At 37.1% G+C, this 72,089-nt stretch overlaps 2 protein-coding genes across 2 annotated transcripts; both read right to left on the bottom strand.

Annotated features, from left to right (window-relative positions):
• Positions 1-27,982: 27,982 nt before the first annotated feature.
• LOC149830962 (protein S40-6-like) lies at positions 27,983-28,510 on the bottom strand. The gene has a single exon (XM_090011858.1). It carries the CDS (start codon positions 28,508-28,510, stop codon positions 27,983-27,985), a length of 528 nt encoding a protein of 175 aa, XP_089867984.1.
• A 6,005-nt stretch (positions 28,511-34,515) lies between these two features.
• Positions 34,516-71,354, bottom strand: LOC149830961 (NEDD8-activating enzyme E1 regulatory subunit AXR1-like). Its single transcript, XM_090013572.1, has 15 exons — positions 71,257-71,354; positions 68,821-68,993; positions 68,579-68,742; positions 68,171-68,281; positions 67,967-68,046; positions 67,662-67,812; positions 67,467-67,560; positions 66,392-66,480; positions 62,312-62,385; positions 62,070-62,232; positions 45,931-46,016; positions 35,540-35,623; positions 35,265-35,445; positions 35,043-35,180; positions 34,516-34,922 (listed from the first exon to the last, which is right to left on the bottom strand). Exons 1-14 carry the CDS (start codon positions 71,292-71,294, stop codon positions 35,097-35,099), a joined length of 1,572 nt encoding a protein of 523 aa, XP_089869698.1. The 5' UTR covers positions 71,295-71,354; the 3' UTR covers positions 34,516-34,922; positions 35,043-35,096.
• Positions 71,355-72,089: the final 735 nt, after the last annotated feature.

Genomic DNA, 72,089 nt, shown 5'->3' with positions numbered 1-72,089 from the left:
TATTACAAATTCCTAAAAATAGCTGGTGGATTGACTCTGGTGCTATTATTCATATTTTCAATTGTCTATAGTCGTTTCTGAATAAAAGGTTACCAACAATGCATGAGAAGAGAATCTATTCAGAGAACAAGATGCGTTCGCATGTGAAGGGTGTTGAAACCTGCAAAATCACTTTAGATACAGGCATAGATTTGGATTTGCATGATGTCTTTTATGATCCACCATATAGTAGAAACTTAATTTCAATTTCAAGCTTGGATAAATTTGGATATTGCATTAAATTTGAAAATTCTAAGTTATTCATATACAGAAATTCGATTGAAATTGGTTATGCATCAGTTTATGATGGTTTGTATAAATTGAATATGATGATCCAAACCCAGGAGTCTTTGACTTCTGAATACACATTGGTTGAGAATAAACGTAGCATAATTAATGATAAATCTTACATGCTTTGGCATCGAAGGTTGGGTCATATTTCTGAAAAGAGAATAAAGAGATTCGTAAATGAAGAGATCTTGAAATCTCTAGATTTTACCGACAATGATGTGTGTGTTAATTGCATAAAGGCTAAGCATACAAACACAAATAAAGAGGGTGTCAAACGTAGTAGTGAGATATTGGAGATAGTCCATATGAATGTATGTGGACCGTTTACCCCCTATTACACAAGCGATAAACATTTTATCACCTTTATTGATGATTATTTACAGTATATGTATCTCTACTTGATTTTCAAAAAATCTGATGTTTTTCAGAAATTTAAGAAAGAAGTAGAGAAACAAACCGATAAAGTTATTAAGATAGTAAGGTCTGATAGAGGTGACGAATATTATAGTAGGTTTACTGAGATGGGGTAAAGGAAAGGATCATTAGCGTGATTTCTCAAAGAGAATGGCATTGTGCCTTAGTATACCATGCCTGGTAGTACCTACTAGAATGGTGTAGCTGAAAGGAGAAATTGTACGCTTAAAAAAATGATCAGGGTCATGTTGAATTATTCAACACTTTCCATGAAGTTGTGGGGTGAAGCCTTAAGGATTGTTGTGCATATTTTGAATAAGGTTCCTACGAAATCTATACTTAAAACTCCCTACGAGCTGTGGACAGGTAGGAAACCATCACTGTCATATATGCGCATATGGAGATGTCCTATAAAGAATAAGTTATATAACATCCACATTAAAGTCTTTGATCCAAGAACAACCAGTGGGTATTTCATTGGTTATTCAGAAAGATCAAAATGATACATGTTTTATTGCCCATCTCATTCACCACAGATTGTTGAAACAGATAAAGCAAAATTTCTTAAAGATGGTTCAGTAGGATTAAGTGCACTTCAAAACTTTGGTTTTGAGAAAATACATGATCCAGTTTCACCATCTGTTAAGGAAAACACCGAAAGATACCACATTGTTATCCCTAACAATGATGTGGTTGATCACCCGGTTATTGATGCACAAATCCAAAGTGAACCTCTTGTGGACAAAGCAGAAGAGCACGAACAAGCTGAACAAGTTCAATCTGAACCTGAAGAACGACCTGTTTGGAGATCCACAAGAGTTAGAAAATCTACCATACATCCTGATTATGTGGTGTACCTTCAGAAGCCTGATGATTTTATAGATATAGATTATGACTTATTGACTTTTGTGGAAGCTGTTGAAAGCAAACAATCTTCGCACTGGATAAAAGTCATGAAAGAAGAGTTAGTCTCTATGACTAAGAATCAAGTGTGGGATCTTGTTTAGTCACCTAAAGGAGTGAAACTCATAGGGTGTAAATGGGTCTTTAAGATCAAAAGGGACTTCAAAGATGACATAGAGAGACATAAGGCAAGATTAGTTGCTAAAGGTTTCACCCAGATGGAGGGCATTGACTATAATGAGACATTTTCTCTTGTCTCAACTAAGGAGTCAATGAGGATAATTTTGGCCCTCATAGCTCATTATGACTTAGAACTACACCAGATGGATGTGAAAACAGTGTTTCTCAACGGGGATCTGAATGAAGAGGTATGCATGGAACAACCTCTTGGTTTCTATGAAGATGATCGTTTGGTTTGCAAGCTTAACAAATCAATATATGGACTTAAATAAGCCTCCCGACAGTGGTATATTAAAATTTCTCAAGTCATTATGACTTTTGGGTTTACAGAAAACATTATTGATCAATGTATATGCCTTAAGCAAAGTAGGAGTAAGTTCATTATATTGATGTTGTGTGTGAATGAAATTTTGCTCACAACCAACGATATAAAGTTACTTTCAGAGACAAAATCGTTTCTTGCATCACATTTTGAAATGAAAGATATGTGTGAGGTTGCTTTGTATTTGACATTGAGATCCATCAAGACAGAGCAAAAGGTTTTCTAAGTCTCTCCCAAAGATCCTAAATAAATAAGGTATTAAAGCGATATGGGATGGAGAATTGTTCTCCTAGTTCAACACCCATATCAAAAGGTGACAAATTGAGCCTAAAGGATTATCCACAGAACGAAATTGACAAAGCACAGATGAGTATTTATTCATATGCATCAGTTGTTGACAAATTGTAATACGTGCATACTTATTCACGTCAAGATATTTCCTTCGCAGTAGGGATGCTTGGTAGATTTCAGTCTAATCCAAGCATATCCCATTGGAAGGTTGCTAAGAAATTCTTGTGGTATTTGTAAGGGACAAAAGACTATATGTTGACGTATCATAAACTTGATCACCCCGAGGTCGTTGGCTACTTAAATGCAGACTTAAGAGGATGTCTTGATAGTAGAAAGTCTACAACTAGGTATGTCTTCTTACTTGCTGGGGGAAGCGATCTCTTGGAAGAGTGGGAAGCAGACGACCACTGTTGCTCACACCATGAAGGCAGAGTTTATAGCATTGTACGAGACTACTTCGCAGGCCATATGGTTGAAGAACTCCATATCACAGTTAAAGGTGGTCAATTCTATCTAGAAGCCACTGAGGGTATATTGTGATAATGAAACTGCGATGTCCTTTTCGAACAACAACAAAAGTATCACGTCATGTAAGCATATGGAGCTAAAGTATTTTGTTGTTAAGGAAATGACCGAGAATCATCTAGTGCATATTGTTAATATTGGTACCAAAAAGATGATTGTTGATCATCTTACTAAAGGGCTAGCACCGAGATTATATTCTGAACATGTATTGAGGATGAACTTGTTAAACTCTTTTTAACATATGCATGTGAATAAAGTTATCATATACAGTTTATTGATTTTCATTGTGATTGTTGTTAATTTCATAAGGATTAGAGATTTAACTAAGGATCTGTAGAATAGATTTGTAAAGATCAATCTATTCATCAAGTTATTCTAAAAAAAATTACTGGTTTATCGTCGAAACAAGTGGGAGAATGTTGAGATAAGCCACACATTGTGGCAGTTACCTACAATATGGTAACTTTTTCCTTATAGTGTCTCTTCCGATAAACATAAAGAAATTCAGAGGGGGAACGGTTACGCTAACAATTTTTCCTGTTGTTGCTATATAAACGGGTGTCAATGAGAAACCCATAAAGAGGGAAAAACGCATAGAAGGGTTAAAAAAAGAAAAATATCTTTTATGAGTTGTTTAGCTAAAGAGGGAAGATGGATCCTGCTCATCGACCCTGCGCTCATTGGATGGCTGCAGTCTGGCTGAGGAGCGAAGCTCACCCTATTCCAGCCACCAACTCCAACCACTAGCCATCATTCCTCGATGGCTGCCTCAGGTATGCCTTTCGTATGTTTTGTTGTGCCTTGCAGGAGGATTCCCTACATGATGCTCATTGTAGGTTTTGAACCACAGTCGTTCCATACCTGGTGACAAAGCTTGGTCCTCCCTAGCCAAAAACGTAGAGCCTTTGTATGCTTTTGTTATTTACTTGCTTATTCTATTATTGTTTCTTTTTACTTGTTTTTCTTTATGCTTTCTTGTTGGTAAAATCCTTGAGGTCTCCCTTCCTTCACATCTGCTTTCTCTGCTTTCTGCTTTATGTTTGATAGATTAAGGCATTTCTTAATTCATGTTTCACGTACCGCTTCTTTAATCTCGCTTCTTGCTCTTGTTACTGTGGTCGTGAAGGTAACCTTTTATTCCCAATTCACCTGAAGAGATTTTAGAACTTTTTGCCATATCAGGCTTGTAGAATTTGATAAATATATCACATAGGAACGCAGCCCAGCTTCAACCCTGCTAGAACCTGTCGCTTTAAGCATGTTAAGTAGTGATAGGGATGGCAGTGGACAGGGAGAAAATGGGGCACCGCCCTACCCTGCCTCGCCTCATTTGGATCGAGGATGAAGGTTAAAATCAAAACTCGTGCGAGGATGGTGGCAGGGATGGAGGTTAAAATCAAAACTTGTGCGAGGATGGAGGCAGGGATGAACTTACACTTTCTCCCACCCCGTCTCTAATCTCCGTTAGTAAAATAACTAAAATACCTTTAAGGATGACAGTGGACCAAGAAAAAGATGGGTTCCGTTAGTAAAATATCTGAAATATCTTTAGAGATGACACCAGACCGTTTGGACCTAAGATGAGGACATTAAATAGGAACAGAGGAGAGGATCCAGGTTAAAATCCAAACCCGTGCCAGAATGAAGGGCAGAATTTTGAGACGGTGCTGGGGTAGAGACCATATCCCCCGCCTCCGTTCCCGTCCACTGCCATCCCTAAGTAGGGATATCAACTCCAAATCCCATTAGCTGGATACTGTAAGGCATGTAAGTATTCAATTAATAATCATAATCTGATTTAGTACACAGCTTTGTGTCTAAATCTGGATCCAAGTCCAAACCTAATCTGACTCTGATATATAACATATCTGATTAGCTACTTGGATCTGGATTTGATGGGACAGTTCTTTCGTTGAAACAGGGCCTAGAATGAATCTTATTAGGCTAGATCTGATTAGTCCGGATAGTACAGTAAAGCGTAGACTGGATCTGGGTCTAACCCATTTGCATTGCTATATTTATGTTCTCTATGGGTCCAACCCAACGGTGGCGGACCGCTTATCATTTTTTTACGTACAATATCTGGAAACAAATATGGGATGAATCGTTGACCAATCCATTACATTTCAACGGATTTAAAAGAGTAAGATGAATGCAACTAGAGTTAGCAATGTAAATTGTTCATATTCGGGTTGGATGTGGCCCAATACCATATCTGACTAATCGGATGTTGGCTAAACGAATTAGAATTTGGAATCAGAATCAGGACGCACGGTTAAAAGCTCATACCGAGTCCACTGCTAATATTTGTTGGAATCGGTAGCAAAAAGATCAAAACCATATGCTTATCCGCCTACAATCGGATATGGTTTTGGCTGACCAAACCCAACTAAGTGGAGTTGGATTGGGTTAAATATCGGATAAAATCCGACTCCTTGACATCTCTAACTACAATTTAGACTAACTGCATACGGGTTTGGACCTAGTTCATCCAGAGCATGGATCGGTTTAAAACTCGACCCGACCTGTTGTCGCCTTTGGCTTCCCAATCGTCCCCTTTTTCCCTATCGTATCGCTTGATTTCAAGAAGCGGTTGGCCTTCTCAACGGTCAAATTTAACCGAAATATGAAATAGGGCAACGGCGCTCTGCCTTTTCCATGCCACCGGCGGTTCCATTCATGGCTTCCCACAGACCAACAATGGAAGCAAAGAATGGAAGGACAGACCCGGCGGCGTTGCCGGCTCGCAGCCTGACGGAGATTCTTCCGGCTGTTGCAGACGGACACGATTTCTCAGTGGTCCCTTATGGAACAGCCATGGTGAACAAGCAGGCAGAGGAGAAGAAAAGGCAAAAGGGGCAGCAAAATTCAGAAGCACCGGGAGGCGAAGATCTCCGAGAACTGTCTTCTCTATCGGTCGCCGATGTCGTCGAACCTCTGAGAGTCTACCAAGTTTGGCCCGGGAAAAACGTAAGCCTTTTTCATGTTTGTACCAATGCCTGAATCCGGACTGTTGCTGGTTCAGTTGTGGTGGTTGCCGGTGCCGGACCGGCATGTCTTTGGCGACTTGACATAGACCCATTTGTTGGGTTTACGCCTGCTCGCTTGTGCAGAGAGTGACCAGGCCGGTGCTTACCTAAAACCTCTCTCTCTCTCTCTCTCTCTCTCTCTCTCTCTCTCTCTCTCTCTCTCTCTCTCTCTCTCTCTCTCTCTCTCTCTCCACAGAGAGAGGATGTGTTTGATGTGCCTAGCAAAACGCAGCCAAGTTCATGATCAGCATCAACCACATGCTCTCTCGTGTAAAGTAAATTGGCAGTGGACATCGGGCCGGCCTGACCCGTTTAGTACCCGATATGGGATTCACAGGCCTGAGCCCAGACCGGCCCAATTATAATTGGGCTCTGGCTGAACTCAGGCCAGACCCCTTAGGCCTGACCCAGTTAATCGAGCTGGGCCTGTCCGGTATATTCATTTTGTAAATTGGCCTGGTCCATTTCTGGCATGATTACCTTATAAGGCTCGGCCCAAGCCCCACCACGACCCATAACAGGCCAGGTACCCAGCCCGATGGCCACCCTAATGTGAAGGCTAAAAGCATGTTTGGGCATTGTGTGAAACATGACCAAGTTCATGAAATCCTTGTTCCTTTTGTAACCAGATGAAAACATGACAATATAACCAAGTTCATGAACTCCAACATTCCATATGGAACGTTTGATGGGCTAGGACTGGCTCATGTCTGGCTGGAATACGTCCGTTCAACTGAGTTTGATCTGATGAGATAGAGACTTGGGTCGGGTTTAATTAGTTCCAATCAGATGCATAGATCTGACAAGAAGCTAAACATATTTATAAGCTTCAAGAGAACTACAAAGGGAGGTCTTACTTTGTATTGAAACCAAGCCATTATAGTTTCACTGGTCCCAGACAGGAAACGGATCAAATGGTCCTGTTGGATCCAGATTGAATCCCAGTTTGCCGTAAATTTTGGACCTGGAATAGGTTACAGATCCTGTTTTGATTGATTAGGCTTGACACGGAGCCTCATCAAGCAAGGACCTGGGCTTTGAGCATGTAAATGTTTGCTTAGAGATCATTAATTGATATCCTACTTTAATTGTTCGGATTATGACATCAGGTATTTTTTTGTGGAGGACGTTTGGTGTGTGGTCCAGATCCAAAAGGCTTCATTTTGACCACTCTTGCCATCACATTGTCAAACTGGTTCTTCTGCGCATACGTAGGAAATGGCCTTGTACTCACCTTTTCTATCATATTAACATTACTTGTGAGTCTCTCTCTCTCATATTAACATTACTTATGAGTTTCTCTCTCTCCCTCTTGTTTCATGCCATTTCTTATGAAAGAAGATCTCCTTCCTCTTTCCTAAGGAGTGAAATAAACATCTCCAAGAGAAATATGTGGCGAGCACTGTATAATAAAAAGTATCTTTTTATCAAAATGGGTTTAACCCTCCTCTCGTGGGGAAGCACTTTCCCTCCTTGGTCTCCCTTTCAAGAGAAAGTGGCTTCCCTTTGGTGGGGTGTAACTAGGGGTGTCAATGGATTAGTTTGTACCCGATCTCAATCCATAGCCGATCCTATAGGATCAGGGTCTGGTTACAAAGAAGAGGGCCCGATTAACTATCCAGATCGGACCCATGAGGTCCAATTGTTAAATGGTCGGGTATGATTTATATATGGAATTTATACCAAACCATGTGCGACTCAAGTTTCAATTAAGATCCATAAATTTTTAATTAAAAAATATTATTTTACCGGGCATGATCCGGGTCTTGTTTATGTATTTCTTATAGGATCCGCTGTAGTTTTTCTTATAAAAAGTCTGGTCAGGCCCGAATCCAGATCCGATACCCGAATCACTTAGGTGGATCCGGGTTTGGACCCATCCATTTTAGTAGGGGTCCAACCTGTTGACACCCCTAGGTGTAAAAGACGCACCCGCCCCCGCCTCTCTCTCTCTCTCTCTCGTTTGGCCATCCATTTGTTAGGGGCAACTTGTGAGTGTCACTAAATTGACTGGACGCCACAAGTCGAAACCCATGGGTGGCATTCCTTGCCATAAAGCCAAAGCTAGGTATACTCTCCGGAGGGGCAGGTAGGATCTAAACTAAAGGGTTCTCTTGGATTATCCAAAAAAAAAAAAAGACTTATTGGCCAGCATAATGAAGTAAAAAACATATTGGCCACCGGACAACACTTGTTGGTGATTCGATCTATTGAGTTATTTCTTTCTGGCTGATAATTTTCAGGTTCTTGTTAGTCTCGTCATGGTCAGTGGTACTGACCCAGGGATCATCCCTCGGAATGAAGAAGCCTCATTGGAAGAAGACGTTTCAAGAAGCAGGAGCGCGAGCATCAATGGCGTCCAAGTGAAGATGAAGTATTGCCGAATCTGTAAAATTTTCCGGCCACCGAGGACTTGCCATTGTGCTATTTGCGATAATTGTGTCGAGAAATTCGACCACCATTGCGTTTGGATTGGCCAGTGCATTGGACAAGTAAGTTCACCCGGGCTAACCTCCATGTAAAACCGGTTGTTGGGCTCATGCAATTCATGCTACAGTCACGCCCTCTAGGTAGATCAGGTCATATTGTATATAAATGATCGTTGATTATATTCAATCCCCACCACACATCTCACTTAAGAATCATGGGAGTGGGGCTCATGCATCTCCATCAAGTGAGATGTGCAGTGGGGGATTGAATACAACTGTGGAATCAGTTACATATACAACATTAATTGTAAAGATGTGGGCCACACACTTAGGAATTAGGAACCAGTATATGTTGGCAATGCCAGAAATATGACCAAGTCCATGAACTCCAAGACTTGTCTACTGTAGTTCAGGAACTTAGTCATGTTATTCCAAACATGTGCTTAACTAGTCTGGCTAGACCATTGGTCAGCCACTAACTGACTACCATTTTAACATGGCTCGAAGCCAATCAAAAAGAAAGAAACACCACTATGTTCATTTTTTAAAATGTATAGAGATTTTTCCTCTGCCTTATTTTCCTGAGAATTGGATTCTGATCTCGAGTTTGTATGGTTGAGAGTCTGCAGTACAACTACAGGTTCTACGTGATGTTGATATCAATGGCCTTGGTTTTCTACATCTACATTTTCTCATTCACTTGGTGGGCAATCAAACGGAAGATGTCAGAATCAGGTGTGGGACTTTTTGGAGTGATGGGACGTGAACCGGAGATCATGGTCGTGAGCTTGTTCAGCTTCATTGCTATATGTTTTCTTGGTGGGCTAACCAGCTTCCACATTTACCTAATCTCAGTTAACCAGGTTAGTCCTTTTCTTTTTCCCTTTTCTTTTTATAGAGAAACCATCATTATGGTTCGGATCAGTGTTGTCAGTATCGGGTATCGTCAGAAAAATGAGAAAATCGATAGGATACTGACCTGAATCTGCTATTTTTTTAATAAATGTAAAAATAGCTTAAAATTATTTTTTAATATTATTTTAATGGCTTTAACATGTGTCACATTCTGATTAACATGTAATATTTTTTAATTATTTTTCTGCCGATTCAGAACGTTTCACTTGAGCATGCGGCGCCATTCACCTGAATCGTTGGCCAAACGATACAGGTCCGATTCTGATACTGACAACATTAGTTCAAACATCTTGGATATGAGCTGAGAGGTGCGAGGCTAACTGTGGCCCTGTTTCGGTGTCCATGCCATGGTGCATATTAGCTGAACTCATCAATTGGCGACTCGTCGGCAAAATCGCCCATCATGGCTACACTGGTCCATGATATAGTATTCTGGATCAGGTGTCATCACATGGCACAAAATTTTGTGCCTTACGCACCTGATCACCCTCCATTAGGTCTTGGGTCCTCCATCAGATGTGATCTATATGCTTGTTTTTATAGGAATTAGTCCTTGGAGCATTTGATTCCGATACATGAATAGATTTTTATAAGTTTCAAAATTCAACGGCATACAAATTTCATAAATTTATGAGGCTCCAAATACTAGTTTTCTATCCAAAATCCACGATCCAAGTGTTGATTTCTAGTAAATCAATCATACTGATCACATTTGTATGGTTAAAATTTTGAAAGAAAACAACAAAAGTTTTCCATTGAGTAGGTTTGGCATGTTTTTTAGTAGATAGGTTTTCATTTTATAATTTATTTAGTAAAAAATATGTTTTTCACAAAGACTTTACAACATATAGACAATTATTGAAACATAAAAAAATAAATGGCTCACAATGCATTTAAAACTTGACAATACAAAGTATTGTGGGCTGTTGATTTTTAGTGCCTTCAGTTGTAGATTTTGGATTTTTCTTTGGTTGGACAGTATATATATAAAAAATGGTAGCTGCCTAGCATTTTTTGGCCTACCACCAGCCTTCCCGGAGCAAACATGTGTTTTTGGGTTGTTTCTTCACAAATCTGACCCTGCAGATGTGTTCAGGTCTATTTGCAAGGGAACAACACTTAGATCATATTTTTTTATTAAAATGTGATTTTTTAAGCGATGACTATTTATGAAAATCTTAGACTGTTGATTTTTAAAGCTTATAAAACCTACTTAAGTGTTGGAATCAGACGATCCAGTATAGTCAGATTTAAGAACATGAAAAAAAACCTTGAAAAGCCTGATAGGCTGGCGGTAGGCAGCTAGCACCTACTCTCCCTATATATATATATATATATATATATATATATATATATATATATATATATATATATAGATGATTGTTAATGTCCTTCTGTAACTTTTATTGTCCTGCTGCATATGAGTTTGATAATGTTGAAGTGGGAGTGCTCCACCGTAAATTGCTATATTATTGCAAAAGTGAAATACATGGGGAATTTGCTTCCACGGAAAGTTGATAGATCAAACATAGAGCTTTTGTGTTTTAATGTGTTAAAGCTAAAGAAGATGTAAACATAGATAAGTATGTGTAAATTAGAAAGAATGCTTAAAAAAGAAAATTATTTAATGAGGACTTCGATGAGTTGTAATCATGAGAAACAAATCATTTTCCAAAGCAACATAGTTACCATTTCCAAAATGTATTCTCCAATGTTAAAGAATCACTAGTAAATAGCACTTTGAATAATTTAAGTATCATTCACAAGTTTGTTAGCATTTGCTTAATTATTATTTAGAGAAGCATGACCTTTGGCTTTGTTCTCTATATCTAGACAATGTATGAGAATTTCAAAGGACGATACATTGGCACCAGTAATCCCTACCACAAAGGAGTGTTGAATAACATCAAGGAGATTGTGTTTCTGAAATTGCCCCACCGGAAAGTCGACTTCCGGGCTGAAGTTTCGTCATGGTGGTCTCCGGCTGACGCAACACCGGAGAAAACATTAGAAAGCCGTTTCCCAGGTGGGAGTGATGAAGTTGGTGATGCTGAGAAGCAGCGGATGAAGATAAATGCTTTGCAGAGGTCCCCATCGGAAAGGTCCAGCAGCGAACATTTTGAGGATGTGGATTTGGAGTTTAAGTCCTAATTTTGTAATAAGACCAAACATCAATCCCCAGCCTTTTCTTTAATTTTCATTTTCTATTTTTTACAGAATACTTTGGTTTTTATTTCGTTTTCGACATTAACATCTGTTAAATGACGTTTAGAACGTGAAGAGAGAGAGGACCTTATCAAATATTTAATTTAGGTCTTTATATTAATCAAAGCAAAAAATGAAAGCTACACTATGATTTGATCAATGTTCATGAGTTATTTATTCCTGCCCGCGGTAAACTAGCCAATTATGTGAATAGAAAAAGTTGAAAAGGACATTGACTAGTATCATGCGACCTCCTTCATTTGAATCATCAAAGTTAACTCTGACAGCCATTCCAAGAGTTGTAATGACGCATAACAGAAAAAATAGTATATATATATATATATATATATATATATATATATATATATATATATATATATATATACGCATAACAGAAAAAATAGTATATATATATATATATATATATATATATATATATAGAGAGAGAGAGAGAGAGAGAGAGAGATGGGTAGGTGCCAAATTGATAGGTGCTAAATAATACTAGCTAAATGGGTTGGTATTTTCTTCGCAGATCTGACCCCATAAATGTGTTGGGCATGGTTGATTTACAGGAATCCAGACCTGGATCATGTGTTTTCCGTGAAGCCTCAAAAATTTACAATGATTTTTTACTATTGATTTTTTTAACCTTATAAAAACCCACTCACATGTGAGAATCGAATACTTTAAGAGCTGATCCCTTTAAAATCAAGTACAATGATCACATTAGTATGGCCAAAATTGAAAAAAAAAATGAAAAAACCTTAAATAACTAATTTAGCACCTATTATTTTGCAACTACTCATTATATATATATATATATATATATATATATATATATATATATATATATATATATATATACTGGTAGTTGCTTACACTTTAGGTGTTAAATGATATGTGCTAAATGGATTTTTCTGCTCTTTCGTTGTTTTTTTCTAGTTCTGACCCCATAAATGTGTTGGGCATGGTTAATTTATGAGGAATCCAAACCTGGATCATGTGTTTTCCACAAAAAAATGATATTTGGAGATTCAAAAATTTATAAAGATTTTTTACCGTTGAATTTTTGAACCTTATAAAAACCCACTCATGTGTCAAAATTGAAGGCTTCAATTGCTGATCCCTATAAAATCAAGTACATAGATCACATCTATACGGTCAAAAATTATAAATAAAATAAAATAAAAAGACTGAAAGGCTCATTCAGCACGCTCATTTAGCACTTATCGTGTGAGCAGCTACCAATCTCTCTCTCTCTCTCTCTCTCTCTCTCTCTCTATATATATATATATATATATATATATATATATATATATATATATATATATATATATATATGTGTGTGTGTGTGTGTGTGTGTGTGCGTGTGCGTGTGTGACACTCAGAAAGTGAAAAATTCATCAACAGTCAAAACCAGAACACTAGTCATTGCAAACTTATATCTTCCTAAAGAGAAATTTACATAAGACGAAAGAAAATTTTTGCAAAGTATTTCAAAGAATGTCCAATCTAGCAATAGAATTTTTCAAATACATGGTATTAATTGAAGGTAATTCAACTATGTTGGAATTGATTAACTGATATAAATTCTCAAGTAAGACTTGTTTAACAGCTTATGGTTCTTCCCAGTTTGGGTGCCTCTTCTCTAAGGGGCAAGGCTATGAATATTGGTGAATGAATTTCATCACTAAATCGTTGACTTGGAAAAGTATGTTCAACATAGTATCATTTTATTGTATTACTTATTGTGTTAGAACGAAGTTTTTTCTCGTCCAAGAGGTCCAACTCAGCCAACGGGCATCTAAAAGCATTTATAAGGTGACAGTTAGCCTGAGTGAGGGCAACAACACTTGCAAGGGCGAAATAACATGTCTTTAATTATTACACCCACTCAAAAGTAGGGGTGGCAATCGGGTCGGGTTGGTGGGTCGACCCGACTGGTTGGCGGGTCAGCATACCTCAACCCAAACTCGACCCATTTATCAAACGGGTCGACTGTGGCAAACACGAACCCAAACCGTTTATTAAACGGGTAACCCGACACGACCCGCCAACCCATTTATAAACGGGTTGGGTCGGGTAAACGGGTTCGCGGGTCGGGTTGGCGGGTTGGCATACCCCTAACACGAATCCGACCCGTTTAATAAACGGGTTAGGCGGGTCAACCCGTTTATTAAACGGGTTCGTTTAAGCCCAACCTGAACCCGCCTAGGAGGCAGGTTGGCAGGTCGGGTGGGCGGGTCCTATCAGGTTTTGCCACCCCTACTCAAAATGAGTTGCATTGATGGGTATATGAATGGCAGTTAAGTAGACAAGCCATGCATTATGCAATTTATAATGTCACTAGGTCCTTGGGTATAGAGCTGAACAATGAACTCAAGCTCGGCTAAGGCTCGACTCATTTAAACCCGACTCAAAATCTTTTGAGTAAGTAAATAAGCTAAGCTTGATCAGCCCCAAACTACTCTCTCCGGGACGATGTCATTCTCTACAAGGGGGGAGTCTTTTTGGATGGGGACTCGACACTCATTCCCAAGATCATTCGCCATGATGTGTCTTGTGGGTGAACAGTTGCTCTAATTCAAAAAGGATTTTTTATAGAAAAAATTTCTCTCCCCCCCCCCCCCCGAGTGGATTAATTTTTTGTATAAAAATCAAACTTTTTAGAAAAACTTTTCTTTCAAAATGTTTTCTGGTTTGGAACTGTTGGAAAAGTCATATTTTTTCTTTCTTGCATCTTTTCCTAATTGAGTTAGGTTATTAGGATTATAATAAACATAACTTGCTGAGGGTATTAAGGTAATTTTATGAAAAAGGGTATTATAGTATTTTTTGTTTAAAGGAATAGATAGCATGCCTAGTTTTTTAGTATAATTCAGATTCATGGGCAAAAAAAAACACATTTCAAACACATACTTTATTTATTATATGGTTAACCACAATCATATCTGAGGTTACTTCCCAAGGTGAGGATTCATATTTTCATTCAAAAGTCTTCATTTTACCATCATAATTTTTGAAAAAAAGTATTTTTACCCTTTAACAATTGTTTCCCTATTTCTATCTCCCTTGTCCTTTTCATTTCTAGCATAGTGACAAACGTTTTAAACGGTAATTTTTAGTTTTTCAAAAACTTGCGAGAAATTGAAATTTTTTCATAAATCTCTTGTTTTTGGGCAAAATCTCGACATTAAAAAATATAAAATTTATCTTTTATAAGAAAATATTAATAAAAAATTATTTAAAAATAAAAAATACATGTTTTTTTTTGCGATAAATAGCCGTTTAAAACATAAATAGCGCATTTAAATCACAATATTTATGATTTTTCATAAACCTCGCGATATTTTGAAAATCTTGCAAGAAATTGCCATTTAAAACTTTCAGGCGATTTCTCACGATATTATCGCAAGATTTTCATAAATCTCGCGATATTTGTTACTATGATTTCTAGTTTTTTTATTTCCAACTTCTAAAATCTCACGTAACATCTCCTTCATTAACTTGCATGAGCTTCGATGGAAGGTTCCGGAATCATGGAAGGTTTAGAAATCCGAACCCATATTCGCTCATTCTCATTGCACCAGGATGTTGATTCTACTGGATTAATAGATGGTATCTCTCTCTCGCTCCCTCTTCGTTTACCACAAGCCTCCCTGAATATTGGAGAGAGATGGTAAATGAAGAGAGAGAGAAAATCGGTAGGTGTGCATAATAAATGGTAATAAATGGAGATGGGAGGAAATAATTGGGTGGGCAAGGTAAATAAAGAGAGGAATATATTTATGATGTAAAATGGGTAAAAAAAGATCATTAACTATAGTTAGGTTCGGGGAAGTTAGCACATGTATGCTTTTGAATAAAAAGGGGATAAAATCGTATGCATTGAAAAAATCGGTTTTATCGGGTATGAATCTGAATTATACTAAAAAAAACTGGGTATGTTTTTGTACATAACCCTTTTTTTTAGAGTAACTAACATGTAAAAGTTAAGCCACTATCGGTAGTCCCGTAGCCAAGGAGATTTAGGTCTCCAATACCTCGGTAGGGACGGGAGTGGACTGGGAAGGAGGCCGAGGACAAGGTCTCCATGCTCGTCCCATACAAAATTTTGTCTTTCATCCTCACCTCTATCCATGCACGGGTTTTGATTTTAACTTCCACCCTGGTTCATTTTTCATTTCATGTGGTTCATCCCTGGTCCAAATAGGGTGGGGGCAGGGTCTCATTTTTCAGGTCCTGCCATTGTCACCTTTCACCGTTGGAGGCAGAAGATGAGAGAAAAGAGAGCTCGCAACTAGTTAGAGGAAGAAAAGAAGAGAGATTTGAAAAAGGATTTTATGTTAAGGTTAGGAATATATATAAGATTTTATAATATGTATAAAGGTATAATAGTAATTTTTTTAACGGGAGCTAGTATTATTAGAAGTATGCCATGACTATGAAATTACCATAGGATAGTTCCCCATAGGGGTGGCAATCGGGTCGGGTTGGCGTGTCAGCATACCTCGACCCGAACCCGACCCGTTTAATAAACGGGTAACCCGACACGACCCGCCAACCCATTTAATAAATGGGTTGGGTCGGGTAAACGGGTTTTCAGGTTGGCGGGTCGGGTTGGCGGGTTGACGGATCGGGTTGGCAGGTTGGCGGGTCGGGTTGACGGGTCGGGATGGCGGGTTGACGGGTCGGGCAGACGGGTTGGCGGGTTGACCCACCCGCCTAACCCATTTATTAAACGGGTCAGCCGGGTTGGCGGGTTGGCATACCCCCAACCCGAACCCGACCTGTTTAATAAATGGGTTACACGGGTCAACCCGTTTATTAAACGGGTTGGCTTAAGCCCAACCCGAACCCGCCTAAGAGGCGGGTTGGCGGGTCGTGTCAGAAATTGCCACCCCTAGTTCCCCATTTCGGTTTGTGAAATCCAAAAGTATGCAGGAATGGATGCCTTAATGTTCAATGAATTATTGTGCTGCATTGTTGAGAACAATGTCATTATCTAGGTACAATATTAGTACAAATATCATAAACAATAATGCAATCACTTGAATGTTCATGTACCATGTACAGTAATTAAATGGCAAAATTTGCCACCAGTCACTTGTCATGAAATAATCCAGCTGTGGTCTTCTTTCTCTTTTTTATTCATCCCATGTGAAATTGAATAAGTTTTACCTGATCTTGCCAATTCAAAGAAAAGTTTTAACTGTGCTTTCCCTTTAGCTTTTTCGGAATAACTGGCTGGGGCAACCCCAAGACTGGTGGTCAGGATTTCATTCTCATAAGTGTCAAACCCCTTGCATTAATGAGGGCAAGAGATAAGCCCTTTCTCAGCCGAAGCCAGGCGACTCCATGGGGTCAAGGTTTGCACCACGGGTTTGCACCGGCGGGAAAGCGATCGGAAGTACAGCAGGCCTAGCCAGCACCACTAGGTCTCTGATCTCAAAGATGGTTTCCTTGTCCTTCATGGGAAAAAAATGGGCTGGGTCAAAACTGTGTTGCTCATGTAGTTCATTGGTCCAAAACCGCAGGTCTTTCCCTGGCCCACCAGAGATTACACTCAGCTTCAGCCTCATAGCAAAGGATTCACACCCATGGGTTTGAAACCCATGACATCCCATCAAATAGCCAGAAATAGTACTTTGTGGCAAGAACAATACCAGCTTAGTACCATCCTTAATTACTGGAAGCTACTGGGACAAGGATTTTAAAACATATACGGTCGAGCACCTTTATAAGTTATATGGGTCCAGGCCCTTCGTAAAAGAATGGTAACAACTTCCTAGAGATGGCACCCATTGAGTTGCCAATCTCGTTTACCTTCTTCATATATGAAACTAGTTTCCTAAAAGATTAACTTGTTGCCAATCTCGATCCTTTTTCGTTGTTGCCTTGTCCATATGTTGTGCTGTATTTGAGCTTGAGAAGAAGGTAATTAAGCATGGATGCAGGATGTCTCTCTTGACTGCTGTAAGAGGTTGAAAGCTGCTACCATGTGGTGTCATTGATAGTACATTTTTCAGGTTTGTTCAACAATCTCATGAAAACTTCTGTTTTTCTCGAGTTATATTTTAACCAAAACAAAAAATGCTTTGATTTAAACCGGAAGTACACTTTCTTGATCTCTTCCATCTTGTAAACATACGTCTTCCCCAATCGACTAACAAAGTAATTTCTTGTTTGTCATTTAGTCCTTCATCCTACATCTGGCATTCATGTATCATGCTGTCAAATAATTAATTTTGGTCTTATATATATATATATATATTGCCGGCCCCTCCCAAATAAAATTTTTGGTTCCGCCCTTGGGGCCAGCTATTTTCCATCAGTGATTGCCGAGAAAATATCTAAAGATGGTTTGTTTCTTTATTTCAGCAATTGCTTATCCCATCCCGCCACTAAACGGACAGACTGACTGTCCAGTAAGGACTGTCCATTTAACCATTTTCTGGCCAGTGTCTAGATGGAAAATTGGCAAGACAAAATTCATTTTTAATTTTTCATTATCTGATTTTTTATGTAAAAAAAACCAAGTTTACTTGTTTTTGGTCATCCAAACATGACCAAAATCAGGTTTATCACAAACTTGGTTTTGCCCTTTGTCATCCAAGGAAGGCCCAGCAATATTTGTGAGGCTAGAACAGAACCTTGTGTGTGTGAACATGGTACATATTTACCACCACCATGCACTTTAGTGCATGGAATTTGGTAAAATCGTTGCCGATCTTTAATGACGATTTATGACAACATTCTGAAGAAGGCTAAGAAGTTTTCAAGAACCAAATTCTGTCATTTCTAGAACAAAAGTGTTTAAATTGTTGTTTCCAATCTTCATGATATGAAGGGACACAAGTTAAGATTGTTCTATCACTGGAATCCTAAGCTTGACATGCCTGATCAAACTGCTGAACAAGCATGTCAAGCTTAGGATATCTAGTGATAACAATCTTAACTTTTGTCCCTTCATATCATGAAGATTGGAAAGGGGTTTGTCGCAGTGGGATGGGGTATAGGCTGTTAGGCAGGCGGTCTTAGGTTCAAATCCCATGGGCATCACCCTTTGCGCAAGCCGAATTTGGCGACTCTCTGGGGGCAAGGGGTATTTTCACGGAGTTTTACGCTGTCAGGACAGCGACTGTAAGCACAGCTATGTCTCTGATCCTGTGGGCAGTTTCTCGGTGTAAATATCAAAAAAGAAAAAATGCTATCTGTCCATTGATCTTGTGAGTCTTAACCAGGGACTGAGAACAAAGTCACTACTGGCTGTCTGCTGATGCATCACATGAAACACAACGGAGTTCATGAATTCCCATGTTCCTACAGCTTGCGTTAATTCACCAAATTGACTATGTTTCACCTGTTGCATGGTACTCTAAGTTTTTTAATTTCCAATACGAACTATGCATGAATGTACCATAGTCCAAAATACAGGGAAAATAATGATATATAAAAATGGAAAAAGTATATATATATATATATATAGTAAAGCATTGATGCTTGCGATACGTGCTTGATGGATTTTTCAAGTTTTTTTTGTTTTATTTTTAAATTTTGACAGTACAGATGTGATCTATGTACTTGATTTTATAGGGATCAGCTCTTGAAGTGTTCGATTCTGACACATGGGTGGGTTTTTATAAGGTTCGAAAAATCAACGGTCTAAAATCTTTGTAAGTTTTCGAGGCTCCAAATATCATTTTGTTTCATATCAAAAACACATGATTCAGGTGTGGATTTTGATGCAGAACATCCAGAGGTTGAGAGTTCGAACATGGAGTTAAATCCTGATCCAACTCTCCAGACCCGATCCGGGCATCGCTACCCGAGGCGATCCACCCACTTGCAAGACGTCCCTAGTCTTAGTGGATCCACAATTTAGTCGATGCTCACCTTGATCCTTCGCTTGATTCCATTACGCTATTCGTGGAATCGTATTTTGGACATTTTGTTGTCAACCTTTATTTTATATAATTTTATTTTATTTTTTTAGGTGTCAAATTTTACGGATCGAGATAGTTGTAGTGCCCTGTAGGATTGTTTTGTAACACTAGAGGGTGTATGGGATACTCAGGGTAGTTTTTTTTTTCTAATTTAGAAACCCAATATCGTGAAAAATTTTCAGAGCAAAAGCATTATTTGGATCTTGGATCTATCCAAGATCCAATTCAACCCAAGCCTTAGATGGCACCACTTTGGGTTGAACATCTATAACCCTCTTTTGAATCAGTTTGACCATAGAAGGTCAAAAAGAGTTGTTGGAGGGTAATAACGCTTCTTTTCAAATGGAGGCCTTTAAGTGGTCAAGTGGGCGACAACCTTGGAAGAAGCCCCCCCCCCCCTCTTTCTCTTGTGCGTGATTGGGGCTGGGGGCGACCTAATGATGGCCATCTCCTTGAGAGCTTAAGACCCTCATGGAGGTCGACCGTGGGAGTGGTCTTTTGCTGGAGAAAAAGAAAAAAAGGGAAGGGAAAGAAGTGGCTGCAAGTTGCTTTGGAGAGAAGAAAAAAAATTGAGTTTGTTTGAATCCCACTGTTAGTGTGGATTTTGACTAGTAGTTGGTTGTAGCTGCACTAGCTTGAGGGTGCTGGAGGTTGGAAAGTCGGCAACGAATTGTTGTGCAAGGGCATGAGACGGTGGCTGTTGTCCAGCAACACCCCCTCTTGTTCTACCCGGATATTGTGTTTGGTTTTTTTCCTCTCTACTCATTTTTTTTTGTTGGTTGCTAAGATCATTGCTTATCAGTTGCAAACTGTAAAACAAATTGATTGATGTCAATGTATTGAGTATCGATAAGTCTTTTATGATATTGAATGTGATTTTCAGACATATCTTGTGTCTGAGCATTATGTTTTGTCCATTTCGATTTTTGTCAAAAATACAAGTATCCCGGTTCTAGAATTGTCTGAGTCAACTCCAAAGAATCGACTGTATCTACTAATATACTAGTCTGATTCCCGTGTTCTTGAACTTCTTGGAAAGCCAAGACATCGACCTTCAACTTTATTGTTGAAGTCGTGGCCTGATTCTGCTAGAAGGGTCTCAAAAATTCCTTGTCAAGTTGTCAGTCGGACAAAGCATGTCAGCTCCTCACTCCAGACAATGATTCATATTTTGGAGATTTCTTATGATTTCCTTCATGAAAATCTAATCCGTTTGTTTCTTTAGAAAGATAAACCAAAGATCTATAATTTTCATATTTTTCATTTTAACTGGTTCAGTCTGTAAGTAGTTGGAAAACATATATCTTTCTGCATTTGCATTAGGTCTGAATATGATATTCCCTGTTATAGCATTCTATGTATGGTTTCTTGATTTTTTGAATATCTAGATATTTATGGTGCAAAATTAAAATATGAAAGTTAGTCTGGTTAGCTAACATCCGTCTGCACCTTAGTGAAGTTCGGGGTTTCTTCTGAAATTCTCATCTAAGTGCCCGAATTCGGAGTGATTCATGTGGCCAAATAGAACCCACTTATCAGGTTAGGCTAGCTAACAACTAGCTCATCAGAGATTTTTAAAATTCAGTAAAGGCACGTAGGATTGCTCAAAAATTTTGAGCCATAGCTTTTTGGAAAGGTCTGGATTTGGCCTTCATTTCATTTGTTGGGAGTTTTTATAAAAAACGTCGTATGAGGAGCCGAAAACCTCTTTGAACAGGCTGTTACCGAACCCGGAGAGCCTGTCATAGACTAGACTACCAGTCTCAGTTTTGAGTCCGTAGAGAAGGCATTCCTTATCTAAATCCAGTGATTTCAGATTCGTCAGAAAGGCGTGCGAGTCGCACACAATTTTTCTATGGACTGCGTCTGTCGAAACAGAGCATACAGATCCCAAAAACTCTATTTTTTATAGTCCTATTCAGACTCATCTTAGTAAAACAGCTTCCGCACTTATTGAGATCTGTTTGGATCTTGGATCATGGATCAATACTTACCGAATCTACATCAGATTCCTTGTAAATCAACCATGCCTAACACATTTATGGGGTTGAAACTGTGAAAAAAATACCAAAAGAGTAGAAAACCCATCGAGCACACGTATCACAAGCACCTACTCTCTCTCTCTCTCTCTCTCTCTCTCTCTCTCTCTCTCTCTCTCTCTCTCTCTATATATATATATATATATATATATATATATATATATATATATATATATATATATATATATATATATATATTAACCCCTATCAACAAGCAGGTAAAGTGACCCACACAAATCGGACACTTTTTGAGCCATTGATCATGCACACAATAAGCAATGCAAAAAAACTTTGTGTTATTACGATTTTTCTGTGCAGCCAAGAACCGCTGCTAGTTTTTTTTTGTTTTTTTTAACGTGCGGCCTGCCAAGAACAGCCAAGACCCTTGTTTGATGATATGGGTTTTTGTATATATATATATATATATATATATATATATATATATGTGTGCAAAGAATATTTAAGAACATAAAAAATATAAAAAGGGGTTTTGCCGTGCAATATCAGGAAAATATGATATTTTTATAATAGGTGACATTAAAAAATGAATGTATCAGTCTTTGAAATTATAACAGTTGCAAGATTTTCAAAAATTAAGCCGATATTTGGGGGCAGAGTTTGAACACATCAAAAAGTCATGGCATACAATCACATATCCAACAACAAATCATAATACATAGGAATGCTATATTATATATATGGTATCTCGGATCGAATTGCAAAATTTTTTAAGGAAAAAGTAACCGGTAGAAGTCCATGAAAAGATGGGGCATTACATGGTGTATTTTCCCTAGGTTTTTTGGGTTGAACTATGGCAAAAATGAAAAAGAAGAATGAAAAGAAAAGAAACGAGAGCAAGGTTCACATCAGCAAGCCCTTATGTAGCAACCAAATTTGCATGTCATTGCTGACGTTTTAAAAACGAGAGCAGATCAAGTGATCTTAAGTGATTTGACATCTTCTCTTTAAAAACTATCTTTTACATGTTTATCTCAAAACCATAGAAGTGACTATCATGGAAAAATCCACTACTCATGTAGAATCATATCATGATGCTCACTCATTACCACTTTTAGAGGTTGTGTTTGATTGCTTTGGATCTTAAATATGAGCTTAGGATCTCATATTCCTCATTCTTTGGCTGGACTCTACCTTTTTTTGCTTCAGACAATCACCTTTTAGGAGCTTTTGAAGATATTAGATTAGAGGATCTGAGATCCTCTGCTTGAAGAACCAAGGATCTGATGTAGACTCCATGCCAAATTAGAATCTCGGTTAAGAGATCCTCAGCAATTAAACACACTTTTAAAAAGTCGTGATTTTATTACCAGCAATGTCCTTCAGCACCTTTTTTTTTACATGGAGTGAAACCAGCGATTTTTTTGATCCCTAAAAGAATTCATGTTTATTGTTTTGTTTTGTTTTTTTGATAAGCAAGCTGGGGTTAGGTGTATCCCTACCAGAACAACAGCTGCTCCCATGTGGCAGAGGGATTCGATCCTGGGCCTTCAGCTTGACACAGGAACCCGCTTACCACATGGGATACCACCTTGTTGGTAATTCATCCTTCTGTAACAAAATCAGTCTTTTGGTAGCCCCCTTTTTGTGGGCAACGGAGTTAGTTGGATTCGCCCTCTTTTTGCCGGCAACCTGACCCTTCTTTGTAAAGCTTGGAGTCGATACCTCGTCGCCGTAAGCTTGGTTCTGTTTTAATTTGCTTATTTGTTTTTCTAATAAAATTAAATTTCTTCTGTCTTAAAAAATAAAATCATATATATAGAATAATGGGTCCATGCTAAACCCATTTGGTGCTAAACAACATGTTAAATGGGTTTTTCAGCTTCCCCGGTACTTTTTATATGGTTCTGGACCTATAAAATGTGTTGGGCATGGTCGAATTATTAAGAATCCATACCCAGATCATGTGTTTTTGATGAAAAAAATTATGTTTGGAGCCTCAAAAATTTTGGACCGTTGATTTTTCGAACTTTATAAAAACTCACCCATGTGTTGGAACCAAACGCTTCAGATCCCTGTAAAATCAAGCACATAGATCATGTCAAAATTTAAAAATGAAATGAAAAAAACTCAAAAAACCTATTTAGCATGCAGTTTAGCACCTACCCATTACTATATATATATATATATATATATATATATATATATATATATATATATATATATATATATATATATATATTGGATGACAAGGAACCCTCATCGAGAATGGGACCACTTAATGGGCTCACCCCCTTGTGAGGTAAACACCGGGTAAGTCCATGACCATCGTGCCTTACGTGCCCCCAAGAATTAAAAAAAGGGCAATCAATAATTTTAAAGGTTATCCTTATTCTTACCATCTGTTAAGATATTATACGGTACGAAAGCAGAGGGATTGACACCCGAATGGATTTGCTTGTTGGCACGCCTCACCAGTAATAAAGGACGACAACCTACAACTTCACTACCTTGAAAACCATGGCAAAGATAGCACTAACAGATTATGTGCATTCACCTGTTTATCCTTCTATAAAGATAAAGGAGTTAGTGTTCTACAACTAAAGAAAGAATCATGCAATTATTAGGGTGAATGAAGTCATAATCCCACTAGCAGGTTACGAGAGGCAAGGCAATACTTTTATCACCTGTTGCCTGCGCAAAAGAGCTCAAAGGAAATATTTCCTTTAAATTGAGGCTTGGATATTATGATTTTTTCCATCACGAAGAGAGGATTTGTTGGATCCAATATCAGGTAATAAACTGTTAAAAAGGTGTAAGAGAATGCATGTTGCCAAGTAAGAAAACCTGAATTGCAAATAAAATGTTGTCGCAGAAAGAGAAAAAACTTAGAGGAACTCTTTGTGGCTCCTCGGCTACACCTATAACCCAATCTTAAGAGTGTAGAAGAAGAATTTTTTACTCTTTCTTGGCTTTTTAGATACACATAGAACCGAATCTTAGGGTTGTACAACAATCCAAGCAGAGCCAAATACGGGTCTTTTCTCAGAGAGAGAGAGAGAGAGAGAGAGGCCAAGTACCGGTCCTAGACTCGGCTGAATCTCTCAGGTTTAGTGGGAAAGGCCTATATGGGTTTCATATAGGACAGAAAGATCCCACATATGGTTCTAGTTGAATCCACATTGAACCCACATAAGTTAGATCAAGGTTTAGCTCGGACAAGGGAATCTTGATCAGGTTTGGATGCATAGTCTCTCTCTCTCTCTCTCTCTCTCTCTCTCTCTCTCTCTCTCTCTCTCTCTCTCTCTCATTTTGACATAAACAGGGAAACCACCTCACTCATTACCGAGCTTACTGAAAAAAAAAACCCTTGTCCCTTGCCAACTAGGGAATATACATAGCTTCAAGCCTGCAGCAAGGGATGTGCCTCATGAGTTCCAACTCGTGACATCCGTTCAGCTTGGTGACTCTCACAAGTCGCCCCTACCAAATGAGCCTCTTCAGGGTAGATGCATAGTCTGGTTGACTTTGCTTTGATGTAGAATCTGTAAATGTGAAACTCTGCCACTCACTTTAACAAGCTATGAAGCTGCAAATTTTCATGGAAGAATTGGACTCTCCAGCACAAACAAATATGGATTTTTACCATATAAACAGACAGTATATATACAAATGCAGACTAACTAGTTCTGCTGCAAGAAGTTGTTAGATATCTAAAGTTTTAATTAAGTTCCCCCTTAGAACTATGACAGTTTTTTATTTATCATGGAAAAACCACCGCGTCCTGAAACGGGCTGGGAGTTGTCATGTTGACCATGGACCTGATCAGTGCCTACAGTATAAAACTCCACGAGTACCTCCCCTACACAGACCAATTTGGTTTTGGTCTTGCAGCAAGGGATGCACACTCCGGGTATGATGAACAGAAAAGTTGAAAGGCCAAGATATTACAGATCTTGAGCATCATCTAAATTTGTACTTGGTTGAAATTTTGGATTTTCCTGCTCTATCACACAGCAGTACCTGAGAAGCATCTCTTGTAATAATAAAATTATATGTTTGGACATTGACTTTGGGAAATATTGAAGATGCCCTTTCTTAAGCACACAGACTCACTCTGCCTCGTTGAAGGGGCACACAGTCTATGGGTAGTGTGTCTCCTACCAACCAATCTTTCCACTTATTTAACACCATTTGATTTTTTTGGAAGCGTTGGTAACTTGGTATGCAGGACAGGGCCCTCTTCTTCAGTACCACTCTTTTGTCTTTATGGATGGCCTCTTTTATGTTTATGAGGAAGCAGGATTATTCCTGCATCTGAATGAACAGTGCAGATCCACTCGTGATTGGCATGGGACCCCACAAATCACGTGTGGTGGTGGAAGCTTCAAATAATTGTCCGGTATGGTGGAATCAAGAAATTATTAGCCAATCAATGCATTGGATGGATATCATAGAAGAAATGAGGCTGAAGGTGAGAACTGGGGTAAAAAAAGGCCATCTTTATGCAACACTAATCAATTTTCTTTTCCCTCGTCTTTTTTCTCTTTTCACTGTACTACCTGTTTCCCCATCTCTGAGATAGCAGATGTATGGTTGATATATACAAACACTGCACAAAGAGCAAAGCCATTTAAAAACTATGCAGAATAAGTTGGTTTAACAGTTGTTAAAAAGAACAAGACTTAAAAAAAGAAAACTTATCACTCTTCAACTTCTTAATTATGTTTATCAAATAATTTATCATAAATGGGCCTAACTCTCATTTTCTTGTGCTCTGCTGCTTGTGCTGTAATTCTTTTTATATGCTAGACAAAATGGAATTATTCATGTGCTTATGAATCAATAAAATTGATTAGAACTACGTTCCTTCTTCAATGAGGCCATGAGATGAAACTAATTATGCAGCAATCTTTTGGATAAATCATACGGTGTTTTAGTAGGGATGGCAGTGGACCAGGGGCGAGGCAGGGATGGAGGAAATGAAAAGAGGATGGAGAATAACCTGTGCGGGGATAGACTTATGCTTTCCCCCGCCCCATTTCTGATCCCCAAACCTTCCTCTCTTTCTTTAGGAATGGCAGTGGACTGAGGGGAAACGGCCCCACCCTGTTGGGACCTAAGGATGGAGGATATGGGGGGGGAGGGGGGGGGGGAGACGGAGGTTAAAATCAAAACCCGTGAGGGATGAAGCGGGAATAGAGGGCAGAATTTTGAGACAGATCTTGTCTCCCGCCCACTGCCATCCCTAGCTTTATGGTTCGACATCAGATCCTTCTGTCTATCTAGCTGTAACAGTGACATTAACGGCTGTCTTGTACATAAAATTATCAAACTCATAGTAAAACAACAATGTAAAAAAGTATTGTATCACTAGGCCAAATTTTATTCTTAATAGATATTTGATCATCCACACATTATATAACTTGCTGAACATTCCCAACAATTTATCTAATTGTGTGATCAAACGGAAAACCAGGATTCGAATACAAGCACACAATAATACCGAAGGGGGTGGCCTTGGTCACCACAAGACAAAACAAAAATATTTTCATCAGTCTCACTCAAATATTTCTCGGGTTTATTGTGACAAACAAACTGTAAAAATATACGCTTCACTCAAAACTATTTCCTGGGGTAAAATGTAGCCAAGAAACCAGGCATACACAGAACAAAACGGCAGTATTATTCAGACTCTCAAAGATCATCAGGTATGAGTGTTTGATTGATAAACTCAAAGGCACAAGCTTACAACCACCGCCTAATAAATCAACTCAACAACAGCCCCCCACCCCTGAAACAAAAGGACGAGTAAATGAGGGGATCCATGAATACCTAAACCCTGCCATGAAAATACAAACTTGTGCTCAAATATTTTCATATTTTATAGCAAGTGTAAGCAAAAACAAATATTTTTGCTTGTACCCATTTGAGGAGACAATCAAATATGAGGATATTATTTAAGACACAGAAACACAGAACAGACTGCATGACATTTGGAGTCAACAAAAGAAATGGGGAAAAAAGGGAGGAAGAAAAAGTAGGTCGGAGTGGGAGATGAAAACATAGAAATTACTCCACTTTCTGAATTAGTTTCCACATGATAAACCTGTTATTGGATGAAGAAGTGTAAAGTACAAACCAAACAACAAAAATATAGCTTCTGCTTCATTTGAAGACAGAAGGAAAGAGGGAGATAAAAGGAGAAATATTCATAACAAAACCTTCATTTCTGAAACAAGATGAAGGCAGATACATATAGACGTTAAAGATAACATAATCCCTGTCTCCAGAAACCTAAACAAAACACAAACTAAACAAAACTTCAGGCAGCCAAAGGGTCCAAAAAGTGGCACCTGACACTCTGGTATCATCTGTAAAAAAAACAATTACACTTTGAGCGGAACCCCAACATCAATACCCACAAAAAGGGTAAAAGAAGAACCACCACTGTTCACATGGGTTTGAAAATTTGAAAAAAAAAAATTGTGCATCCTCATTCAAGAAAACCAGTACTAGTCAGAACCGCATTCCTGACCTTGCTGAGATCTCTCCCCTTTAGGGTCCTTCCAGCACCTTCATAAACAGAAGAGGATGTGATATGGCTCCTTGCAAGCTTCTTGGAAATCAATTCATGGGGAGGTATTCTATCACCATCATCATCATCTTCATCATCATCAGCACCATCATCCACATTCTCACTGTTATGGCCACCACTCTCAAAACCATGACCATAACCACCACAACCATCATCATCATCACCAAAATACCAAGGTGCCTTCAGGCTCTTCTTGTAAATCCTTGACCAGTCAGGGATGTTAACAGGGGCAGATTGTTGAAAGATCCTAACCACAGAGTTATTGGCAGTGCCACCACTCTTGGGGATCATCCTAGAGGAACTATATGTTAGTCTCCTTGGTGTAGACGCATCAATGCTTTTCTTACTCCTGATCCCATTCTCCCTCTTCTCCTTATGTCCTATAACAGACCACACCTCCTCCTCATCAAAATCCCCATCAGCCATGGCTGCTCACTCTCCAAAACAGGCCTACACAGGATGGGGAAAAGGACAAGGCCTTATAATGTGATAGGATGGGTAGGGGCTTATACCGCGGCCCTTTAACTGATGTACGTGGGTCTGATGTGAAAGGATACGGTCCTGTTCATTTTGCCATCTTAAACAGAAAATTTGTTTCACAGGTATTCCTTTTCTCTTTTTACCCTCTTTCCTTTTACGTGGGGTACCCTCTTTTTTGGGGTGGGAGTTATTGGAAAGGATGAACAGGAAGGGAGGATGGAGAATCACGAAAAAGAGAGAGAGGAGAAGAGACAAGGAGAAAGAGGGTATGGGGAGATTGATGTGCTCTTTGGGAAAAGTGTAAACATGTTGGTTTTGGACGCTTCCTGATCTCCAAAAGCCACGAAAATGAAATGGTTCCTTACCCTTTTGTCTCCTACTCTTGGGATCCGCAGATGGGTGGGAAGGCTCAGCAGCAGTGGTGATGGATGTGCCGGGCAACCGTTCTCTCTCTTCTCCCTCTCTCTACACCACCATTGTAAAATGTAAAAAAAAAAAAAAAAACTTTCTCTGGATCTCTTTTTCCCAACCTCTCACCCTCACTCAAGAAAAAGCCATCTCTATCTCTCGTTTCTCTCTCTAGACCACTATCCACCCCTCCCCCCGTATTTCTCTTCCTTTCTCTCTCTAAGCCACTTCTAGGCAAAACCTCCTCCTCTCTCTATGTGTGATGACTGATGAGGCCTATATTGCTGTCACGACTGCTGCCTGATGATGTGGAATGTGGATAAAGGATAATGTTTTGAGTAATTACGTAAACAATTTGGCTTGGAAAATCTACCTGAGCCCAAAAAAAAGTCCAAGAATTATGGCCCCAACTTGGCTTTTGTGGGAAGTCTTTTGGACACCTCAGTTTGCATACCTTTGTCTCCACTATTTTGAATGAACTGTCCCCAGTTTTTATTGCCTGCAGACCCTACCCTAGCAAGATTCCCTCATACCCATCTCAAACTTTCAATTGTTGGTTTATTAAAACGTAATTAGACAGGCCTATCTGCACCATGCTGTTCCACCGAGACTAGGATTTGGCCCACTTTTTGTACAGGAACAAGCTAAGGAGGGCTAGGCTTAATATTTTACAGCCATGGGCGCGTAAGAGGTATATTTGGGAGCAAAAGTCTCATGTTTTGCAATTAGAATGCTCGTGCTATGATGGTGACATTAAGTTTATATGACCCACAAGATCTCCACAACTGGTTACGTGAGTCAGCTTAAAGCATTCAAATTGGAGATCGTGGAGAGTTCAGTAACTACTCATGTGTGCAGATAAAAATATTGCGGTAGTAACATTAAGTTTATATGACCCACAAGAGATCCGTACAGCTGGTTAAGTGGGTCAGCTTAAAGCGTTCAAGTTAGAGAACATCGTGAATTCGGTACTTTTGTTTTTTGAAAGGCAAGCAGCTGGGGTTAGGCAGACCCTTACAAGTTATAAAACTATGCCATTGGGTTTTGAACCTGCAAAGTCCCAACTAAAGGTGACGTGCACTAGTTGCTCCCACCAGACAAGAGCCCCCGTTGGTAAGTGAATTCGGTACTTAGGGAACATGTCCCTTAACAAATGACTGAAGACCATGGAAAGCTATTGTTGATAGAGTATCCATGGAGTTTTATACAGCAAACACTGAAATAGGGCTACGGTCAGTGTGAAAGATGGTTTCTCTCTGATATATATATTTACTAGAATATGAGAATTAGAAATATGGTCATTTTTTATGTTTTTTTTTGCAAATTCAACCATGTAGATGTGTTCATCATGATAAATTTGCTAAGAATCAACTGTTGGATCGTATATTTTCGATGAAAAAATGTGATTTTTGAATACTTGAGTATTTATATGAGCCGTTGATTTTAAAGCCTGAAAAAAACCTTGTTTATGCATTATAATTGGATGATTCGAATGCAAGTCTTTATAGAACCAAGCATGTAGATTATTTGGTGTAGGGAGGTTGGGTTGTTCATATAAATCAAACCATGTATGTCAAGAGATAAGGAGGTCATATTCTGAAGTGGGTTCTGAATATGATATTGACCATATTTTATGTGTACACCAAGATTTAGGTTCCTTTTATAATATCCTGATAGTAACACATTGCAGAAATTCTTTCCTTTTTCTATTTTGTTGGCAGTTAAGGATAAGTTGGATAGCCATCTTTTAACACGTTTATAAGATTAAGATCAAGTGTGGTCCAAGTTTGTAAGGTCACATTAACAAGCAAAGAACAGGGTTTAGAACGGTATTCTTTTTCTACTAACAAAATGTGAAAGAAGACACGTAGTAATTGTATTTTTTTGTCCAGAATTAAAGTAGGTAACCTGCAATAGATATCTGGAATATACTTATTATGTTCGTTATTTATTCTCTTGTTTATACAATTAGTTAGTTTGTGGTCTTGGTGCACCTCATTATTTATATCTTGTACAGGGTTCTTTTTCGTTTTTATTATATACCTGATTCATAGGGCGTTAGGAGCAGTGAAGAAGCCACATGAGGGCCCTGACCCGAAAAAGAGGCCCCTGGTCAGGATGGTCACCGCCTGGGCTCAACCCACCTGGTGGTTAAGAAGAGCCCCACATCTCTCTCTCTCTCTCTCTCTCTCTCTCTCTCTCTCTCAACCCTTGTGTCTCCAACTCTCTAGCCATTGGATAAGTATCTCCTGCCTGTCCTACGGATTCTTGCAGTGCAGCCCTTCAAAGTGGTGGTTTCTCTATCTTTCTCTTTCTCTCTCTTGAGTCTCAAGCTTGCAGTCCAGTGCAACTTTCGTCAGGCACGGGGCGGTGGGTATTTCATCTTCATATTCTTCTTGTGCTTTTCTTTTAGGGTTTAGGACTTTAGGGTTTTTGGGTTTTGTTTTTCAATTAGCAATTAGATTTTTATTCAAAAAATGATAGTAATGTACAGCAAAAATGATGTCTTTTTGAAAATGCCCTAAAATTTATCAAATACATCAAATGAACAATATCACAGGTTCTCAATTTTTTGTTTGCGCTTTTACCCCTTGCATGTGAGAATTTTTAAGTTTTGCACATCATTATGCTAAAATATTACACATACAAAACTCATCAATAAAATCACATCTAATATTGCGATATTCCAAAAAAGATTGTGAAATTTTAAACAATTTGTTAAATTCTCGTGACGAGTTTAGTGTGATAACCTGCAAAAATCATAAAATTTACAGAAGTTTGATAATTGTGAAATTTTGGATGTGTTGCATGCAATATTGTAAAATTACTATAAATTATGAAAGACTAATATTGCAAAATTTCGTACTTCAATCGCACTTGTATTGTGTAATTACTTTTTCTTACAAAATTTCATCCTATATAAATGCACATTTAGTTTTTTTTTCTCATTTGTATTTGAAACGAACAGTAACCTCAATCCTCCTCCTTTCTCTAGAACTCCAACCTTTTTGGTGATTCCTGTGAAAGTTATTCGCTCCACCTTGTGAAAATTTGTGGTATCCTTCTTCTCAATGGGTAGCTATTAAAGTTGCGGTATTTTTTTATTTTTCTCGTTTACAGTTTAGGGTTTATGATCTTTAAGAATTTTTATATATAGTTACTTATTTTTGTATGTTGTTTGTCAATATTTATCTCTATTTGATTGGGACTGTAAAGAGTTGTACTCTCATATGTATAAGAAAGAACCCACGAACTATGGTAGATTTCTCTTAAAAGATCTACTACACAAAGATGTATAGAGTAATGTTCTTTAAAGTGAAGAGCTATCAAACCGAGCATATATGTGATAGATCAGTGGGCAACCTTGTTGCAAAAAAAATACATTCAAAGTAGATTTTATGTATTATTCATAGATGCTTGCACGATAACCCAAAGATGACTTCAAGAGAAATCATGAACCTCAATTGCGATGTAAGTGTGAAAGTTTCTTACAAACAAGCATGGCATGAACATGAATTGACTAGGCTGATGCTATATGGTTCATTTAAAGAGTCCTTCAAGATGTTTCTTGTTTATTGTCATCATTTGATGATGGGTAACCCTCGATCGGTAGTATTCATTGGGGCTGATACAGATAGTATATTTAAGTACATGTTCTTATCCTTTTGGTCATACATCGATGGGTTTGTCAATGGATGTCTTCCACTTCTTATGGTAGATGACACCTTCCTAAAAGAAAAATACATAGATATTTTGTTGTCTGCCTACACAATTAATGATTGCAGTGATATGTTTTCTATAGCATTTGTAGTGGATAAGGAGTCGAAGAAGTCATGAAAATAGTTTTTGAAGAATGTGAGGAACCAAATAAATATCTACGATCATGATAATCTCAAGGTTAAACAACAATTGATAGTTATCTCATATAGGCACAACCCACTATCTTGATGAGAGAGAAGCTTCACCAACGTAGATTGCTCAAACAACTTTACATAGAAGAAGTTCTACATCTTGGTGAAAACCACAACAGGCCAGACCTATGCTCTGTTTTTGGATGTCCCATGTTGCATGGAGTTAATAGGGTAGGTAGGGCATTAGTGTGGTAGATGGGAAGGGCGTGGGGAAGGAGCGTCGGCATAGGAGTCACCGACTATCACCTCACCATGGTGGTAGTCGAATCATAATACTGGCATCGGCAATTGCCATGCCAATTCCATGATTTTCAGCTTTTCCCTTGTCTCAAACAGAGGAAAAAGCTGTGGATTCCATGAATCCACTCTGGCGCCCTCCAGTGCTGAGATTCCAGGGCCTTATTCCATTCAAAAAAAAATATTAGGTATTTATTTTAGTAATTCTAGCTTTTAGTGCGTGCTGGTATTGTCTGTTAGGCCTCCCCAAGTTACCCAACCTGATGCGTATCCCATTCCCTGCTTCTTTAACTAGACACTCTTGGGGCTCCTGCAGAAGTCCCCTAGTCCAGCCTCCCAGCAACTCGTGTCTTACAATCCTGGGACTTGATCCATGTTAGGAATAGCCGGATCTACATCCAGGCTCATGTCTCATATTTACCAATTCCATTGGCTTAGCTGAGCTGGATCAAAGCCCTGATGCACATCCTTTTTCATATGGATTTGGAGCAGATCAGAACCTGATCCTATAAATCATTTGCTGCAAGGTCTTAACAATGATACCAGGCTTATAACATATCCAATCTAATTAGTTTCATCAATTAGCCTTTTTCTTTTATTTTTATTTTTATTTTTGTTTTGTTTTTTAGCGAAGAGTATTAGTTTTAGTTAGTAATTGCTTTTACAGCTTCGGATGTAATTCAATCATTACTAACCCTCAAAAGCTTTCCACCGTTTTGCTTAAAAGGAGGTTAAACTACAAACGGACCCAATGTACAACCTAAATCTGAGGCATTGCTTCTGGATTCAATTCCTCACAGTGGGATCCAAATGCAGATTCACATCATATTTGGATTTTACTAAATCCAATTTATTATTGATTTGAATCAGTGATTTAAGTCGGATCAAATTTGGCTCCGTCAAAATCTGATCCGATTTCATTTTTCACATGCAAAGAGCTCAGTTTTAATTTTCGTATTGTTTTTTATCTGATCCAATACCACATCTTTCAGACACGAATTCAACCCTACCACATCAGATCTGATTCGGATATACAATATACATTTTGGAATCAAATTCGGATCTAGCAAGATCCAACCTATATCTGCTCCGTTTGCAGCCCTGGGTTAAACCAAGGGCACTCTTGACACTTTGGTAAAGTGTAAGCCTGGACTTGGGATTAAAAGACAGTGATAACCGATATGGAATATCAGGTAAAAGGTGGGACCTAGTCAGAAATTTTCCCTATCACTTAAGCACATGCTAACCAATATTAGTATTCAGTATCAGCATCTTCTTCATAAGACATTTCCTTGGAAATGACCATTACCGGCCGCTTCTACCATTTTCCAGTCATCTTATGGCTGGAAAGCATCAGATCAAGTGGAGCATGACACTTGCGAGAGAAAATTCTTCTCCCACAAATTTTCTGAACATTTTTTAACAGCTGACAGGCTCAGTTTAGATTCATCAATTGTCATCACACTTCAAAAAGAGTGTTTTTTCTCATAACAATCAGGAATTACATTTTCCATTCATCCACGTATTATATGCAGCAAAAAAACTTCCACTCAGGGAAGATGAAAAAGAGAACTCGAAAAACTTTCAAAATGTTCATCGAAAGTCCTGCACCTTTAACCCAAGAAAATGACAAATATATCTTGTCAAAACAGAAAAGAAAACAGTGGTTTAACATGTAGATCCCCTTTTCCTGCTCCTCCAGCTCCTAAGGGAGTTGTGCCCAGCATAAGCATCATTTCAGAAAAATGGGTTGTTGATCAGGACTTGTACCTCGAACAGGATTGCAACAAACAGGTGTCTTCCTGGATGGAAAGGATTACAAATTACAACACAGTTGTAAAGCTTAGGACAAGTAGGCAAAGAAACAACATGAAATGGAAACACCCAAGAACTTGATCATATCTGCATATAGAAAAACTTACATAATGTCTGCTAAAATATGGAAACCATGTGGGGGCAATTTCTCAAGCAGCAGGCTACAAGGCCAATATTTGAGATTTGTGATCAATGCCAGTGAAGATGAAAGTTCCAGTCATGGTTATGAATTGCTTGGTAATGAGCTGAAGAGTAGGAAACAAATATCAGTGTTGATAAGATAAAGACATTGAGAACCACTTCTCGAATCAAAAACAATTGAAACAGACCTTGATTGCTTCTTGTGATGCAACCCCTCCAATGAATGCAGCAACTGCATGGAGCTCAGCACCTCCAAATCGACACATTTCATTGATGAGGTCCTCGGACAAAGTGGATCCATTCGCGCCCAAGTCACTCAAGATACCAACTGCTACAGTCTTCAACCTTGACATTTCCTCATCCAATTCACTGCTAACATTAAGTAAACCACGAACTGTACTATGAAATCAAAGAGACTGAGCATGAACATAGTTGGACAGTCATGATGAATGTAAGTACATACTCCTCAAAAAGCCCAGGGAATCTATTATAACTACTGGTGAATCGATCAACAGCCCGAAGCAGAATGTAAAAGCTAACAGCAGCACTGCAATAAAATAGCCAAAGTTCAGATTTAAAGAAGCTATACGGGAATATACCATTCCACTTGTAAAAGCAGTGCATAAATTAACAGCAGGCTCATGAACCATGGACATCCAAAGACAGCTTTGAGACTGTTGCTAAAGTTTGAGAAAAGTAAAGTCTCGATCTTTTATCAATTCTTAATTTTCCCATGCTTCATGAAATTGCCTGACTTTTCTGGAGTCAAATTTCAAAGCACTGTAGTTGCAGATTTTTTACAATGAACTAATGAAGCTTGGTTTGTGATCAAGTTATAGAATGTGCTCAGATTAATGTAACAACAGCAGCAGACTGTATCACAACTTTCCCCAAAACAAAGAAAACCAAAATTAGAAGAACAATATCGAGAATTTCCCACTAGGTCCATACTGAAGCAAACACTTCCTACCTGAAAGTTCATCTTTAATTTTGAAACCTGAGTGCACATAGGATGCCGGCATTACCAGTATTCAAGTGCCACATCTCCACAGGTGTGTCAATACAAATTCGAAAAGAGATTCAGTTGGTCACTGAAAAATTCTTAAAACTTCCGCATCAAATTGTTTTATGTCATGCTTCTCTGTTGATAATTATGGATTCAATTCTTCAAAATGCTAGCTCACTGCAAGCACCATGCTTGACAGATTAAGATCAGTAACAGGTTAACCGAGTCCTGAATACCTGCTTACAATTTACTAAAAGCTATTCTAAATACTAAGTATAGCATAATAACTTAGACGAACTCCACTTATGAAATATTACAAGCCAATTATCACCTGTGGTGGCAACTAACCAGATAAGTGTAATTTCCAAAACTTAAACAAGCCATGCAGTTATGGGGAAAAAACAAGCCATGCAAATACATCCAGTGTTCCTGCCACGGAGTCTTCTTTCTAAGCAATAATGTGCTAATATCAGATACAAGCAACTATTCTAAGTATCAAGCAGATAGGTGTGACTGGCTATCTCATATTAGGATCTTAAAAGTAATCAATGTGCTTTATTTACTGGTCAGCATTTAGGATCCAATTCTTCAAGGTCCTATGGGACAGTTCAAAACAACAGATTGATAAAGTCTAGAACTCCATATGAATTTATTGAACTATTCCGAAACCAATTCTAACCATGTTAAAAAATTTAACAGTACTCTAAGTAAATTAATCATAGGTATCAAGTAGAAGAAACAAATTTACACTAAGAAACACATAACTGCTTAAGTATTAACAGTAAGTCCATTTATTACAGGCATATAGCTATCAAGTATGAGTGAAAAATTTCCACCAGGAAACACATAACCTTCAGTGGTTTCAACCATAGTCACAGATATCGGCAAGCAAACGATAATATAGGTAAAATATCGCAATATTTTGAAAATATCGCTAATTTGATAATATTGCGATATTATCATGAGAATATCAATTAGTTTTATTGTTTTTATTTATTTTTTACATTTTAAATATGCTTTTCTTCTTTCTTTTACATGTTTTACTTATTTTATTATTATTTATGTATTTTTTTTGTCTAAACATGATATTTTCTTACTTATTTTTGTTATTTTTTATATTTTTTAAGCCCTGAGATTTATTATCAAACCTATAATATCGCGAGAAATAGCCTCACCGAGATATAGCCAATACCGATATTTGTGATTATGGTTTAAACCAACCAGATAGCGGCAATTTACTATTATGTAATCAAGGGAAAATTCATCACATGTAGACACTTGTTTTCTAAGTGATGTGTCATCACCAACTACAAGCAACCTCTAGGTATCAAGTGAAGGGTCAGTTTCAGTTTGATTTAGGCTACTAATGACCAAATTATATGCATAATATTACAACTACCATGTATGTATTTATGCAAGTTCCTGCATTCATCATGCAGTCTCCGCCCTTAAAAAAACTGGCTTGATAGAACACAATAGGACGCTGTTATATGGACAGGCATCCATGCCTAAGGCTAAGCAGACAACATTTCTTGCAAAAGGTAAAGTGCCACAAAAGACAGTAAATATCAAAAATAGTCTTGCAATTTTTCAGGCCCTTTTGCCAATATTGTGACAACCCTTCTACCTACAAACAGAAGGTAAGATTCATAAGGTACCTTACATTCTACTTGAGGCAGGTTAAAGGACCTAAATTTTATACAACCATCAGATGCTCAGACCATCAACAATATCCAGGAAAGAAAAGATACTGGTGATAAAAAATCTAATGGACAGGATCAAATATCTGAAGTCATGAACTATTTGTTAGAAAAGTAATGCAAAACACACTAAAGAGAGGGGAATAGATTAGGTTAAGTGACAAGTAATTTAAGTTCTAATAAATAGCTAGAACAATAACATGCATGTGCCTACACACTTTTAGGGAAATATGAGTGACGAAATGCAGAACACTTTTTTGTTCTAAGTTCTCACTAAGGGCACACTACTTCAAAACCACTTTCTTATCAAGGAACCAGGGACTCGCGACCAAACAAAGAACCCCTCATGTGTACAGCCCACTAGGCACAGGGCTTAAGCACACAAGATCGGATCGTTAGGGCTGCGAGCTGATTTCAGCCACATGCTTAGGTTGGGCAGACCCTCCCAAAAGCTCCGACTAATCCAACTGACAAATCCCAAGAATCTGATCTAGGTGTGGCTGCCAAGACAATCAGCCTCATGCCTAGTATGCAGTCGGAAAAAGTGTCTGGTACAGAGGTAAAAATCACAAGGTGACGCCTAAGGATTAAACCCATCAAGAATCGCAAGCAAGAGGTTAGATCGCACCTGGTAGGAATCGAGAAGGGTGTAAGCCCTTGTTGATGTGAAAAAGAAACTGATCTATCACCAAGAACGCAGATCCACCGTTCTTGATTATGTAAAGAATCTTGCTCTGATACCAAATGTCAGAACATGACCTCAGGGAGGGACGGTCTGTAGGTCCAGAAGTGGGAGAGTTTTGGGTGTGAATCCAAAGAAAGGGTGACATCATGGAGGGAGGAATTCGTCCCCTCCTAGGCTGGCGTCCTGCACGGGGGAAGAGGTGTGGGCATGAGGAGGGAGAAGCATGTTTCCTCGAGTTTTGGAAATCGAGAGCAAGAACGAAGAGAGGAGAATAGTCTCAATAAAACTTCATTTATAATTAATCAAGAAATAAAACACATATTTAAAGAGTCTAACCAAGAATCCTAAAGCAAATAAGAGTCCAAGAAAGAAAGTCTTAAGAAACCAAGAAAGCAAGAACCCCAAATAGGAAAGGATGTTCCCTAGTCCTTCACAGGGTAGGACTCTTGGGCGAATCCATATCCAGATTGTGTAAACCAGGTCCTCCCTAGATGGATCAACGTGATTTGTAACAACGCCCAAGATTTTATAAATCGGCGAAGATCAGTATGTTAAAATATATGTATATATATATATTCATATATTTATTTTTCAGTCTTGTAATAGTTAAATGCCCTATAGGGGCATTTTTGTCTTTTTATATGTAATAAATATTGTTTATTAAAAACAATATTTTTTTTCTTTTTATTATTTTTTTTTCTAAAAGTAATTAGGGAGACCATTGGGGGCTCTATGGTCATTTAAGACCATAGAGTTGTTGGGAGCTCCCAAGAGTCTCCCTCTCTTGTCTTGTTTTGTGGATAAATAGGGGTCTTCTTCCCCTATTCTTTCTATGCTTTTCCCAAGCATATATTCGATAAACAATTTATTTTTTACTTGCTTGTGTTGGCTTTTATTGGCGCTTTGTATCGTCCCATTCGTGCCTTTGTATTGTCCACTCTTGGACTTGTATGTGCTTTTGCACTTTGTTCTTATAATTTTGCAGACTTCATTACATGGTATCAGAGTCATAGTGCTTTTGGTCCTTTGGGAAGGTGGCCATTAAAATATCGTGATTGTGAGATAGCATTCAAAGTGTTCCTGGGTTCGTGGTGCCTGTGGAACTCAAGGTGGGAGGGCTCTTTTGTGTTCTTTCATATTTTTTCTTCCTTCTTCTATTAAGTCAAAATGGAGAATGAACAAAAAATAGATCTCTTCTTCAAATTTAATGGTTTCAACTACATGATGTGGGTGTCCGCTATGAAAAATAACTTCAAGGGCAAAAAAAATTTGGGGATACGTGATGGGCTCTATTCCGAAGCTTCAACTCAAACTCACTAAGTTGGTAGAAAATAAATAAAAGAAAACCTTTTGAAGGAGATGCTCGAATTTAAGCCATTAAAGATCATCAATCTAAGGTAAAAGATTGGGAAAGTAAACATGCAAAAAAATCTTGCACGGTTTATAAAAATGTTAAACTGAAAATATGTGTGAACATTGCTAAATTTCGTAAAGCTAATGAGGGATGGTTCTTTACGAAGGGTATGTGTACCCAAAAAGACCTTGCAAGGCAATTTTTATACAAGAAAAAATATGTACCATCAAACAAGTGGACATGAATGTCATGACTACTTTAGTACTCTTGGTCCTCGATGGGACGAGTTATCTCTTCTTGAACTCAAATGGGTTGCTAGTGAAGATGTTAAGTTAAGAAGGGAACAAATGAAAAAAAACACTTTTTCAATTTTTACATGGGCTTAAGCCCAAATTTGAACAAGATTTTCTCTCCTCCATCGATCTAAACATCTTCCTTTGAAAGACACGGTTGCCAAAATATGTCAAAAAGAAACACGTCTTGGTATGATTAAGGAAGGAGATAAAGTGTTAGTGGTTTCTAAACCTGACAATCTTGTGAAATCTTACAAGCCTCCACACTTTGGGAGGCAAAATAGCTATAGTGATGGTTATAAAAAGGTTATTTGTCATCATTGCCATGAACTAGGACATATAAGACCCACTTGTCCCAAGTTAAATGACTCCCCCAAGAACAAGGTGGCTTTCGTTGAAGAATCCACACCAAAAAAGGACGAACCAATTAAAAGAAAAGACTTTTTTTCACTTGCTCAACTATTGGAAGCACTTCAACAATTACTAAAATTTTCATCTACATCGGGTGTCGCAATAGTCTCATCTTCTCCTCCAGGTATGTCTTCTTAAATCCTTGATTCAATAACCTTCTTTCATATGACACCTCATAAGAATGGTCTATCTGATTTATGCATTAACTCAAAAACTACCTATATTTTCACTGTCGATGGAACATCTTCGCAAATTAAAATTATTGAAACCATAGATTCCTTTTAAAAATTTTGTGTACCAAAAGTTAGGGTTGTTCTACAACTAAATTTATATCTCTTTTTTATTTCTCAAATTTTCGATCATGGATGTAAAATCGAATTCTCATTAAAGGGTTGCTCCGTACAAGATCTCTAGTCCGAGAAGCAGATTGGGCAAGGTCATAGGAGGGAAAATCTAAAATTCATTAACTATCTAAATCTTCCTTCAAATTCTTTTTGTAATTATATCCAAGATAAAGATATTGAAACTTGATACAAAAAACTTGTACATCTAAGCTACTAAAAGATATATCTTTTTCCTTTTGTGAAAAAATTTGTAATAAAAAAGATTTAATTTACAAATATTGTATCTTTGAAAATATGAAATCCATCTAATTTTCGAATAGAACTTTTGTCTCTAAAAGACCATTTGAATTAGTGCATTCAGGTGTTTGGGGACTTTCTCCAATCATATAAAAAAAGAAGAATATCCATATTATGTTACATTTATTGATAATTTCACTAGATATGTGTGGATCTACTTCCTTAACTTCAAATCCGATGTGTTCTCTTTCTTTGAAAAATTTTATATGATTGTTAAAAATCAATTTCAAAGCAACATTTCTATTCTTAGATCTGACACGGGTGATGAACACTTATCAAATAAGTTTCAAAATTATTTAAAACAAAATGAGATTTGTCACTAAAAGTCATGTCCTAGAACTCCTTAACAAAATGGACTAGCTCAAAGAAAATATAAGCATATTATAGAAACACTAGGACACTACTTATCTCTAAAGATATTCCAAAAAGGTTTTGGGTCGAAATCACTGTAACATAAACTTATTTGATAAATAGAATGCCCTCATCATCCTTAAAAAATGTAGCTCCATATGAAAATTTATTTGAAAAAATAATTGATTTTAAGTGGTTGCGAATTTTTTGTTGTAAGTGTTTTGTACTCTTATATAAAAGTGATAAATTGCCTTCAAAAGTCATTGAATGTATTCATGGGTTTTGAAAGGATATAGATGTTTTGACTTTAAAAGTAACAAACTATATGTTTCTAAAGTTGTAACCTTTTTGAAAAATGAAAATGGGTTCGAGAAAACTAAGGAGAACAAGAAAGTAGATTATACTTTTCGATTTGATCTCTTACCAAAGAGAAGAGTTGACTTCTTGTAATGATTCTTTGAATGACAAATATGATAATACTTTGAATTATAATGAAGATGGTGATAATAATGAGCATTCAAACGCTGAAAATGCAGAATCACCAATAAGAAATGATGATATTGTTGATAAACCCATACAAATATATACCTAGCGAGAGCAAAGGAATCCTCTAAGTGCTTTAGAAAAATATTCACAAAATTCTTATATAGGAGAAACCTCACTTAGAAGATTCAATCATGTATCCAACCCACCAAGTAGGTTGGTATCCTATGACACATTGACACCAAATTATAGAGCATGTTTAATAGTTTTACATTGCTTTCATGAACCATTACATTATAATGAAGCCAAAAATCTTTTATAATGGGTTAAAGCAATGAATGGATAACTAAATGTCCTTGAAAAGGCTAAAACATAAGAAACAACTTCATTACCCATAGGAAAAAAGTTTATACAATGTATATGGGTTTTTAAGGTTAAAACCAAGAGTGATGGGACTCTACAAAGATATAAAGTTAGGTTAGTGGCCAAAGGATACTCTCAAGAATATGCAATTGACTATGAAAAAACTTTTGCCCCAGTAGCTAAAATGATTAGTGTTAGAACACTCATAGCCGTTGCATCTATTCCAAAATAACCCATATACCAACTAGATGTTAAAAATATTTTTCTAAATGGTGAATTAAATGAGAAGGTTTATATGGATCCTCCACCGGGGTTTTGTATTGAAATAGGTAAAATCCTTAAACTTATGAAAGCTTTGTACGGTCTTAAACAAGACCCTAGAGCTTGGAATGATAAATTTAGTAATGCAATGACTCATTTAGGTTTTCATTCCTGCTATATTGACACTACTCTTTTTGTCAAAAGTACAGGTTCTAAAGTTGTTATTCTTCTGCTTTACGTAGTTGATATGATAATCACCAGAAGTGACAAGCACGGAGTTAGTGATATTAAAAATATTTAAAAAAAAATGATATGTCTAATTTAGGTTTTTTAAGATATTTCTTAGGCATTGAAGTTGCGTACTCTCCCAGAAGGTACATTCTTTCTCAAATGAAACTTGTTAATATTTGCACTAAATCTGGCATTTCAACCCCTGAAGTGATTAATTTTAAATTAAAGCTGGAAGATGGGACTCTACTCGAAAATTCTACACCTTACCGCCAACTTGTTGGGTCTCTCACTTGTCTATCACTCAGCCAGATATAGTTCAAGCGTTCACTCTGTCAACCAGTTTCAGCATGATCCGACCACTGTGCACATGAGTGTTGTATTAAAATTTGTTAAATATATCAAGAATACTATAACAAATGGAGTTTTCTTATCTTCTTCTTCATTAGGTTTACATGCTTATACTGATACTGATTGGGGAAGAAATCTCAATGATAGAATCTCAACTACGAGTTTTTTTACATTTTTAGGTGACTTTGATTTCATGGAGATGCAAGAAGCAGTAAAAAATATCCCCGTCTTCAACAGAAGCTGAATATAGTGTGAGAACTACAACAACTATGGAGCTTGTATGGCTAAGAAGCTATATCACCGGGGTACGAGTACGGGTATGGGTACGAAGGAGGGTACAACACGGCAATTCCAAAATAATATGGGTATGGGGACATGATTATACATATATATATATAGAGAGAGAGAGGGAGTTTGGACTCGTAGGCTGGACCCAGGGTCCAGAGAGTTTGGGTCTAGATGACTAGGTTTGGACTTATCCAAAACTAGTTAGCATGCTATGTGTTATAAAAGGGGAAGGGGCCCCTTCCCCTTTTTTGTGTTTTCTCTCCCCCTCTCTTGCCCTTTCCTCTGTGTGTGTGAGAGAGAGAGAGAGAGTTGCAGCAAGAAAAAGAAGCAGAGGAGGAGGTGCACTCCCCCCTCTTTCTCTCTTTGTCCCTTCTGCAGCAAGAAGAAGAAGATGAGGAGGAGGAGGAAAACGAGAGAGAAAGACAGAAGGAGCAAGAAAGGGAGGGAGATAGAGGGGTTAGGGTCTTGGGTCGAGAGGAGTTTAAGAGTCGGGTGGGGCGGGACCAAAATGGCCCCTCCCTTTGACCCATGCTGTAACCATGTCGTTTTGTGTCTATGGTAGACCTGAAACGAGGTATAGTGAGGGACCCGACCCGCACTGTACCTGCACTACGTCTTGAACTCGCTCCCATGTCGACCAGTGTTGACATGGGTATGGCTAGTGTGTAGTCATAGTGTGATTACATAGCTAAGAAGTCTCCTCAGAGATATGGAAAAAATAATCTCAAAACCTTCGAAGATGTTCTACAATAATAAGAGTGCAATTTATATTGCAAGCAACCACACCTTCCATGAGCGAACCAAACATATTGGGATGGATTGTCGTTATATTCGTGATGAATATCTAAGAACAACCATTGAATTGACATATGTTACATAAGAGTACCAGTTGGCTGATTTTTTCACCAAAGCTCTTCCTGCTCTTAGGTTTATCTTTCTTCCTTAATAAACTTTTGGTTAATCGCAATAAGTTTGAGGGGGGTGTTAAAATATATGTATGTTGTTAAAATGTATCTCCTCCTAAAATCGTTGATGTAAATATAAATATATATACTTATATACTTAGAGATACATATACATATAATATTTATATGTATAAGTATCTCTCTATATATAAGTATATATATTTATATATTATTTTCTTTTTTGTTCACCCGATAAGGGTATTATTGTAAATTTCCTTTTTGCGCATATTCCAATAGGAATATCTTGTATCTTTTCTTTTTATTTTTTATCCTTTTTTATTTTTTATTTTTATTTTTTTTTCACCTTTTCACAAAAGGTGCATTGGGGATCCCCCAATAGAGTCGTTGGGGGGTCCCCAACGGTCACAAAAGTGACCGTTGGGGGGTCCCCAACGACTCCTTTGGGAGCCCCTTTGCACCCTCTTCTTCTTGTATAAATAGGGGTGATCCCCGCTTGTTTTTCAAAAGCTTGAGAGTCTCAAGCATTCGGTTCCTTCTATAAAATACATGCCATTGTGTATGTTTATTATTTTTACGCTTTTGCGTATTTGTTCAAGTGTTGTGAGAGTGCCTTCGTGCACATCTTTTTTATATTTTGTGTGCTCGTATGCGTATTGTCTTTTCATAGACAATTTTACATATGTGTGTATATATATATATATATATATATATTCATATATTTATTTTTTAGGGGCATTTTTATCTTTTCACATGTAATAATTGTGTTTATTGCTTTTTATTATCTTTCATTTTTTATTTTTTCTAAATGTAATTAGGGAGACCATTTGGGGCTCTATGGTCATCGAAGACCATAGAGTCGTTGGGACTCCCAACGGTCATAAATGTGACTGTTGGGAGCTCCCAACGACTCTTTTGGGAGCTCCTGAGGGTCTCTCTCTTGTCATGTTGTGTATAAATAAGGGTTTTCTCCCCTTATTCTTTCTACGCAACAATCTATTTTTTACTTGCTTATGTTGCCCTTTGTTGGCTCTTTGTATTGTCCCATAATGGACTTATGCTTATTCACTTTTGTGCTTATATTGTGCCTTTGTATTGTTCACTCTTGGACTTGTATGTGCTTTTGCACTTTGTTCTTATAATTCCGCACAATTCATTACACATCAGCACATGAAGGACCCTATCATAGAGTCTCATGCCATTACTCTAATTATGAACAACTTCATCCAGCCATTAAAGGGACTCCTAGTCACTCAAAAATATGACACCTTTGTGGAGCTCGTAGACGCAGCCAATTAAATGGAGTCAAACTATAAAAGAGGAATGTATGATGGTTTGTTGGTTAAAACTGGAAATGACAAGGAGACGGGGGCCAAAAAGTCAGATTCAAAGAACCGGGTCAGCATCGTGGACACTAGTAAAGGCAAGGGGCAGTCCGGATCACACAGTATTCCTTCTATAATCGTTTGAAAAACTCTGATTCTTCATTATTCAGCTACAGAGAAAAAGGATGTACCTATACTCTTCATCCATGAAGTACTTGTGGAGTTCTGGTAGAAAAGCAGAAGTAAACTCTTCCTCAATGGATCGGTACCTGCACACCTGGAAAAAAAATCACAAATTCAAATAAATTCAAAATGCCAAGTCTTGTTTCACTTATTTCATAATCTGTGTAATGTGAATAAGAAAAGTTCAATGAATAATGTGAGGAATTTCACTATAGAAACTAGCAGTTGCATACTCTGAAAACTTCTTGGATGAATATGAAATTAAGAGTTATAAGCATCATAATCAATATTTAAGGAAGAGATTCATAGGCTAGGATCCGACTCTTCTAGGCCTCATCTAAAACCTCATGCCAAATTTTGTTTTACCACAAAACAGAAACTTTATAAACATAAGAATGAGGTAGTGAATGACAAGGTCTAGTAACCATCAAACAAGAAGCACAACCAACAAGCAGTGTAACAAACACAAGACGCATATTCATTAATTCAGTCTGTTAAATCCATCCATTCCAAGTCACCATGTGACCTCCTGGTCATAGCAGCTAGCTCTATATATTGTGTAACAACTAACAAGGGCACGAGTGGACTCCAAAATAGACATCTATCAAATCACCTTAAGTTTCTTTTCATTCCACATCTACAATTAAATTTCCAGTCAGTCATGACCAAGTTTTATTCCATCTCTTCTCCAAGTTTCAATCCAAAACTAGGATGCTAGATCACATTTCATGAAAAAAAACATATCAAACTCAAGCACGACGAATCAAAGAAAGGAAACCCACCAAAGACAGGGATGTTCTTCTGTTAGTGGGCTTCCCATGGTGTACCAACCAGGTGAAATTTTCCACACAGACATGTTTTATTTCCCACTAAAGCACCTTACCACTAGATGCTCCATTATGGGTCATAGAACCAACCATCAAAAAATCTCATGATCTCACCTGACCTGGTTACTTTAAGATATCCTTTTCTTTCCTTTTGAGCAAAAAAAATCATATGAAACAAAGTTGTCAGTCAAGGAAGCAGGAGCGGGAAGCAATTCGGGAAACGGAAGCAGAAAGTGAGGCACTTCAAAAAATTTAGTAAGCGGGAAGCACGTAACAACTTAGAAGCGAACCAGAAATTGTCTCAGAAGCGAAAAGGAAAGTGAACCGAAAGTGGCCTAGAAAGTGAACTGGAAGCCACTTAGGATTCAAGTAGAAAGTGAATAGGAATTGAGTTTTCCTGATATTGGGCAAAAAAAATTTGTTAAAAGCTCCAAGCCCCCCAAAAAAAAGAAATTTAACTTCCTGATATTAGGAAGCGAGTGAAAAGTGAGCAAGAAGCCAACAAGAAGCGAGCAGGGAAGCGATGGAGGAAGCAAGTGGGACGCATGCTTTCCCATAATGAAAAGTGTGCTTCCCATTTAAAAGGGTTGTTTCCCTGCATGTTTCGAAAGTGACATGTTTGGCACTTCCCCGACTCCTATAGTGTTTTCGATAGCCCTGAAATAACAGATGCAGACGAGAGAAACAGAAAAAGGAAAAGGAGACAAGCAATCACCCACATCAAATCAATCTTAAGAAGGTAGTGCAAATAAGTGCAATAGCATTTATCCATGAAGAGCAATGATCCATATAATCAAAAGCTTTACTACCCCATTCCACATGAATGGGGACAGAGAACAAGTTTCAAGATCTTGCAAATAGTGGGCACACTCTTCCGGCCACATAGTGCCTAGAATGTCACAACCTGTTAGAAAATGACCTTGAATGCAATAGGTTCAAGAATGAACCCATAAACACACACATAAAGTGCGAATACACATACCCACTAAGGGGTAACCAAATGCACATCAAGTGCAAACACATAAACCCGCAAAAGGGTGAAGCCAAAAGGCTAAAAAGAAATAATCTTTATTGAAGGGAGAGGTAAAACCCTACAAAGAAATAAGGGGGATGCACCCCTTTATATACAAGAGGAAAAAGAGAGAGAAAGGGAGCCATTAGGGCTCCCACTAGGTAGACGTTGGGGAGCCCCAACGGTCATATTAATGACCGTTGGGGACCCCAACGTCAACACAAGTGGGGCCCCCAATGATCCCAAGATAAAAAGGAAAAATACAAAAGAAAAAATAAAGAATAAGAAATGAAGAAAAAACCTAAAGATAAAATTACATGGTGAAAGGACCAAAATGTTAAAATGTAAATTGTAATATATATATATATATATATATATATTATTTAATATTATTATATTTTTTTATTATTTTCTTTTTCTATTTTTCTTTATTTTCTTTTTTAGCATCTAGTTCAATAGAAACTAGATATTTGATCCAGTCAAGTTCCTGTTGGAACTTGACTGTGCAAATAGTTGTTGGACTGTAGTCCAACAGCTATAATAAATGTGGTTGGACTATAGTCCAACAGCTATAATAATAAATGTTGTTGGACTGTAGTCCAACAGCTATATTAAGAGACGTTGGAATCCAACGTCTCTTTTGGAGAGCTCAAAATGAGCTCTCCTCTCTCTTCCACTTTTTTGTATATATGAAACTTTGGGAGAGAGTGATTGAGTCTAGGTTGAGGAAGGTTGTCATGATATCGGAGAATCAGTTTGGTTTTATGCCCGGAAGATCAACTATGGAAGCTATACATCTTCTTAGACAACTTATTGAAAGATATAGAGAGAGGAACAAAGATTTGCATATGGTTTTTATTGATTTAGAAAAGGCATACGATAGAGTACCTAGGGACGTTCTCTGGTGGACAATGATGAAGAAAGGTGTTTCTCTCAAGTACATTAGTATAATTAAAGATATGTATGAAGGAGTAGTAACCAATGTCCGCACTTGTGGAGGGGTGACAACCAATTTTCCGATAACGGTTGGGTTACATCAAGGATCTGCTTTAAGCCCTTTCCTATTTGCGATAGTGATGGATGAGCTTACGAGATCAATTCAAGAAAATGTACCGTGGTGTATGTTGTTTGCTGATGATATTGTTTTGATTGATGAGTCTAGAGCGGTTAATGCTAAGTTAGAATTATGGAGACAGACATTGGAAGCTAGAGGTTTTAAGTTGAGTAAGAGTAAGACGGAATATATGGAATGTCGGTTTAGTAAGCAACAAAGTAGTGATGGGAGTGTAGTGAAGCTTGGTGAGCAAGATATACCGGTGAATGATTATTTCAAATATTTGGGATCCATCATTCAAAAGTATAGAGAAATTGATGGAGATGTAAATCATAGGATAAAGGTTGGGTGGATGAAATGGAAAAGTGCAACTGGAGTGCTGTGCGATCGTAGAATGCCATTGCGGTTGAAGGGAAAGTTTTATAGGACGACTATTAGACCCGCTTTACTATATAGTACGGAATTTTGGGCTGCCAAGAGACATCATATTCAAAAAATGAGTGTAGCTGAGATGCGGATGCTTAGATGGATGTGTGGAAATACAATAAAAGATAAGATTCGGAACGAGGAGATACGTAAGAAGGTAGGTGTTGCACCCATTGAAAATAAGATGCGAGAGAATCGTTTACGGTGGTTTGGACATATTCGGCGAAGGCCTAATGATGCTCCAGTTAGAAGGTTGGAGAAATGGGAAAATATATTAGTTAAAAGAGGTCGGGGTAGGCCTAGGAAGACTTGGATGGAGATGATAGGAAAGGATATGAATGCTTTGAACCTCACCGAGGACATGGCATTGGACAGAAATGATTGGAGGAAAAGGATTCATGTGGAAGACCCAAAATGAATTTCTTCTTTGGTTCATATCGCTGACCCCAATTGTTTTGGGATGAAGGCGTAGTTGTTGTTGTTGTTGTATAGGGGTAAACCCCTTCAATGTAAACTACAATGCTTCTTAAGCATTTTGTTCATGAATAAAGTATTATTTATTTTTCAAGTGTTCTTCCTTTTATACCCTTTCAAGGGTCATGCTTGTAGTGTCTCTAATAGACACTTGTTGGTGAGTTATTTGTGCATTTGTTGAAGACCACCATTTCAATACATGGTATCAGAGCTACGAAATCCTTAGATCTTGAAGTGCTTCCGCCTCAATTTCTGTGCCACATTTACAAAAGGTGTTTCATCACCTTGTTCTTGGCTCAAGAAGATTTGTTTGAAGAAAGGCAAACTTGTGCTACAAAAAATTTTGGTTTTGTATCCTCTCTTATTCCTTTGTCTACTCTTTTTCTTTTCTTTTTATTTTTCTCTCTCTCCTCCTATTTATTCCTCTCTTACCCTTGTAAAAGATGGATGACAATGATAAGATCACCATCATTCCAATGAAGCTAAATGATACTAACTATGTAATGTGGGCTTCGATTATGAAGCACCACATTTGGGGAAAAGGTTTATGGGGTATAGTGGATGGTTCCGATTTGGAACCTAAACTATCTCTTACCAAGAAAGAGGGTGATAAAGAGGTTCCTCTAACGGAAGAAGAGAAGAGTAAGGCGTTAGCCACTTATGAAAAGAAATGGAAAGAATGGAGGATAGGGCATGCAAAAATTATGTCATTGCTCATCAATAGCATAGACATTAAAAAATGCTCTAATCTAGCTAAGTTTGAGCATGCCGATAAAGCTTGGGAATACCTCAAAAACATGTATTCCCTTAAAGATATTGCACATGTATGCAATTTACAAGATAAAGTTCGGACAATTAATCAAAAAGATAAAACTATTCGAGAATATTATAATGAGTTGTCCAAACTTTGGGAAGAGTTGGCTCTTCTTGAGCCCAATTGGCATTGTGTCGAAGACATCGAGCTTCGCCAAAAGCAACTCGATATGGAACATTTCTATCAATTTGTGAATGGTCTAAGGCCGGAGTTTGAATCCACCAAATCGGCCCTTTTACATCGTGGAAAAATTCCTTCTATTGTTGATACTATAGAAGAGCTCACTATGGAGGAAAATAGACTTAGAAAAAGTACTCCAAAAGTTGATTATGACTCCGTTTTAGCTGTATCTAGACCGGAGAATCATACTCGTACTTACAAGCCGCCTCATTTTGGAAGGCAAAACGGCGACTTTGATAAAAGAAAGGTTATTTGTCATCATTGTCATGAACCGGGGCACTATAAGCCTCAATGTCCAAAGTTGAAAAGAAGAGAAGAAAAAAGAGTTGCATCTGCTGAATCTGAGTCAAAAGATCAAGATGCACCTGTGTCTATGGCTCAACTGATGAAAATCCTTCAACCTCTTCTCAAAGGGGTATCCTCCTCAACCGAAACCTCAACTGGAGCGGCAGTTGCATCTTTCTTCGGTCCAAGTAACTTTCCTTGGCTTTTAGATTCTGGTGCTTCTTTTCATATGACCCCAAATGCTAATAGTCTATCCGAATGTCTTAAAAATAACTCAAGTGTGTCAAAAGTTTTTACAGCCGATGGCACATCTCTTGAAGTAAAAGGAATAGGATGTTTTGAAAATCTTCAAAAATCCAATAGATTTTTTATCCCAGAAGTTAGATATATCCTTAAACTTAATTTGAATCTCTTATCTGTCTCGCAAATATCTGATTATGGATGTAATATCTCCTCTTCTCATGGTTTTTGGGTACAGGATCGTCAGTCAGGGAAGCTGATTGGGGAAGGCCATAGAGAAGGAGGACTTTATTACATGGACTTTTTGGAATTACCCAAGAATGCATTTTGTTATAATATTCAGAAATTAGAATTGGATTTATGGCACAAAAGGCTTGGCCATCCTCATATGTCTAAAATTCAATATTTTCCAAGTTTGGAAAAATTTTGTAATTCTGAAAATTTTTCTTGTAAAGACTGCATTCTTGGCAAAATGAAAAGGTTACCATTTCTCAGTAGAACTTTTGTTTCCTCACGACCACTTGAGTTAATACATTCGGATGTTTGGGGCCCCGCACCAGTTATTTCCAAAGGTGGTTATACATACTATGTCATTTTTGTTGATGACTTTTCTAGACATACTTGGATTTATTTTCTTAAACATAAATCTGATGTCTTTGCTAACTTCCAAATATTTCATAAAATGGTTAAAAATAAGTTTCAAAATGATATTTCTGTTTTTCGCACTGATTCAGGGGGAGAATTTATGTCCAACGAATTCAAAGACTATCTCAATTTACATGGTATTACACATCAAAGATCATGTCCACACACTCCACATCAGAATGGCCTAGCCGAACGCAAACATCGGCACATTATGGAAACTACTATGACATTGCTAATTGCAAATCAAGTTCCAAAAAGTTTTTGGGCTGAAGCGGTCCTAACTGCCACCTACCTCATTAATAGGATGCCATCTTCCTCATTAAAGAATACAACTCCAATAGAAAAGCTTGTTAATTTAACTCCAGATTATTCTAGATTAAGAGTCTTTGGATGCAAATGTTTTGTTTTCACCAACAGAAATGACAAACTCTCTCCTCGTGCAATCTCATGTGCCTTTTTAGGATATGCTGATAATCAAAAAGGCTACAGGTGTTTTGATTTTCAAAATGACAAATTATATGTGTCAAGAAATGTATCTTTTTTGGAAAAAGAAAGCTTCTTTGAATTTGAAAAATCCAAGGATGTCACTGAATACTCGTTTTTAATTGATCCAACTTCAAAATCCAATGAATGTAATGTTGGATGTGACCTTGACAATGATCAAAGTCTTATTGTTGTTGAAAATGATGATAATGAAGAGCAAATTCATAGGGATGTTAGTCTACAATATTCAAGACGTAGAGAGCAAAATTTTCCATGTGCATTACAAAAATACTCTGAAGTCTCACCTAGAAGAACGTCTAGAATCTCTAAACCTTCAGAAAAATTTGTGTCTTATGAATCTTTTTCACCCACGTATAGGGCCGCCATTACATTAATACAATCATATGTTGAACCATCATCCTATTCTCAAGCAAAAAATCATATAGAATGGATAGAAGCCATGAAAATAGAATTGGATGCACTAGAAAAGGCCAATACTTAGACGATACAAGATATCCCTCCAGGTAAGAAACCTATAGGTTGTAGGTGGGTATATAAAGTCAAAACTAAAAGTGATGGGACCCTGGAAAGATATAAGGCCCGTTTAGTAGCAAAAGGATATGCCCAAGAGTATGGCATCGATTATGAAAAAACATTTGCTCCTGTGGCCCGTATGACCACTGTTAGAACTTTAATAGCCTTGGCCTCCATTAGAACATGGCCTATCTTTCAATTAGATGTCAAAAATGCTTTCCTGAATGGGAATCTCGTTGAAGAAGTATACATGGAAGCCCCACCTGGTATTAGTATCCCTAAGGGTAAAGCTCTTCGTCTAGAAAAAGCTTTTTATGGTCTTAAACAGGCTCCAAAAGCCTGGTATGACCGATTTAGTCATGTTATGCTTGATATTGGTTTTCAACCTTGTTTAACTGACACTGCTTTGTTTGTTAAGAAATCTGATGCAGGCATCATTATTCTTCTTCTCTATGTGGACGATATGATCATCACCGGAGGCGACAATCAGGGAGTTGCAAATATCAAATCTCTTCTTAAAACTCACTTTGAAATGACTGACTTAGGTTTATTAAGATATTTTTTAGGCATTGAAGTTGCTTATTCCCCTCGGAGTATTTGATATCTCAATCTAAATTTGCTCTTCATATCGTTTTCAGGTCTGGAATTACAGATTATAAGAAAGTAGACACTCCAAGAGTTGTCAATGTTAAAATAAAAATTGATGATGGAGAACTTCTTGATGATCCTACTCCTTATAGACAGCTTGTTGGAGCTCTTTCTTATCTTTCCATTACTAGGCCAGATATAACTCATGTGGTTCATACAGTCAGTCAGTTTCAGCATGCTCCCACTTCCGTGCACATGGGAGCGATTTTGGGTATTATTAGATACTTAAAATCCTCTCTTTCACGAAGACTCTTCTTGTCTGATTCATCTTCATTAAATTTAATTGCATATACTGATGCTGACTGGGGAGGTGATCCCAATAATAGACACTCAACTACTGGTTTTTGTGTGTTCCTAGGTGAAACCTTAATTTCGTGGAGGTGCAAGAAGCAGCAGAAAGTCTCTCTTTCCTCCACCGAAGCTGAATACAGAGCCATGGCAACCACCACTATGGAAGTTGTTTGGCTCAGACGATTGCTAGCGGATATGGGAGCTAAAGCAACGCAAGCTTCAAAGATGTGCTCTGACAACAAAAGTGCGATCTACATTGCAAGCAACCGGACATTCCATGAGCACACTAAACACATTGAGATGGACTGTCACTATGTCAGAGAGGAATACTTACATGGAACTATTGATCTGCCATATGTTACATCAGAATATCAATTAGCAGACTTCTTCACCAAGCCTCTCGCTGCTCCCAGATTTCACTTCCTCTTAAACAAACTTTCGCTCATTGTACCATAAGTTTGAGGGGGAGTGTTAAAATGTAAACTGTAATATATATATATATATATATATATATATATATATATATATATATATATTATTTAATATTATTACATGGTGAATAAAAAAACCTAAAGATAAAATTACATGGTGAAAGGACCAAAATGTTAAAATGTAAATTGTAATATATATATATATATTATTTAATATTATTATATTTTCTTTTATTATTTTCTTTTTCTATTTTTCTTTATTTTCTTTTTTAGCATCTAGTTCAATAGAAACTAGATATTTGATCCAGTCAAGTTCCTGTTGGAACTTGACTGTGCAAATAGCTGTTGGACTTTAGTCCAACAGCTATAATAAATGTGGTTGGACTATAGTCCAACAGCTATAATAATAAATGTTGTTGGACTGTAGTCCAACAGCTATATTAAGAGACGTTGGAATCCAACGTCTCTTTTGGAGAGCTCAAAATGAGCTCTCCTCTCTCTTCCACTTTTTTGTATATATAGGGGTAAACCCCTTCAATGTAAACTACAATGCTTCTTAAGCATTTTGTTCATGAATAAAGTATTATTTATTTTTCAAGTGTTCTTCCTTTTATACCCTTTCAAGGGTCATGCTTGTAGTGTCTCCAATAGACACTTGTTGGTGAGTTATTTATGCATTTGTTGAAGACCACCATTTCATTTCACAAAATACCCATATCGGGCATATATATATATATATATATATATATATATATATATATATATATATATATATATATATATATATATATATATATTAACACCTCCCTCAAACTTTGCGTGGGGGAACGAAAAGTTTGAAAAATACAAGAGGAAGAATTTCAAGTCTTCAATAAAAATGTCATCTTTATAGTATGTCAGTGAAATTGACAACTGTCATCCCTCAATTGGTCTTAACGGGGAGCCTTCAATTGACTTCAATAGTGATCAACCCCAAGCACTTTCTCGGATGGTCTATATCAAGGTTATTCTTCTATCTCTTCTTTAAGATCCTGTGACACAAATCAGGGAGCTCAAAGTATACAAAAATATATAATTTTAAAAGAAGATATATCAACTCATTTTTCAAATGATCATAACATTGAGCATTAAAGAACATATGATTCAGTATGCAGAAACAAAATAATGATGCTCAACCACTTAAAAACATTGAATCAATTAGAAGCAATTAAGGCAAGATTGAATTATGCAATAATTTAGTATTGAAAGAAGTCTCATATAGACCAACTTTCAAGAACCTAAGCAAAAATGAGAAAGATTCTAATAAGTGCCCAAGAGTAATAGCTATTATGAGCATATGTATACGATAACATGTAATGAATTGATACTAGAATAAGTCACTTATGGACACTCATACTTCAATCAAGTATATTACTTAGCCCAGAAGAGGCAAAAGCAATTCTCTTGAGAGAGATTTTTCAAAAGAAAATGCTTTAAATGAAAAAAGAAAAGGTATGAACCTTACACCAGAACAAAGTGTAAAAACACATGCAGGTCCACTTATGGGACAAAGATATATCCTTAGATACAAGAAAACATGTGCACATACAAATTGTGCTATAAAACATGAACATGAGTTAGAAAATCTCATATGCAAATGAAAAACAAATTCCACATTCCCATAAATATGGAATTTTGCAAATTTCAACAATAGTTCATCCATTACAAGCAAACACCTCATTAGACCTCCAAAACCAACAAATCAAGTGTATAAGCGACTAGAACAAAAACATAAATAAAATGTCACTAACGGGCCAAAGACACACACGAAAGTGTGTATAAACACCTCTTGTCTACATATAATAATACTTGAAATGAGTGTATCAGCGACTAGAGCAAGAGTACAACAGTCAACCATGGGCTAAAGTCACACACAAAAGTGTGAACAAACATCTCTTGTCTACATATAATGACACTCAAAATCAAGTATGTTCAGCGACTAGAACAAGAGTACAAAGCCAACCATGGGCTAAAACACACACGAAGGTGTGATAAAACATCTCTTGTCTACATAAAATGACACTTGAAATGAGTGTAGCAGCGACTAGAACAAGAACACAAACGCCAACCATGGGCCAACGTCACACACAATGGTATGAAACAACAAGCCTTGTCTACATATAATGACACTCAAGACAAGTGTATCAACTACTAGATCAAGAGAACAAAGCCAACAATGGGCTAAAAACGCACACGATGGTGTGAACAACATTTCTTGTCTACATGAGGTGACACTTAGATAGGGAGGCATAGAAGGAGAAAGTCAATTCAGGTAAGAAGACTTGTAAAGACAAACACTAATGCAAATAATATTGACAATTTTAAACAAATTTCGAAACACTATGGTTTCAAAAACAATGTATATCTATCACAAGTACTCATAATAAAGAGCATTCATAGTAAAATCAATGGCCAAAGAGAAACCGAGTGATACAACACACTCATAATCAGGGAACATAAAACAGTCAGTTCGAGTCAAACCACATGTGACAACCAAAACTGACCTAAACCGAGGTGCTCATAACTCACCTCAACAAACATATCTGATATAACAAAAATAAGGCCAAAAAGGATTTATGCATCATACAACAACTTGTGATGGACAACATAAGTGCCATAAAAGGCAAAGAATACTCAAAAAGATATTCTTTCAAATACGCAATGCCATGTGAAGGAATCATTTGGGGATAATCCAATAATCAAATCAAGTTTTAGCTATGCAATTATATGCACAACAAGTGCAATTCAATGCAAAAAAGAAAATCTTGAACAAATCACGGCCAACGTAGGCATCTTTTAATAGAGATGATAAAATTAAGAAGTTTGAAAATCTCCTGTGAAAAAATTCACACACAAAAAGAAAAGTTTACAAACTTGCAATATTAGAAGAAAATCCAAACTAAGGGATTAAGCTTGTAGAATAGAATGGAATTCTACAATAAGGCCTTCTAAAGCTTACAACAAAACTTCCCAAAAGAACCACTAAGATTCTCAAACAACAATCCTTCACAAATCAAAACTTCGAAGGATTTTCACAAACATCCTTCTCACAAGAACTGTGGAAGTCTCACAAATAGTATTCACCAACAAGAACTACAACACTCAAAAATGAGTATGCAAAGCAAAGAGGAAAGATAAAAACTTAATTCAAATGAGAGAAATCTACACTCAAGAATTACTAAAAGCATTCATACATTAATTACACAAAGAGTAACAAGAGTGCACTAAGATACACAAACAAGACTATTAAATGAGAGATCCTCACAAAAAGTGATTAGATTACAAATGAGAGTCAAGTGTATTAAGCAAAGACCAATAAGACTCATTAGTAATAAAACACATGATTTTCGAACTTAGAGCCAACTCATTAACCAGTCACAAAACAATTATGTGAAAAGAGAATGTAAGAAGCATTAATCTAGTCAAATAATGGACATGTATAAAGCTTACAATGAGACACATAATTGAAGATAATCATATTTGAGATTTTTAAGAAAAACATCACTACATAAGAGAGAAATCTCAGACCAAATAACAAGTCACGATTACTCCTTTTAATAAATAAGGCAAGAGTAGTTTTAAAACAAATATTGCTCAAATATATATGAAATGACCCATTAAGTAAACTTTGTTGATCATATTATAGAATTTTCATGGACGGTCCAATTATATGACAAGGGTTTTCCCGAAAACACAAAATAACATATTCAAGACTTTGAGGGGATAGGCACAAACATGTAAGGAATCTCTAATAAACATCCTATCACTACCCATAATATACAATAGCAATTATGGTTTTTGTAGAAAAGTACGTGAATTATCACAATCTTTCATATACTAAAAATTTCAATCTCAACCCAACTTTCTTTAAGAACTTCCCACACATATGTAATTCATGCTTTCAAACAACGTTAAGCCTGTAACTTCAAAGTACCAAAGTTACTTTATAAAAATTTAAATTCAAAGAGTTAAAGATTTTATCACAGCCATGTATGTCCATCAATACAAAACTTTAAATCACATGTAAGACTTGAAATATAATCACAAACACTCCTAAATTCATACCCACGAGTTTAAGATTGACATCAAATTATGCTTGGAAGATAAACATGATAAACGACCCATTCAAGCAAGTTGTGAGCAATCATATATCTAGAAAAACAAGTTCACCGATTTAAAAATTATCATTTAAAAAATTTCAAAACATGCAAATAAGTGAAATGTGATATGCAAAAAAGTAAAGGTTCAATGAAAACCCAAATAACACAAGTACTTAATGTGCAAGGGCGAAAAAGGCAAAAGCTCAATGAATAACACAAGCACTAAATGTGCAAAATACATTTTGATTTAAAAAACATAATGATTAGAGGAAACACATGCATATAAATGATCAAGAAAGTAGCTTCATAATGCATGATACTTTTAAGAACAAGAATACATACCAAATAACTTCAAGAAAGAGAAGAGAAACAACAAATACTTCGTTTTTTTTAAGTTTCTTGAGTGACACACTTCCCGATGCATTGAAAAATAACTCGATCACCACCTCGCTCTGATACCATGTTAGAAAATGACCTTGAATGCAATAGATTCAAGAATGAACCTATAAACACGCACATAAAGTGCGAATACATATACCCACTAAGGGGTAACCAAATGCATATAAAGTGCAAATACATAAACCCACAAAGGGGTGAAACCAAAAGGCTAAAAAGAAATAATCTTTATTGAAGGGAGAGGTAAAACTCTACAAAGAAATGAGGGGAATGCACCCCTTTATATACAAGAGAAAAAAGGGAGAGAGAGGGAGCCATTAGGGCTCCCACTAGGTAGACGTTGTGGAGCCCCAACGGTCATATTAATGATCGTTGGGGACCCCAACGTCTACACAAGTGGGGCCCCCAATGATCCCAAGATAAAAAGGAAAAATACAAAAGAAAAAATAAAGAATAAGAAATGAAGAAAAACCCTAAAGATAAAATTACATGGTGAAAGGACCAAAATACCCCCATCGGGTATTTTGGATACAACAATATATATATATATATATATATATATATATATATATATATATATTGTCTATATTTTAACACAACCTCCAAAGGAGAGGTCATTTTTCCAATAGCCCAAAACCATAGTCACAAATCTCGTTCTAGGAATAATCTCAACAAGGGAATATCTCGGGATAAAAGTACAAGTATATATATATAGAGAGAGAGAGAGGGCAGACAAATAGCATTTAGGTTTATGGATTAGTTCCATATCGAAGGGAGTTGAAGAGGGAAGGCCCTCCACTGATTTATAAATAGAAGGCTTCTCTATTCCCCCTTTCAAGTGCCTGCCCAGGTGATGTGGGAAGAGAGCATTTAATGCCTTCTTTTTCAAAAAATGAAAAAGGTAAGACAAATTTAAAAGGTGGCACTTAATGCCTCCTAGGGAAGGCAAAGCAGAAAATGGCATGTGTTTATATTGTATTTTTTTTTAAATAAACAATATAATCACAAGATATTAAGTTGAAGAAATATTTTGAATATATCCATTTAATACAGTAAATATTCAGGAAGTTTATTTTTCATGTTTTTTTCACGAGAAAATGAATTTCTCCATCTCTTGTCCGAAAAAGCCCCACAACATAATGCCCCGAGGAAAGACTATTTCAGGATAATCTAGGATCCCAATTAGGGGTACAAACAGGCTTGTTTAGGAGCTGGATCCTTGTTTTGAACCTGAATTTAAAGCAGTCGGACTGAATCTGGATCCAGATCTGAACTAGATCCGATGAATCAGGGGTGAATCCGGATTCAAATTTACCATACTTGTCCAGTAAAAAATGGTTGAGGCAAAGGTTTTACTTTTATGTGTAAAAAGTATAAATCAACTCTAGAAATAGATCCAACAAAAGTTGCAATTTGGATTCAAATTAGTAAAAACCCTCAAATAACTCCAAATACAATCGAACAAATATCTGGATCTTAGTTTAAGATACATATCCTACAATAATTTGGATTTCAGTCCAGCCAAACTTGATCCATTTGCACCCCTAATAGAAATCTGCTATAACCTATCTCAACCTTGGTAACAAAAAACTCTCCCATTGAGTTAAAAAAAATTCTGAGCCCAGGCATCCAAAATCACATCCTTGCCCTACAGAATACCTAATATCTTGCGTAAGTTAATCATTAAAATCCTATGTCACATAGGTACAGCTACAGGATGGGTGCAATACAGATAAAAATGGTATGACACGATAATTTCTGAAAAGATGGGTAAATGGATGCAGTGTTTGTGTGCATATATATATATATATAGGGAAGTGGGGTCGTCCAACCAATGATAATCGACAACGTTCCTTCTCTAACGATCGAGTTTTTCATCAATCGGACTTCACATATTGGATTTTTATCATTCATTTAGTGAGCAATATGTTGTGGATTATGATTCATGAATTTTTTATGTTTAGATGTGTTTTTGAAAGCGCTAAAAATCAATAGCACACAATACTTTGTAAAGTTTTCAATGCACTGTGAGAATTCAATTTTTCACATTTCGAAAAACATGTCTACATGTCGTAAAGTCTTCGCGTAAAACATCTCTTACTAAATAAATTATAAAAAATAAATATATGAGATCCGATCGATGAGATGCTCAAGCATTGGAGAAGGGGAGCCGTTCGATCGTTGTTGGTTGTAGATTTTGGACCTTCCTTTGGTTGGACGGTCCCCCTTATATATATATATATATATATATATATATATATATATATATATATATATAAGTGCATATGAACACATGCAAAAATGCACAATTACAGTCCATTTTACAAACATGCTCTAGATATGGCTGTCAATTAGAAACTAAAAAACTAAAGCATATTAAAGATATATAAATAACTGACAAATAAAGATCAATAAATTTATTAACAGTACACTTTCAATGTCGATATAGAGTCTGTAGACTAAACATTGATTGGGCAATAAGATTGATAATACGTGTCAAATTAAATTAAAACCCAGTTGACCTGTACCCAGTACCAATACAATTACAACATGGGTATGACATGGGGGGGGGGGGGGGGGGGGGGTACAAGTACAATGTTACATGCCAAACCAAAAGGGGTTGAATGAGATAGCTTGATTGTGTTAGGTCACATTATCATAACCAAGGGGTCGCGGGCTTGAATCACACAAACGGTTATCCAAAGCTTCACTATAAATAAAGCAAAAAAAAAAACTTATCCACATAACTTTCTAATAAATAGCATAAAAAAGGCGCAATTCTTTCATAAACCTCTGTAGCTTTAACATTCTTCATCCACAGAACATAAACTTCATTCCCCACCTCTAACTGCTATGGCTAAAAAGATAAGCTATGTCAATGAGCTCCTTATGTTAAGCTCAAGTCATAGCCTAGGGAAACATAGCAGCCTCGAATTCAAAAATGCAACCACATATAGAAGATCTACCCCTCAGTATTGCCTTGATGCTTTTGAAGAATCCATCACTTAATCCACCCCAGCCATAATCCGGAAATTCTCGACCAAAGTTTGTTGTTGAACCAATGCAACTTATGGCCCTTCGGGCATTGTTGTGATTCTTTTATATGCACTTGCCCACACACTCTGGTTTTGTAAAAATGAATCACAAGAAACATGTTCAACTTGTTTGACCTCAAGTCTTAGTATCTGGGCTGTAAAGAAGTGTCACACTAACCACCCCAGGAAACCTTGCCTTAACAACAAAAAAAGAGAAAAAGTAAAGAACTTACATTGATCTTTCTAGCATTTCGGCAGAAGCTCTTGATAGCTGCCTTGGAAATGCTACCAGGATCCCTTCCAATTCTCCTAAGAGTGTTCTTTACTAATTGTTCCATCACATGAAAATCTGCCTCAGCTTTATCCTGGTATATCTTTTGCAAACTTATGTAGTATCTGTAAATAGAACTTTGTACCATTTATAATCCTATGAAACCAAATTAAAAAACTAAACAATCAATCCTGCATTACTAACTCAGTCGATGATGTCATATCTGGTATAGATCCCTCTAAAGGTGCATCTCCATTGCCTTCATTCTCAATGAATTCCTGTTAGGGAAAAAAAGTTTAGAGTAAAAAAAGCACGTCAGATACTTCAAATCAGGTAAGCAAGCAATTGTAATTTTTTTCTGCACCAGTGCAAAAACATATTCGCTCCAGAACAATTTACACATTTCAAAGTAGTAAACATGAGTTGATGAAAGTAATAAGGATTCGATGTTAAATGTAGGGGACTTTCAAATCTTGATAAAGAGCCTCTAACTCAGATTGTATTAAAACTCTGGAATGAAGGCTGTCCACAAGCCAAAGCAATGAAATTTGTGCAAGTAACTCTTGTTAGACAAATGCAGCAAAACTAGTACATGGAATAAATATTGTCTCCCCTTCATATTATCTATCTCATGTAATCATATTACTGGTGATGGAAAATATGCTTCATCCATGTGTTTTACACTGCAATAAATGAGTCCAAGTGAAGTTGGATACAACTGATTCACTATTTAGAATCCCATTTCCCTTACCCTTCTTTCACAATTTTGGTCTTTGTAAGTTTACACAGAAACAAAGCACAGTCAATCACAATAAACTCTAACAATTTTTTCATAGAATAGCATATATTTAAAGTCACCAAATATTTACTATTTTAATCAATAAAAGGAAGATATAAAGTACTCATATACAGAAAATTACCATTGAAACAATCCAGTACCAATGTAAGCACAATGGCATATGCCAATACTTTCATATTCACTTAGGAACCTGCACGCTAAACAACCTAATCTATCAATCCCCTTTCCCTCGATTAACGGGATATATTTAATACATGTTTTTTCTATCCTTCATTTAATGATGGATAAACCAGAGTTACCGAAAATGCCTAGCCAAGTGGGGAAGCACGCTTCCCCGAAGCGCGTTTCAGAAGAGCGAAACGTCGCGCTTCCGAAATGCGCTGGGAAGCGCCAAAAAAATTTGGAAAGTGCATTTTCCATAAATGGGAAGCGCACACGCTTCCCATTTATGAGAAGCACGCTTCCCCTCACTTCCCCCCTTTTTCTTTCTTTTTCTTTTTTTCTTTCTTTTTTTCTCTTTTTTCGCTTCCCCATCACTTCCTAGGTCGCTTCCAAGACGATTCTTGATTCGCTTCTAAGTCGTCTCACGCTTCCCGCTTCCTAAAATTTTGAAAGTGTCTCGCTTCCGCTTCTCGTATCGCTTCCCGCTCCCACTTCCTCGACTGGCAACCATAGGATAAACTCAAACCACATAGACACTTCACTTATCACCGTTGTCCTGTGTCAACACTGGAAACAACACCATATACACATGACACTTCATGGACACAGTCAAACCTGTACTGGACATGATCAAATCCATATCCATAACCTCATCTATTTCTTTTTATGATTTGATGTTCATTTTATTTTTACTTGTGCGACTTTTATTTTAAAGCTTATCACTAATTTCATTACACATTAACTTCCAACCAGGATTTATCATTAATGTTTATCATCATTATGATTCAGAATTGTTGTCCAAAAATTTGCACTTAAGATGGTATTCATGCTTATCTGTTTGAAGAATTTTGAATGTGCATATATATATATATATATATATATATATATAAAGAGAGAGAGAGAGTAACAGGTAGCTGCTTGATCCATAGGAACCTAAACAAAAACTGCACGTGCACTGACTGTCCATTGGGCGTGATGGGCGGTCAGTGTGCAAAAACTGTAAAAAGCACACAAAAAAACACATTTAACGGTGCTTTTGAAGCGCCGCTAAAAGTCTCAGCAGAACTGAGACCTTTAGTGGTGCTTCAAAATGCCGCTAAAAAGATTTTAGTTAATACCGGGTGCATCCTTGCTGACGTATTAGTGGTGCTTCAAAAAAGCCGGTAAAACCCTGTTTTCCCATTTTTTAGCGTTTTGCGAGTTTTTTTTGGCATTTTTGTGCGCTGACCGTCTATCACACATGGGCGATGGACGGTCAGCACATATGCATTTTGTTTAGGCTGCTATGGATCAAGCATCTCTCTCTCTCTCTCTCTCTCTCTCTCTCTCTATATATATATATATATATATATATATCATAGTCACCTATATCGTTAAAGGTAATTTCTTGGCGAAGGTATTTCTCGGAGAGCTTTTCAAAAGTTGATAAATCTCAGAAATATCTCGAGAATATCTCAGCAATATATAAAAAATTAAATAAAAATTCTATTTAATTCGATAAAAATTATATAATAAAAATTCGATAAATCTCAAAAGTTGATAAATCTCAGAAATATCTCGAGAATATTTTGCATTTCCTTCTCTTCTTTTTCTTCCTTCCTTCCTTCCTTCTTTTCCTTTTCTTTTTTTCTTCTCTTCCTTCTTTCCTTTCCTTCCTTTCTTCCCTTTCTTCTTTTCCTTTCCTTCTTTCCTTTCCTTCTTCCTTCTCTTCTTTTCTTTTCTTTTTCCTTCCCTTCCTTTCCTTTCCTTTTCTTTCCTTCTTTCTTTTCCTTTCCTTCCTTTCTTCTCTTTCTTCTTTTCCTTTCCTTCTTCCCTTCTATAGTGATACTTATGGTGATAAATATAATTTGCCAATATATTGAAAATATCACGATATATTCCCGATATTATCAGCTATCTTGAAATAGCCAATAATATCGTGATATTTTCAATATATCAGTGACACTGATATATATATATATATATATATATATATATATATATATATACACACACACACGTGTGCGTGTGTGTGTGGTAAGATCCTTATGTCCTAGTTTTACACAACTTGTTCGTAACAAGCATAGTCATCTATATCTTTCAAGGTAATTTCTTGGCAAGGGTTTTTCTTGGAGATAATTTCAAAAGGTGACAAATCTCGGAAAAATCTCAAAAGCTTAAAAATTTGAAAAAATATAAATATTAGTAAGAAAAAATAGGTTTTCTACTATTTTTCTTACAAAAATATAAAGAAACAAGTTTAAAAAATAAATAAATTACAAAGAACAAAAAATGGGAAAAACCTAACTGAAAATACATAAAAATAAGTTTAAAAAAAATTTGCAAAAATGTGATGATATTATCGCAATATTATCACAATATTTTCGTTTCAGCAATATTTTGAAAATATTATGAGATTTTCCTGATATTACCGGCTACCTTAAAATATCGTTAGTTCTCGCAATATTTTCAAAATATCACCAATATTGGTGACAGTGGTAACAAGCATGCCCATGTCAAATCCCATACCCATGTGTCTGTCTACGTGACATAGGCTCAAACTCTTATTTTGACTGCATTTATTTTCTCCACGACAAGTTCTTCGACTTTGTCCTTCATTTACCTTTTCATTAGTGAAGAATGGCAAAAACTCTTAAGCTTAACTTGTCACATGAAATTCTAAGTCTTTGATCTAAAAGGTTGAACTATGACATGTATCTATAATTGCTTTTGATTTGATCGAACAAAATTCCAGCTTTTATTCAAAATAATTCAATATCAATAGAATTGTAGATTTACTATTTTTATTGTACAAAATGATGTTCTGCCAATTACATTCTTGGAAACAAAATGAATGATAACACAATTTTCACATAAATGTTTTTGTCTCATATACATACAGTAAGTGCACCATGTTGTGAGAGATTTCTTTTTTTTTAGAGTGAAAGAAAATATTATTCAGAAAAGAAAGAACATAAGGTTACAATGGAGATGATGAGATATCATCCTTAACAACAGAAATTAACAGATATGTGAGAGATTTCATTATCCAAATAATGTCATTGAGTTTGGTGTTCGCAATCCTGACTTATGTGAAGATTAATGGTGTGTTACATAATTCCAAGCTTTAAGAAGTCCTAAGTAATGAGATGAAAAGGACCACCATAAGCTATATAAGCACCTCAATGGTCTAATGGAGATTAATACAATTAGTTGTCCAACGTGTTCATTTTAACATTCTAATAATGCAACACAAATAAAGCATATTAGAATCTTGATTATATGAATACAGAGTCAGAGTTATTGAGACAGATACACAGAGAGAAAGAGAGAGGTCTGCTAACCTTCAAGGCTGCCACAAGCACCCAGAAATTGGATGAACTGGCATGGACTTTTGCAGAACTGTCCTCAATTACCAAACGCAGTTGAGAACCTAGGTATGTAAAGAGATGTAAATAAATTGATACACGAAAGCTCTAGTCAAATCAGAGGAAGCATAATCTCATTATGATCGGGATTGCATTCTTAGGCCAGAATCACATGTCACATGGGTGCGGGTGCGGATGCGGGTGCGGGGATTTGGCACTTCCAAAAAACCCGGGTGCGGGGGTGCGGCAGGGACAAAAATGTAATATATATATAAGGGGGATCCGGGGGTTCCCCCCGGCGCGGGTCCCGCTGCGAGGTCAGCGGGCGGGGGTCCGAGGGGGCCACCCCTGGCGGGGGGTTATAGCGGGGCAGTGCCCCCCCCCCCAGAAATTTTTTTTTAATTCCGCAGCCCATTTCATAGGGCAAAATTTTTTTTTAAAAAAAAAACAAAAAAATGGACCATCCGCAGCCCATTTCATAGGGCAAAATTTAAAAAAAAACAAAAAAATGGACCAAAATGACCCTGGGTGCGGTCAACGCACCCAGGCTCGTGTTGACCGCACCAGCGTCGAGTCGAGTTCCTGTGACATAGGGCCAGATCCGCTATAACTATATAAACTAGCTTACCTATCAATATAATAAGCTAAGATCCCAGCAGCTTCCCGAACTCATACACCTCACTATTTTATGTTATGTGAGTTGAGCCCGCTTAGCTGAGAGGTCAGAGCATCACATTTGTAATGCAATGGTCATCGGTTTGACCCTGATAGCCGGCTTTTCTCTATCAATCTAAAGGTAAAGCAATAATTTGTAACCTGATCCAACCTAAAAGATTAAATACTTTAAACCTTTGGCAAATTGATGTTTAAAGCTTTGCTATATATGCATGAACATATAATAAAATAAACACTATATACTTTTAGATGTTTCTGCATATATAGCATACTGTTCTGAAGCAATCTTGCAAGCATCTACACCATTAGGAGACATAGTTAACATAGACCTAAATTGGCAGTGAACAAACAAAATCCAACATATTTGTGCACTCACTGATTCCAGCAGGAGCAGAAACTTTGAATGAGGAATCAATTGCTTCCTTATAGTTATCTTCATCCAGTGCAATCATTTTTGTTTTTAAAAGCTCCTATTTGGGAAATGAAAAGTACAAGTGTAAAATGATTAACTGAATTAATTTAATCTCAGAGAAAAAAAATGGCAGTGCTAAGTGAAACAAAAAATGTGAACCTTGAATTCCTTTCTCTCCTCTCTGGTTGATGGAAGAAGACCACAATGTGTATCCTTCCATTCCGAAGCAACCTTTACAAGAATGACAACATAAGGTATGTTCTTATGGATGACAGGGTCCGTTGTGTTTAGGTCAATGTTTTCCGCAAACCTGCAGAAATTATAGGAAATTTATTTTGCATATCACCCAAAGCAATTCAAATCTAGCCTAAGAAATCATTCCAGACCTAGAAATGACAACCACAATTTAATGTTGCAGGCTAGTTATTACAAAACCCATAGAATAGAAAGTGCCAAAACCGTACTGCTTCAGTTCAGGCCAAGGATTATGAAGGCGAAGGTCATCTACAAAGTGATCTGGCTTTGACTCAATTACAGTGTGTTCCTGTACATACACGTATAAATCACTATTAGCCTATGGTATATTGATTGTCTTGTTTCTTCAAGATATTGCCAAAACCATGAGAAGAGAGATAAAATATTACAGCCACATACTTACATCACATTACCTTCACACTGATCCGCACGAGGCCAGTGAGACCATAGGATCGTGCAACTATCAACATGACATTCTCTTTTCTACAGATCTTGTCAAGCTTCACTACTGAATTTTCTAACAGCTGCACACAGCATGAGCCACTAGTTAATCTAGAAAAGCTTCACTTGGCTGTCAATGAAGCACAAGCCACAAGAATAGCAGGTACTTGTAGCCAAAGAAAAGATAATAAAGATATAGACGTAGTGTCTATGTTCATTTATCTATGTGCATGTGTATGAAAAAATCTTTTTCATGTAATGCAGACACATCTTTATGCAACCAATGCACCAAAATTTGGGACTCTCTAGTCACTCCTAGAGAAAACAACCAAGAAGTGAAAGGACAAATCAGTAGACAATGTAGCAGTTGAATTACATACCTGAGTTGCAATTACTAAGGTAAACTGAGAAAAAAATGAAGGATTTGTTTCAATAAGTTTCTCTGGAGATTCTTCCACATACTTGGCCTTTACAGAATCATTTAGTTCCTGTAGAAAGGCACATACACATTTTGCCTTTGACTTTCCAACACTTCTTTCATCCACTGTTCAAAGCATCAAGCTCCATAAGAACCAAAGGGAAGTTTCATAACAAGTAAAATTTACAGATCCCAACAACATACCCATGAAATTGTTCCCAAGATCCCCTACTTCAACTTTAGATCCATCTACAATGGTTATGCTCCCGATGCCACCAAGAACAAGGTTTTTTAGTGTTTCAGAGCCAGTTGGACCACACTTCAGCAAGCAAACACTAGCTTTTTCAAGTTCTTCCTGACCTTGTTCTCCCCATATCCTGCAATCACAAATTAGTTTTCAGGAAAAAAGAGATAAAAAAATCCTTCTATAATTAATTATCACTAAAATTGTATAATCCAAAAATTGTATAATGCAACAATATCCAAAATATGAAGAATAAATTTGAGTAGTTGAGATACACAAACACAATAAAAATTGAAGCCTGTAACATGAAAAGGAACAAATCATTACATTTTTCACAAAAATATTTCTGTATGCACTCATACCTACATTTGGAGAAGTAATTGTCTGTCAAAACTGCTAGGAAGAACTAAGAATAATGATTCATGAACATAAACACATAATAGCCAAAGCACTTAAAAACATAAAATAGAATTAGTGAATCAGCACACTTGGTACTCATAGTGCAAAATCACTTCACTCTGTATGAAAATGAAATAAGATAATATTCCCAAGTATTTTAGAGCTTTTAAACTTTTCAACAATGGTAGCAAGAGTTGCAGACATCACAAATTCTAGAGGGATATAAGTGGAAAAGACATAACTCTAGATATGTGAAAAATATAATACAAATAATCAATATTTGAAATAAAAATTAGCCTCATGGAACCATAGGGTTGATTGCCTCATGGATAAGTCTAACCCTAACTCAACCAGGAACTTGTCACAAGTTAATTCCAGTGCAATTCAGTCCTATTCAATCAGTCAAACTTATTCAACGATAAACTCAGAGTCCTGCATCAAATGACTGAACCTTGATAAGATGCATGCTCATGTTTCATTCAACTTCCCACATAATGTTATGTTGTTCAAGTGACAAATCTAACGACTGCACTAACTATGATACATGGCAATGATCTTGTAAAGGAATCTGTTGAGATGATGCTGTGCATATTTCAGAAATGAAGACTTTCCCCAATCAGTGGAACTTCCTCACACAGTGAAAATATCAACCACAATGAACTACTGAAAAAAAGGACTAGGTAAATTAAATAAGCCAAAAAAGGATCTAGGAAAAACACTGACAGTATGCCAATATTGACTACTGCCAAAAAAGGATGCAACCATAACATGTAAACGCCAGCTAAATTTATAGACATGACTAGCAGTCTGCATACGTCTTCTAGATTTGTCTTGCAACCTGTGATTCAGCTTGTTGCAATTAGCCATCAATCATGTGAAAAGATTGACCATTTTACCAGTCTCAACCGATAGAATTCCAAATACTTGAATGAGAGCCAATTTTAAACTCAAAATGCACCATATAAAGTATAATCAACAAAGCTCAAACAATCACAGTTTCAAAACTCCAAAATCAGTGCATCTTGGAGGTGAATGTTGACCTTGTTTTGGTAAGAATATGAAAGATTCAGGAGTCTTAACAACGAAACAGACCAATAAGGCTTAATTTTTGTAATCTGGCAGGTCATTTAGACCTAAGCCTAAACATCAGCGAGACAGCCCCGTGAAGCTCAGCTTTTCTCGTTTCATAAGTAGCCACTGAAAGTGACAAAAAGGGGAAAAGACACAGCATTCATTTGCTGGCTTCAGCATGAACCTCTATCATATTTTTTTTCTTTTTTGGTGCCACGAGATCGCCTAAATCAACGGATGCTCGTGCCCTATCAATCCTAAGTCACTGAACTCTGGTTGAACAGAACTGTTATGCCACCCATGTCACTAGTCATATCCTTGAAACCATACAAATATCTTACACTCACAAAACCAAGTTAGCGAAACACCATACAAAAAATGTGATGAACAAGCTCAAGTAACGCTTGAGGAAAACCAATGACAACCAAAATCTAAACCCCCCATGGTTCACATTTTTCTGCTCTTGATAAAAAAAAGACAAATCAAAATTTCGAACTCGAAGGCGGGGAATAAGAGCCAGAAGATACCACATGGTGCATGCATCAACTTATGCTTATAATCTCCTCCCACAATCTAATAACAAAAGAGTCCCACAAAATTCCCCAAAGGGCAATGAATACCAAAAATTCCAACCCAAATATTCACACAACCCATTAGCCCTTTTATTCTAAATAACTCACTTTGGGAGCCAAAAATCCCAGAAGACAATCAATCCCAACGGAAATGGGTAAAGTCCCAGAGTCATCAAAATCTCAAAAACTATACACCAAAAGAAAAAGCAAGTCCAATAATCTATAGTCTATACAACAAACGAATGACGTGCATTACAGTGGTAGCCCCAAATACAAAAGAGAGAAAGAAACGATTTTGAAGCTATTCTAAGGACGAAAAGAAGATGGGTGTCCAACGAAGAGCGAGAGGAGAACCTGAGCTGCCGATCGTATTTGATCTTGGGCTCTGCCATGGTGATGGTGGTGCGTGCTTTAGGCCCTCAGCAGAGCAGAGCAGCTCCGACCCTTTTCTTGGACCGTTCCTTTGGTCGCTAAGAAGTAAGAACAACCCTCTCCGATTCTCTGTGCCGCTGAGCCGCCAATAGGGTCGACCCGCCATCCTGGATCCAACCAACATAGGACAATGTGTCGGACCCGAGACCTCGACTTGGCTTGGCACTTGCTGCAATTCCAATTTCCAACTGAGATCTGGAATCTGGATATGACTTGAGATGATGGATTATAATCTTAGGGGGCGTTTGTATCTCCGGACAAAGTCTTGGCGGACAGGAAGTGGAGCGTTTGTCCCGGACTCGCCAGTCTGGTGCGTCCCACCAAATAACATTGCATTCGTTGGCTAGTGTCATCAGATGTGATACACATCGCGCGCGGGATAGCTTTGTCCCCTGTGCGGGTTTGGACCGTGATTCAAACACACCCTTAAGGCTCTGTTTGATTGCAATGGAAAAAGTTTTGGATAAAATGTATCAATAGATAAAGTTATGTGAGAAAAAAAAGTCTGATATTCCCACAGCAAATGTTTTTTCTCCAAAAAAGTATAGAAACCTGTTTAAATCTTTGTTTTTTTTTAGGAAACTATTCTCACGTTTGTAGTAGACCAAAAAAGTACGAGGAACCGGTAAAGTGTGGGATAACTTTTTCTTTTCCAACTATTTTCCCCTGCAATCAAACTGGGCCTGAGGGTTCATTTGATCGCATAACATTTTTATGTAAGGCATGAATTTGTCTGAGACACAAATTTATCCAAG

Source organism: Nuphar pumila, chromosome 7 (genome assembly GCF_984573655.1).
Source record: "Nuphar pumila chromosome 7, dmNupPumi1.hap1.1, whole genome shotgun sequence".
Lineage (NCBI taxonomy): Eukaryota > Viridiplantae > Streptophyta > Magnoliopsida > Nymphaeales > Nymphaeaceae > Nuphar > Nuphar pumila.
This window is presented reverse-complemented; position numbering and strand designations above follow the sequence as displayed.

Coding starts and splice junctions, on each gene's coding strand:
- LOC149830961 (XM_090013572.1), bottom strand. CDS start 71,294: ATGGCAGAGCCCAAGATCAAATACGATCGGCAGCTCAG. Junction 68,743..68,820: donor TCTTGGGAACAATTTCATGG/GTATGTTGTTGG, acceptor TGCTTTGAACAG/TGGATGAAAGAAGTGTTGGA. Junction 62,233..62,311: donor GATATGACATCATCGACTGA/GTTAGTAATGCA, acceptor TTCTATTTACAG/ATACTACATAAGTTTGCAAA.
- LOC149830962 (XM_090011858.1), bottom strand. CDS start 28,510: ATGGCTGATGGGGATTTTGATGAGGAGGAGGTGTGGTCTGTTATAGGA.